The sequence below is a fragment of the Callorhinchus milii genome, unplaced genomic scaffold (assembly GCF_018977255.1).
Source record: "Callorhinchus milii isolate IMCB2004 unplaced genomic scaffold, IMCB_Cmil_1.0 Scaffold17, whole genome shotgun sequence".
Lineage (NCBI taxonomy): Eukaryota > Metazoa > Chordata > Chondrichthyes > Chimaeriformes > Callorhinchidae > Callorhinchus > Callorhinchus milii.
This window is the reverse complement of record NW_024704758.1, coordinates 2,688,357-2,749,304: the sequence shown is the minus strand read 5'-3', so window position 1 is coordinate 2,749,304 and position 60,948 is coordinate 2,688,357. Positions and strand designations below refer to the sequence as shown.

General features: G+C 46.4%; 3 protein-coding genes across 8 annotated transcripts in view; 2 read left to right on the top strand and 1 right to left on the bottom strand.

The window, feature by feature from the left end:
• Window positions 1-17,603: 17,603 nt before the first annotated feature.
• On the top strand, window positions 17,604-29,032 carry LOC103189088 (D(4) dopamine receptor). The gene is made up of 4 exons (XM_042341517.1): window positions 17,604-17,869; window positions 21,277-21,389; window positions 24,332-24,909; window positions 28,812-29,032. The coding sequence occupies exons 1-4, from the start codon at window positions 17,627-17,629 to the stop codon at window positions 29,012-29,014; spliced, it is 1,137 nt and encodes a 378-aa protein (XP_042197451.1). The 5' UTR covers window positions 17,604-17,626; the 3' UTR covers window positions 29,015-29,032.
• A 4,988-nt stretch (window positions 29,033-34,020) lies between these two features.
• LOC103189089 (DEAF1 transcription factor) lies at window positions 34,021-50,685 on the bottom strand. Of its 6 annotated transcripts, none has more exons than XM_042341615.1 (14): window positions 50,476-50,685; window positions 45,380-45,471; window positions 44,320-44,449; window positions 43,486-43,632; window positions 41,783-41,922; window positions 39,639-39,704; window positions 39,109-39,288; window positions 38,635-38,806; window positions 37,058-37,186; window positions 36,195-36,323; window positions 35,574-35,827; window positions 34,976-35,053; window positions 34,624-34,713; window positions 34,021-34,354 (listed from the first exon to the last, which is right to left on the bottom strand). In XM_042341615.1, the coding sequence occupies exons 1-14, from the start codon at window positions 50,591-50,593 to the stop codon at window positions 34,250-34,252; spliced, it is 1,830 nt and encodes a 609-aa protein (XP_042197549.1). In that variant the 5' UTR covers window positions 50,594-50,685; the 3' UTR covers window positions 34,021-34,249. The 6 variants fall into 6 exon arrangements, with proteins under 6 accessions (XP_042197549.1, XP_042197551.1, XP_042197550.1 ...); XM_042341617.1 differs by having other exon boundaries at window positions 35,652-35,827; XM_042341616.1 differs by having other exon boundaries at window positions 38,635-38,761.
• A 5,208-nt stretch (window positions 50,686-55,893) lies between these two features.
• Window positions 55,894-60,948, top strand: part of LOC103190964 (outer dense fiber protein 3-like) — a 9,454-nt gene continuing 4,399 nt past the window's right edge. The window contains 3 exon segments of the mRNA NM_001292757.1: window positions 55,894-55,993; window positions 57,762-57,893; window positions 60,708-60,911. Of these exon segments, the coding sequence (NP_001279686.1) occupies window positions 57,785-57,893; window positions 60,708-60,911 (313 nt within the window). The 5' untranslated portion in view covers window positions 55,894-55,993; window positions 57,762-57,784.

Below are 60,948 nucleotides of genomic sequence, written 5' to 3'. Positions count from 1 at the left end.
TTGTTCCCCTTTGAAATGGCCTCTGGGCATTATTCCCATGTTTATTTAATGAATGCTTTCTATGCTTTTCCTTTTTTTTGGTTTAAAATGATAAAGGGATTCGATAGAAACAATTTCCTCTGGTGGGGGAATCCACTAAAAGCACGGTGAGAGAGGTAGGTTCTTGTGTTGGACCTTGAATGAGTTGAGGGAGAGAGGGAGGGAGCAAGTTGGAGAGACTGCGAGATGGAGTTCCAGAGAACTTGGGTAGATAGGCTGAAAGCCTGGCCGCCGATGGTGGGGCGGGCAGGGTAGGGGACATGAAACTGGCCTGTGCCTGCTGAGCGAAGGGGGCTGAGGAAACCTTTTAAGATTTAAAGTCAGAAAAAAAAATGTGCGGGGTTCCAAGTAGAGCCATTCGGCATTTCATCAAATTGCACGTCATGAAATTTGCTATTTTATCATGACAAAAAAAATTGTTTAAGTTACTGAATAAAAATTGGGTTTACGTTCCATCCGGATAACACTTAACATGATATTTACCTGAAAATGTCACCAGGCTGCTTGTAGCTTGAAGGTCACATCAGGCAGATGGGTTGCAATTTTGCTTCAATTCTACAAAACGCCTTTACCTCGCTCCCTCTCTTCAGAATCGTTCGATAAACAGTGTCTCTTCGATCATAGTTCAAATAATCATGATAATAATTCTTGCATTTGATATTGCCCCTTATTATGTTGGCAAGACATCCCATGATTTTACTGTGAAGTGCCGAGGGATTTGTGTATTTTGTAGCCAAGTGCTAGCGTCAGACAATTTGCGCCCACACATGACGTGTGTGATCGATTTAATCTGGGAGATGGTTGGGGGAGAAACTCTCTTCTTTTTTCGAATAGCCTCGAGGAAGCTTTAACGTCCGCCTCAGCAGGTAGGTTGAATCTTCACCTTGACCTGTCGGTCGCTAGGGAGGAGGTGACCGCAAGCACAGTTGAATAGCGAGGTCTTCAGTCGTGATCTAAAAGAGTGGAAGGAAGGGGGCAGGGCAGACGATTGGTGCTGACAGTTCAAAAGCGGTAAGTAGGAACCCGGTTGTTAATCAGATCGCCTTCCAGGGATAATAATCTGGGCAGCGCTTTGAGACATGAGGAGGTGCTAGATCAAATGCAGGATTATTATTATTATTATCTTTATTATTATTAGCGCCACGTCAGGAGGATGTCCACAAAAATACAGTCAATTCACTTTACCGTATATTGTGTGAAGAGTTTTGAGACGTCTAGAAGACATGAAAAGCGCTATATCAAATGCAAGGTTTATTATATATATTATTATGTCTTAAAAAAGTTTCGCAGGATTTACTGTAAAGTGTAGTGACTGCGTATTTTCTGCCCACACTCTTAGGAACTCCATCCTACAGTCCCTTCACCTCACTCTCTCCCTTGCTTCTTTCAAGGCACATCTCAAGACCCACCGCTTCAACCGTGCCTTTGGCCACCCTCCTACCTATACCCTCCCTGCCCTCCACCTCTTCTGATCCCAACCTCCTGTTCGGATCCAAATCCCTAACTATCCAGTGCCTTGGGCCGTCCTCCCAATGTGAAAGGCGCTGTGTAAATGTAATTTGCTGTTGTTGATGTGATAGTTATCACTGGTAATAATTTCTAGCCCTCCTCCTCCCAGGACTGATCCGTTTAATAGCCTCAGAACAAAGATTCAGACCTTCTGTGTTCTTCAATGTCATTGGCACACTGTACAGACGCACTATAAGAGCCAGCAGAGTTAGTACACTCACCCCACACAGTGATAATAATAATAATAATAATCCTTGCATTTGATATAGCGCTTTTCACATCTTCGAGATGTCTCAAAGCGCTTCACGGAATACACTACAAAGTGAATTGACTGTATATGTGTGGGCGAAACGCGGCAGCCAGTTGTGCACAGCAACGTCCCCACAAACAGTCGTGGATTGAGTGACCAAATTATTATTTTATTTATTTATTTTCTTGAGGGATTATTATCAGGTGTGTGGAGCAAGGAAACTTGCCCAAGGTTTCGCACTGCCAAATCAAACCCAGGTCTCTCGCTTGAGAGGCAAGTGCTCGAACCAATGAGCTACAGGATTCCATGACTATACAGTCGTGGACTACACAGTAATCAGATAATTAGGACATTGAATAATATATGACCATTGCTGCTCTGAGGTACAATGTTTTTCTGTTTAAAAACCTGCAAAAAAATATTTCCATACCCTGCGCGTACATAGATAATTGAGCAACGGTTTAATTAACACCTCTAGAGGCAATGTAAAAATATAAGTCTTTTGCATGCCTCACACCCTCAAAGATTAGCCCACAGACGCACAGTCACTGCACGTGTCAGCAAAATACCCACAGAGTAACTGCCTTGACAGCAATCTGCCGACGAATAATAACAATAATAATCCTTGCATTTGATATAGAGCCTTATCATGTCTTCAAGGCGTCTCAGAGGGCTTCGCAGGATACACTGTGATGTGTAGCAACTGTATATTTTGCGGGCGAGACTGCCTAACACTATCAGCTAGATTCTACCCATCTCACAGTTGTCATTTTCATTAACTAAACACACGCGCACAGACACACACACACAATCTACACGTATAGTCACTACACTTCACAGCAAATCTCGCAAAGTATCTTGAGATATTTTGATGCTGTGATAAGGCACTGTACCACATGTGAGAATTATTATTTGCAGCCAAAGCAAATTAGTTTGCAACTCTCGAGCTTGGCACAGAAGCGTAGAATTGATTTTTGTTTTCACACTTAGACGATAAAAGAAGCTCTCTCTAACTTTTACTGTAATAAGGTAACCTGGGAGCGACTGAGTGGAGTGTTTGAAGCTGAACAAAAAGGCTGGTCAGTCTCCTCCTTTGGCACCTCAATAAAAAGATTGTCTTTTAACAACCACTGATTTTCAGACTATTATAGTGTGAACAGGTTATACTTTCAGTCAGTGAGATTCTTTAATCCTGCTTCGTAAATAACAATCCTTACACAGAGCTTTTCATGGTAGGAGGACATCCCAAAGCGCTTCACGGGATATATTACAATGTGTTCTCTGGCTGAACCCTGCAGCCAATTTTGTGCACAGCAATATCATAAGAATTAACAGCTTACGTTACATTAATCTAAGTGTTAATAGGAACATTGCTTTCCATGAGTAAAAAAAGTAGCTGTTAAAATGTTAAAGATGCTCTTGAGAAAACTGAAGGTTCAACACTTCTATAATAGACCTTCCTGCTTATGATTCAATTCCCAAATCTAGTTTCCGGTGCTCTTGTGATTGAAACTTGCATTACTGTGAGCGCTAATTAAAATAACAGCGAGGAAAGATCTGAATGTCTGGCGAGTGTCAGTAGGCAAGCTGAAAATGCTAACCCAGTGAGACAGGCGTGGGTTCATCATTTGCAGATGTTGAGAATCACACAATTTCACTACTCAATTGGCTGCAGTGTTTCGCCCACAAAGTACACAGTCAATCTACTTTACAATGTATTCTGTGGACGAAACACGGCCGTCAACTAAGCACAGCAGTGTCCCGCAACCAGTCGTGGATTGAGTGACCAAATTAGTATTTTTTTATTTTGAAGGGATTATTATCCCCCGAAAGCGATCCACCAATCGACTAACAACTGGGTTCCTACTTACTGCTGGGTAAACAGAGACGTGTGGACTAAGGAAACTTGCCTAAGGTTTCGCCCTGCCCGGGAATCAAATCCAGGTCTCTCGCTTGCGAGGCGAGCACGCTAACCACTGAGCTACAGGACTTCATTAAGTTAATGATGGAAAGTTTCTTTGAAACAAAATGCCACGGAATTCACTTAAATGAAAAAAAAACACCCCACGTGTTTTTTTTCCTGGTTAAACGAAAACGTAGAGAAAAAGTGACAAAGAAAGCTGCTCGGACATTGGTTTATGCAAATGGTTTTCTGGAGATGGAAACTGTGAAAGTAAATAGTTTACAGTGCGTAATAGGTCACTGCCTTACAATTTTACTTTCAAAATGTGATGTGTGATTGCTTTACGCGCCAGTGTAAATATCGGTTTGTGTGATTGATGTGCCGGGCTGCAAAGGGATGACAAAAAGCAAGTTACGTTTTCCCCTGCCACGCTTTCTGAGGCTGCTTTGCGTCTCTCACCCGCTGAGTACAGTCAGCGCGGAGATAATTAGTGTGATTTCACTTCCTTAAACAGTGAGGGGACTGAGAAATGTCACACAAAGTTTGAGACGCTGTATCACCGCAACACCAATTTCCTTTTTTTTCTCTAACAAGACGTTTTTGTCTCTTTTAAGTAGGCTCCGAGTTTAAAGAAGATCTTACGAAGATGCAAGGATATCATAAGTGAGAAAAGTCAATGTGAAGAAGGTAACAGACTCCCGAGAGGAGAAGATAACTGAAAGATAACCTCGAACGCTTGTGGATCAAGAGAATTGCGATAAGGTACAAAATTGGCGAGTTTCGAGTAAGAGCAGAGATCAGAAGGATTGCTTACTTCCCTGCAGAGTTAGCAGAGACGCGAAGCAGACCTGGAAAAAGGTAGAAGAAAGTTACACTGATTAACGCCTTAAACGGAAGATGAATAAATGAAGACCCAACTTGCAAGAAAAAAAACATTTGAGAAATGTGAAGCACGAGAACAGACAAGGAGCGCGGCTCAAACGACTTGGCGGCTGTCTCGAGGGACATTGCTGTGCTGTACTGTACACAAATTGGTTGCCGTGTTCGCCTACCAAGCACACAGCTGCTGCCTTCTGCGATATGTCCTCCTGACGTAATAGGAGCCATTTAAAAAGCCTGGATCATTCTCATTATTATCAGAAGCAGAAAATCCCAGAAGGACGTCGATCGAGCATTACGCAAAAGAGAACGAAGGGTTAATCTTACACCTATTTCGACCGTCTCCAAAAAGCAATTTCACATCACATCCCATGACATTCCAGCTAAAATCCAAGAGCCCCTCATCTCCTTCTCACCCACTATAATGGTGCTGGGATGTAATGCCCTGAACAGTGAATTTCTCCCCATCACTAATTTGCACCGTGTCAAAATTGAGCAAAACTCACTAACCCTTCATTAACTAGTAAGGTAATCCATCAATCCTTTTGTTTGATTTTGCATCTATAACGTCTCAAAGAGCTTCACTGATAATTGCTGTAAAATATCTGTATATTTGTAGGTGAACCCAGCAGCCAATTTATGCACAGTAATGGCCCACAAGCAGCCGTGAAGTGAGTGACCAATTTTATCTAATAATAACAATCATTGCATTTGATATAGCGCCTTATCACGTCATTGAGACAACTCCAAACACTTCACAGACCATTCTGTAAACTATGTATTTTGTGTGTGAAACACGGCAGTAAATTATGCACAGCAGTGTCCCACAAACAGTCGTGGATTGGGTGAACCAATTTTAATAAAAACAAACTTTTCGAGGGATTATTATCCCTGGAAAGCGATCTACCAATCGACTAATAACCAGGTTCCTACTTATTGCGAGGCAAATAGAGGCGTGTGGAGTAAGAAAACTGGCCTAAGATTTCACCCTGCCCGGGAATCTGAGAGATTGTTGGGGTAGAGTTCCCTTCTCTTTCCAAATACTGATGCGGGATCTGTAGCATCCACCTGAGCAAGCAAAGAAGACCTCGGTTTAACATCTCATTCGAGCGGCATCACCTCTGACAATGCAGACCACCACCTTTGAACTGGAATGTCAACCTGGATCCTGGGTTTCAAGTCCTGACATAAGGGGTTTGAACCACCAGCTTCTGACCCAGAGGAGAGAGTGACTGGTGACTGATCAAGGCTGACACACTAACTGAACCCCTCACATCGGAGCAGGCCTGTACCAAACCACAAAAAAAGAATATAAAATAAAAAAAGTTCTGCTCTGTGATACTCGCATTACTTTGACACGCAACATATTTAAATAATGATAATCCTCGCATTTGACACAGCGCCTTATCACGTCTTCGAGACGTCTCAAAGCGCTTCACAGAATATACTGTAAAGTGGATTGACTGTATATTTTGTGAGCGAAAAGTGACAGCCAATTAATTGCGCACCACGGCATCCCACGAACAGTCGTGGATTGAGCAACTTTTAAAAAAAACATTATTTTATTTTTAAAGTCAATTTATTTTTGAGGTAGCCACCGAATAAGCCAGATAATACCGTCGGTGGGGGGGAAGGGTAGAGGAGGAAAGGAGGGGAGAGAAGTGATAGAAGTTGCACAGCCGTTGGGAGTAATTCAGCGACTGTAATGAAAACAGTTAAAGAGAATATGCTGTGAAGCATCTTCTCTGCATGACTGTACTTAGCTGCCTCGAGCAACGCTACAATAAAGATTAATATTCAACATATTTTGTTCATCCAGGATGATTTTCAAAACCGAGGCTATTACTGGTTATGAGCCAAACTCAGCAAAGACGCATTGGGATTCACATGCTATACATTGCACAGAGTGAGGAGTAAGGAAATTTGGCCAACACTTCACCCTGCACAGAAACAAGGCTGTTCAGCCCGACTATTCCGTGCCGATGTTTATACTCAACAACAACAACAACAACAAGATTCTATTTATAGGGCACCTTTCAGGTCGGGAGGACGTCTCAAGGCGCTGGACGGTTGGGTCAGGACTCGAGCAGGGGGGGAAATGGTCAGGGGAGGGGAGGGAGCGAGGAGGGGGTAGGGAGTTGAGAGGGGAGCTGAAGGCTCGGTCAAAGAGAAAGGTCTTGAGACCGGCCTTGAAGGAGGAGAGGGAGGAGGCGGCGAAGGCACTGGGGGATGGTTCTAGAGCCTCGGGGCTGAGAGGCTGAAGGCCCGGCCACCGATGGTAGGCAGTTGGGGCGGGGGATGTGGAGTAGACCGGAGCCAGAGGAACGGAGGGTACGGTAAGGTAGGTAGGGGGATAGTAGGTTGGAGAGGTAGGAGGGAGTGAGGCCGTGAATGGCCTTGTAGATGAGGATGAGGATCTTGAATTCGATCCTCTGGGGGATGGGAAGCCAGTGGAGGCGAGCGAGGGTGGAAGTGATGTAGTCGCGAAGCCTGGTGCGGGACAGTACACGACCTGCACGTACACGTTCCCCCAACCCTTCCTGTTCTCCTCTCCTAGCCCCCTCCATTCCCTTCTCCCTCATGTACGTTGGGTTCTCTGAATGACATCAATATGTTTTGTTGCAATCACAGCTTCCGACTGCGAGTTCCACACTCACCAACCTCTACGTGAAAAAGTTCCCTAATAGATCTCCTACTGGCTATTTTATATTTAAACCCCTCCATCCACCCGTCCACCCTCCCTCCCAAGTTTGGACTCATCAACAAATGACTTGTGCTTCCCATTGGATTCATACGGTGCCTCAAATGTGGTCTGTGAATTATATACAAAGAGGAATTAGAACATGGCACTATTTGTCAGGGTTTGTTAGACTGTACAGTATTTTATTCACAGGGAAGGTTCTGGGCAGTTAGTCAATTACATTTGATCTTTTATTTCACGTTGGGAGGTAGATTTTCTCAACAGATTGCTTAATTAAGAAATCTTAAAGATTTTAATTAAATTTTAATTAAACTGAAAGACTGGATATTGTCAACATTCCAGATATTTAGTCCTGTATCTCAGTGGTTAGAGCCTCGCAGGCGAGAGACGTGGGTTCTATTCCCGGCAGGGTGAAATGTTGGCCAAGTTTCCTTACTCCACACTCTTCTGTTTACCTGGCAGTAAGTAGGAATCTGGTTGTTAGTCGATTGGCAGATCTCTTTTCTAGGGATAGTAATCATTAAAAAAAAGAATAATTTGGTCACTCAATCCACGACTGGAGACCGCTGTGTGCAATTGACTGCCGTGTTTTGCCCACAACTATACAGTCAATTCACTTTACAGTATATTCTGTGAAGCACTTTGAGACGTTTAGAAGACGTGAAAAGTGCTATATCAAATGCAAGGATTATTAGTATTATTATTTACAGTATATCCTGCGCTTTCACAAAATTGACCTCATGGATAATCGGGTTCACGATTCAGACGAATGCTTGCTAATGCGACTCACATTTGTTGCATAGTACTCATCAGGATATCTTACCCACAGCTCCAGGTTAATTAGAGGTCCTGATAATGCATTGGATTATGGCCATTGGGTTGACTGCTTGTGGTAATTTGCGTTTCTTCACACAAAGCGTACAACAAATCTTTTGATCCTTCTTATTACTGTTGATAATCTGCCATTTCTTGCAATCAGTCTAATCGTGTGGTTATCCTCAAATGACTCTTATGATCTCTGAAACTGCTTGAGTATCTTGGGGTGGTCTCTGAAGAGAGGCAGAGAGTGCGGGGTTATGTTACACTGAAGATTTTTGCCTAAGACCAATCGACAAAACACAATGGTTAGTCCTCAGCTAGAGTACTGTGTTCAGTTCTGGGCAACACACTTTAGAAAGGATGTCAAGGTATTGCCTGAAAGGGTGGTGGAAGCCGATTCGAGAGAGAAATCGATAATTATTTATGAAGGACAAGTTTGCAGGGCTGTAGGGAGAGAGCGGGGTAGTGGGATTAATTTGGATAGCTCTTTTCAAAGAGCCGATGAGCCGAATGGCGTCCTTCTGTGCTGTATAATTGTATGGTTCTATGGTTCTAATGATCAGAGCATGGGGATCTAGAGAAGGAAAGGCATTTGTCTTCTCAATCCCATTCCATCACAAACCACTCCATGACATTGTGTACCGACGACAACAACAACTTTCATTTATATAGAGCCCCTCACGCAGAGTAGCGTCCCAGAGCATAACACTCACTCGTTCTCATCCCATATCCCTGGCATCTCACCCCATCATTTAATATCTCTATTTACAGTATGGACTATATCTATCTCTTCCAATTTTACATATGTGGCTTTTCAGGTCATAGGATTGTACCTATTCTTCTAGATACAACGTGAACATTCCTCCACATTATATCTATAATTAATAATAAATATTAAAAGCAATAATAATTCTTGCATTTGATATAGCACCTTTTCACATCAGGTGGACATCTCAAAGCACTTCACTCTATTTATTGTTAAGTGTAGTGACTGTATTTTTGGCGATCGCGGAGGCCCAATTTGCACAAGGGAAATGTTCCACATACAGACGTTTTGGCGATGTGGTGAGGTGCTGTGTCAAATACAGGGATTATTATAGAGCTTCCATCTGAACAGCGCCTTAGCTTGTTGAAATGTTCACACCGCTTCACAGGCAATAACAGTTAATTGCAGGGATTGTTTGCGTAGACAATCACTGCAGTCTTTCTGAACAAGCAAAGGTTCCACTAACACCAATGTTGACCAGTCGATCTGCAGGATTATTGGCGGGACATGAATTTACCCTCTACCTGAATCGCACCCGGACAGAACTTCAGTTCTCATCTCATCTGAAAGCCATGCAGCAAAGTACAGGATTCCCAACTGGGATTGGGCTGAATTGACATTATATAACCATCGCACACCCACAGGAGAGACGGAGGGTGGTGGGGGGGAATTGACCAAAGGCACGGTCGAAGAGGAAGGTCTTGAGATGGGACCACCATTCTTTCAGACTTACTAACCAACCCGCAGCCCCCACTTCCACAGCCTGCAGGCACCTAATCCAATTACACTGGCTGGATTTGTTCATCAGTGGACCCCCCCCACCCCTCCGCCACTCCCTTTTTTTTTCCTATTAGCCACTTTAAGCCATTTGAAATCTCATCTTCAGGGCTGGCCTCCGTGACCCAGCAGTGGAATCCCTCCTGAGGATGGAAGCTTAATGTGACTCAATAAGGAGAAGGGCTTGAAGCTCAGTCGTGGTGTCATGGCTTAACCCAAACAGGGCTCTACAGCGTCAGAAACACGCACTCCGCGAACTTGTGGCCCTAGCGATTGAGACACGGGACCAAAAGGGAGTTCATCTCACAGCCGAGGCCTGTCTATTTTAAAACGAGGCGACGTGATAAGTGTCAGGAGTGGGATTTCCTCCTGGGCGAAGGCCTCGATGTCTTATCCCGCTCAATGCTGACAGTTTAGCTGAGTCTGATTTTGCCTAATGCAGCCTGGAGATTAAAGAAGTAACAGGTGCTTACGTGATCAAGGAGAGAAGATGCCGGCAGAGGACAATCCACTGCGAGTGAACGAGAGAGACAAAGAGAGAGAGAATTGGTTGAATTTAGATGTTTAGCAGCTTTCGAGAGCCAGTGCATCCTCGAACTCGTCACAAATCCACTGTAGCCGTGTGTTGCTGTAGCCATGGGAACGTGACAGGGCGCAGGTTAGACACCGAAAGCTTGTAAATTGCAGAGGTACTGCATACAATAAAGACTCAGCCGCCCACTAATGAGCAACTTGCCAATAAATTCTCAAGAGAATTTATTTCATTGGCTAACTAAAGAGGTCGGTCACGTCTGCGGGGTGGGGTCTGGACCATCGTGACTGGAGGCGACGCATTGTAACTGAGTTCCCACGGCCAAGATTAATCTTTCGTCCACAAAAACATACAGTCGATCCACTTTACGGTATATTTTGTGAAGCGCTTTGAGACGTCCCAAAGGCGCGATGAGGCGCTATATCGAATGCAACATTGTTGTCGTGCTGTCAGCGCCTACCAAACACCACAACATTTCCGCAAATGGAAATATCATCTCGCCCACATGGGTTTATTTTGGTCCTCGGTCAACCAGCTAGCGACAACGACAACAACAAGGATCTCTGCACTTGATACAATAAAGAAAAGCCTTCAAGTGCATCGCGGGGGATTTGGTGTCCAATCCCGTGAGGATTTTTTTTGTTTGGAGCTTAACAGCTCACATCCGTGTATTTAGCGACCAATTCTGTCCGGTGAAGCTCTGTTACCAGTGGTGAAAAAATTCGAATCATTTGGCTGTTTCGCCTCTGTGTTGCTTGTAAGGTGCAGTTCAGCTGCTGCATTCGCCTGCGTGACATTCCCTTCATTTCTGATTAACCTCATTCTGTTTGAAATAAATGCAAAATGCACTGTATAAAACGGGGATTGTTGTTTAAGCGTATCGAGGTGACTCTGCCACGAATTAGCAGCAAGTAGGATCCCAGTTGTCGGTCAATTGGCGGAATGTTTTCTGGGGGTAATAATTCCTAATTCAACAAAAAAATTATTTGGTTACTCAGTCAATGACTGTTTGTGGGACACTGCTGTGTTTAATTGGCTGTTTCACCCACAAAAACACACACTCTCTACTGTTTCCTCCCCAACCCCCATTTGCGGTCTTGGTTGATCACGAGAGTTCTCTCTTTATGATAACAACCATAACCTTTACACCTGGTATAGCAACTTTCCCGTCAGGAGAGCGTCTCAAAGCAGGATTTTACTGTGAATTTACAATATATTTACAATATATTTTGTGAAGCGCTTTGAGACCTCTCAACAACATGACAAAGCCCTATATCAAATGGAAGGATTATTATTATTCTAAGAATATGAGAGCTTCAGTATTGTAGATTAAAATTGGATTTTGCCTTAAGAAACTTGCTCCCGTACAACATACGTACCACAATAATAACCGAATGCTTTACTGCTGGTCACTCGTTGGTTGGGGGCATTGGCTTGAGTCACCACGTTTGATTTTTTGGGGAGGGATTATTACCCTTCCAATGATTTAGTGTAAAGTATAGTGACTGCGTATTTTGTAACTGAACGAAACTGGTTATCTTGCTTTTTTCACCCCCATAGCGCCTAAAGTACACACCGTCTCTCGAATATTTGTGAACTGTTGACTTGGTTTCCCTCCGAAACTAATTATCGTCGCAGAGCAGCGTGACCTAGTTAAGACCTGGTTTGAAGTGCATCCTTGTTCTCAGAGTTACACAGCTTGGCACCGGGGAGGGATACTTCTCTCTGCTCACAACAAATAATTTGGCATCGTCCCAACCTGACCTTTCCGTGAACTTGCAATTTTAACATCTTTTTCCTTTCGGGGTCAGAAGGTTTGACGTACATGAATAAAGGTTTGTCCAACCTCTCTAACCTCTCATTACGGCTAACTGCAGACAGCAGGACAAAACTGTCAGTGTATTTTACATCTTCTCACACGGTCCTCTTCATTTACTCCAATGGCAAGTTAGTCCACCCCAGTGTGGAGTCTTAGCCTACGAGACCACCCTGTCTTAAAACTTAAGACGACGCAGCGTTTCGGAGAAGTCTTCAATTCAGTCTTAATTAGAAATCCACTTCTTTCTCAGACCTGCTTCTCAATGGAGAATTTAGCTTCGGGTTGAAGAATCTCTCACAAACCCACAAGTTTTAACGTGAAATATTCTTAAATCCTACTTTGACTTGCCTCTTTGACTGCGCCTACGATTATCTTCTCTCTCCAACCCCCCACCCCGAACCCACATTTGCAGTGTTGATTGATCCCGAGAGCTCTCTCCTTATGATAATAACCATAACCCTTACATCTGCTATAGCAACTTTCATGTCAGGAGAGCGTCTCAAAGCCTTTCGCAGGATTTTACTGTGAAGTGTAGCGACTGTGTATTTTGTGAGTGAACGCAGCAGCCAGCTTGCTCACAGCAACGTCCCACAAAACCTCGGAGCGAGCGACCAAAGTTATCTGGGGGATCACCAGCCAGGAAAAAAATTCCGAACCTCTGTGCGGATTCGGAAACCGCTTTTTCCGCAGATCTTAAAACAGGACAAAGGTCACACCGATAGCCCTCTGAGTTCTCCCACCACGACAAAGAGCTACAGCAATAAAAAGTTCTCTCCTTCCGCTGTGCTGTAGAATTTTATATTGCAAGACCTCACTCTGAGCTCACGAAAAACACAGGTTTTATTTTTGATCAGTGCACTCAGGCATACTGACAGGTTGCTACCTTTGCTTCTTTCCCTTTTCCCAGGGCTGTAAGGTTATATGAGAAAAAAAAATCCATCTCTTTGGTGTGTGACATTTGATTTTCAACAGAAAAACAAAGGGGAATGGGGAAATAAAGAGGAAAACGATGTCATCGCCAAGGTCCTAGCATCCACCTTGTGTTGGTTGGTGAAACGTCAAACCCGATGTTGCAAGATGTCACAAAGAAAAGTTTGGGATGAAGAAAACTCTTTGGGCCATTTGATCTCATCCTTCCAGAATTCCTACCTTTCTCTCCCATTACAGTCCCAGCATTGGCTGCCCGGCCAAAATACACAGTCGTTACGCTTTACCGTGAGATTTTGTGTAAGCCCTTTGAGATGTTTCAACAATATAATAAGGCGCTATATCAAATACAGTGTATAGGAGCGAGCCCCAGAATACCCAGTGCCAGTGAACTCCTGTTCACCCTGTGTGTTTGCGCTTTAGTTTCGTTCAACTCAGGGCAGAAAGTCACACGTTAACCTATTCAAGTATAACAAGCCGTCAGATTTATATTGTGGATGAATTAGCCAAACCGATAAAAGGTTTAAAGGTTTGCTTCCCAGCTTAAGCCTCGTCACTAAGGTTGACTGTGTGCATTTCCAATTTAACGGACACACCTCATGCGTACTTTGGATTATTGCACACAGAGCAGTCTCTCCATTGGCGGTTTTAGCTCAAAATGACGACAGTAGAGACTGACTCCACCCAGGCGTGTCTGATGGCTCTGACTGTCCGTGGATTGCTCACGGAGATTGCTCAGAATATTTGGACAGTACAAATAGAGAGTAACTAACACCTTAAATCAGACGACGCCACAGGTTTTAAAATAAACCCTGCAATTTTTCACGCCCTTGCAGAACAGTCACTCTCGGAACCTTCAATGCGCCTCAGCTGCCGTTTTGCAAATGAACGGCAAACGTGTAAAGATTCATCACCGTCAGCCGTATCCAAGGTAACGCCTGAGCAGTTTGGGATGGCGCAGTTACACAGTATTGGCCAAAATATCCCTCGATTCCGTACGAGAGGGACTGGGAATCGCTGCGAACCACTCGAGTACTACCATCCCTAAATCAGGCAACGGTTTCACCAACATGTGGGCCAATCTGACAGTCCCACTTGCCGCTGCTGTCGGGACAGGGGCACAGTGGCTGAAATCTCACCCATCGACAGAGTTCGACAGAGCGTGGGGGAGGGGGTGGGGGGGGCGCGGGGGCGGGCATGAAGCAGGCCAGAGCTGGCAGAGAGGGGGGGGGAAACAGGGTGTTGCAGAGATAGAGTGGGGGCAAAACAATGCAAGAACTTAAAGGGAAGGACATCTCATTCGAAGGACAGCACCACCACCACCAACAGCAACAACTTGCATTTATACAGCGCCCCCTCACGCAGGGCAGTGCCCGAGAGCATCTCCAACAAAGCAGCAGTGGGGCGTCAGCCTAGACTGTGAGTGCAGACTCCCAGTGCGACTCAAAATGGATGGACCTTGGTCTTCTTTTGTCTAGCATTTCTGACGTCGTTATGTTCTTCTGACTCGAGGTTCCTGCAGGCCAAGCCGCGCTGTGCAGTGGGCTTAGTTAGACTTTTGCTGCTGCTGTGTTGAATTGTCCGCTTGCTCCAGTCAAAGCTGTCAAACATCTGTGAGCAGCCAGTGCTAATCTCTTAAACTCCTTCACCAAAGAGCCTGCATAAAAGGGATTCAGCTGGAGAATGGGAGAAATCTCACTCAGACAGATTACCCATCACAGTACATCAATTTCACCGCTTATATCAATTGGATTAGTTTTTTACAGGGCTATTCACTTCCCAGTCTATCAGACCTCAGCGTCATTGCCTATTACTGCACTTTGGTCTGCCGTCAGCACAGGGAATTCAGTGCTTAGCTTTCTCAGGCTATGGGATTTAAGCGCAATAATAATAATTATAATAATCCTTGCATTTGATATAGCGCCTTATCACTTCATTGAAATGTCTCAAAGCTCTTCACAGAAGATACTGTAAAGTGAATCGACTGTATATTTTGTGGACAAAACGTGTTTCAATTTGCACCTTCCAGTTGATCGGCAAAGATTAATTCTGATTTGTTTCCTCTCTTGTTGTCACTTTAACAATGAGCTTCATTCAGGCTCAATAGCCAAATCATCTTTCAAACAAAGCCAGGCTTTCACAGCTCCTGAAATTCCTGAAGGTCTTAGTCTTTTAAGACGCTGCAGAATTTTTATGGGGGGAAAAAAATCTTAAATTCGACAAATTCATGGAAACATTAACGATAATGGAGGCTAAAGCCAGCCCATGAGGTTTCTGAGCAAGTACAATGAGATGTGTTTGTGTTAAAATGATTTTATACAGTCACTTTACTACTAAAAGATCATGTGAGTTGTACATGTGCATTTACACTGAGGTGCCTATATGTTGTTCCTAAAATACTATCTGCTCCAGAAATTGTGCTCCAGTGATAAGAGCACATCTGACCATGTCTGTTTATACCTAGTCTACTATTCAATCGCCTGCGAAGCACAGTCACTGCATGTTACAGTATATCCTGCGAAGTGCTTTAAGATGTCCTCCTGGTGGCATATCAAATGTAATAATTATTATTACTTGGCTGTTAGCCTGCTTCCGTTCCTGGCATTCCTGCCGCTGAGTCAGAGGGTTGTGGTTCAAGCCACACTTTGTACTTAATGTAGTTTACTCCTGTACAAAGCAGTGCTGGGGGTGGACGGGGGAAGAGAGGGGTTACCACTGCATTGTCGGAGATACCATCCATCAGATGAGACATTTACTACAGTCCCGTCTGCCTGTTTAACCTTGACGATAAAGATCCTGTGACATTGTTCGAAAAGATAAAGAACTTTCTCTCTCCCTCTGTCCTGGCCAACAATTCCCCCCATATAAAGTCGCTCGTTCACTTCATGGCTGTTTGTGTGACGGTTGCTGTGCGCAAATCGGCCGCCGCATTCGCCCGCAAAACACGCGCGGTCACACCACTTTACGGGGGTGTCCTGCGAAGCGCTTCGAGATGTCCTCCCGCCGGGAAAGGCGCTGTAAGGATTAACATTATCATTAATAATTTTCAATGATGGAGGAGTCAGAACCTTAAAGGTGGGGGAACGAGGTGCTGCATAAGTCCCAGTGTTCCACAGATTGCTGAGCACGGGAATTTCTTAAATTAACTCAGCCTTCGTCCCCACCCGCTCTGGGACCCTATTCGGCCATTCTATTAGATCACGACTTATCTGTGCCTCAAGACCCGTTACCCGCCTTTGCTCCATATATCCCTCGATACTCTTTACCTAACAGAAACCTATCCACCTATCAGTCTTGAAAAAAAATTCGATTGATCCAATCTCCTTGAATTGATGCAGGGCAGAGAATTCCAGATTCCCACTATACAGTGGAGTCCTGTAGCTCAGTGATTAGAGCACTCGCTTTGCAAGTGAGAGACCTGAGTTCAATTCCAGGCAGAGGGCCAAACCTTGGGCAAGTTTCCTTACTCCACACAGAGCCTAATAATAATCCCTCCAAAACCAAAAACAATAATAAATTGGTCATTTTCAATCTACGACTGTTTGTGGGACATTGCTGTGCGCAATTGGCTGCCGCGTTCGCCCACAAATATACAGTCAATTCACTTTACAGTGTGTTCTGTGAGGCGCTTTGGGACGTCCTCCCGACGTGAAAAGCGCTGTATCAAATGCAAGGATTATTATTATTATTTTATTATTATCTTGTGTGTGTGTAACAGTCTACAGTGAGACTCAAGCCTGTGGATTTCACACAAAGGAACCAGGGCAACAACAAAAAAGAAACCCAAATGAGCTCAACAGGTGTTGGCTCAGGTCTCTCCAGGCTGACTGTATGGCTTGGGCTATAATCAGCTTTTCCCCTCCTTGATGTGACCCACTTAAGGGATCCGAACCGCGCTGTTCCACACAGTTCTGTCGGAACTTCCAACTTGTCAGGTCCTTTCTTAGACAAAGTCACAGACACAGACACACACACAACACACACACACACACACAACACACACACACACACAGACATGATCTCCAGCCAGTGAGGGTTTGGGGTTGACCCTTTCATGTCCTTGCAATTTGGGGGACAGATAGAGGGAGAGACACAGAGAGAGAGAGATACAGAGAGACACAGAGAGAGACATACACACAGAGAGAGACACACAGAGAGAGACACAGAGAGAGAAACACAGAGAGAGAGAGACACAGAGAGAGAGAGAGACACAGAGAGAGAGAGAGAGGAAATCCTTATGGTTCCAGCGCCTGTTTAACTTGCGGTAGAGATGTAAAAGGGTTTCTTTGCTGAGAAACTGAAGGCTGGAGATTGGGGAGGGGGTTGAGTGTTGAGAGAGAGAGAGAGAGGGGGTGTGTGGAGGGTGTTGAGAGAGAGACACAGAGAGAGAGAGGGGGAGAGAGAGAGAGAGAGAGGGGGTGTGTGGAGGGTGTTGAGAGAGAGACACAGAGAGAGAGGGGGAGAGAGAGAGAGAGAGGGGGTGTGGAGGGTGTTGAGAGAGAGACACAGAGAGAGAGGGGGGGAGAGAGAGAGAGAGGGGGGGGAGAGAGAGAGAGAGGGGGTGTGTGGAGGGTGTTGAGAGAGAGACACAGAGAGAGAGAGAGAGAGGGGGGGGAGAGAGAGAGAGAGAGAGGTGGAAAGTGATGTGTGGGCTCAAACACACTGGGAAGTTGTCTCTCGGGGTCCCGGCGGCTGTTCGGTGGCTATGAGCAACATCACCTCCAATGGCACTGTGCCGCTCGGCTCCAGGCGATGGCAGAGAGATGTCCTGTCTCTGGTGTTGGGGTCTCTGCTCATCCTCTTCATCGTGGGCGGCAATGGGCTGGTGTGCCTGAGCGTCTACACCGAGAGAGCCTTGAAGACCACCACCAACTACTTTATAGTCAGTCTGGCAGTGGCTGATCTCCTCCTCGCGGTGCTGGTCCTACCGCTCTACGTCTACACAGAGGTAAAGGGGGGAGTCGTCTTCTTTACCCCCACTCGAGTCTGTGAAGTGACCCCCTCTCTACCCCCCTTCTCCCCCCTCTCTCCCCTCTCTCCCCCCTCTCCCCCCCTCTCTCCCCTCTCTCCTCCCCTCTCCCCCCTCCCCCCCTCCCCCCTCTCCCCTCTCCCCCCTCTCCCCCTCTCCCCTCTCCCCTCTCCCCCTCTCCCCCCTCTCCCCCTCTCCCCCCTCTCCCCCCCTCTCCCCCTCTCCCCCTCTCCCCCCTCTCCCCTCTCTCCTCCCCTCTCCCCCTCTCCCCCTCCCCCTCCCCCCCTCTCCCCCCCTCCCCCCTCTCCCCCTCTCTCCCCCTCTCCCCCTCTCCCCCTCTCTCCCCCCCTCTCCCCCCCCCTCTCCCCCTCTCCCCTCTCCCCCCTCTCCCCTCTCCCCTCTCTCCCCCTTCTCCCCCCTCTCCCCCCAACACCGTTCTCGCTCACATCAGAGGTTCCCTTTGGAAATCTCTGCAAAGAAAAGAGTTTCGGGCAATTCGGGTCTCGATGCGTACACAGTGCAACCAATTCATTGCAAGTGTAAGAGTGTGGAGGAGAACTATAATTATTGTATGTGTGAGTGTGTGTGTGTGTATATATATATTACACTAAATGATTGCATTTGATATATATATATGGTCATATATGGTGTGTATATGTTATATTACACTAAATGATTGCGTTTAATATATATGGTCATATATGGTGTGTATATATTATACTACACTAAACGATTGCATTTAATATATATATATGGTCATATATGGTGTGTGTATATTATATTACACTAAATGATTGCATTTAATATATATATATGGTCATATATGAAACTATTGCAGAAATCCTTGCCTGCAATAGTGTCACGTTCACCACAGTGCAAGGATTATTATGTTACTGTGTATTTTCTCTTTCTCTCTCTCTCTCTCTCTGGCTTGTTTTAATGACAGGGGGGGTGGGGGATTGGGGGTGGGCTTGGGGGAACCCTGAAATCCAGGTGGGTTTGGAAATTGCTCGATTCGCAAAGATTCGATACGTTTTATCTTCCAAAAAGATGTTTAAGGGAAATTGAATTATTTATTATTGGTTATTGTTGTTGCCAGTAATTTCGCTCAGGAAAGGGAGAAATCAAGGGGGAAATCAGGGTCGAAATGGACAAATATTACCCCCCCCACCACCAGAAAGCACCAAACGAGCAAAGGATAGCAGTGTTCTTGGCATAACATGTTTTCAGTCAACCACATACATACACTCAGTGGGGCGTGTTATAGGTGGTGTGTGTGTGTGTGTGGTGGGGGTGGGGGTCAGAGAATCTGTTGGATTGAAATCATTTATCCTCATTACTTTTAAAGATCTCCAAAGGGAGACTCACATTTTTCGACCGACCGATCGATACCAGAGTAAAAATATATACTGTAACAGCCCTGTCGCCTCCAGTGCGGAGTGGGGCTGTGCAATACACTTGCACATATTTACACTTGACCTTAGTTACATAACAGGGATCAGGTTTAGTTGGGCTCCTGGCAGGGGATTGGGGTTGATGGACATGTCAACATCAGCCTCACCAACTGGGATTTTCCTCATCACAGCTTTGAGGTTTGACCTCCGCGAAAAGGTCTTTTTTTGTCCTTCTTCGGTTTATAGATTTTTTTCCTCTATTGGCTTTCCGTAAAATTCGCACCAACCGTGAGCGTGACTGTCTGTTTGAGTGTTGCTCACTCTCGTTTCTCATCAATACAAATCACATTTGTACAGCGCCTTTCACGACAGGAGATGTCCCAAGTCCCATGTGCTGGCTTACATTAAATTCCATATTGCTTTCCCAAAGTGAGAGGCGCCATAAAGTACGAGGATTATATTAATATTATTAATATTACTAGATAATTATTTGGGGAGGACACGTTTGCAGGGCTACGGGGAGAGAGCGGGGGAGTGGGATTGATTTGGATAGCTCTTTTCAAAGAGCCGGCACAGCCATGATGGGCCGAATGACCTCTTTCTGTGCTGAATAATTCTATGATACTGTTTGGCAGTTTTGGTTCAGTGTGGTTTATGCATTAAATCCATGCTAAAATGTCAGCACTGATGGGCTGGAGGAGAGGTGCGACAAGGACTTTATAGAGGTGTTTAAGATACTTAACAGGGTAGAGAAAGTGAACCTAGAATAATCCTTTCAACAACAACTTGCATTTATCGAGTGCCCCTCACATAGGGTAGGGTCCCAGAGCTCTTTCAGATACTCTGGGGCAGCAGGGCAGCAGGGAAAAGGTTCAGTGCTGTGATAGACAATTTCCTGCAGAAACCAGGAAGTATTTCTTTGCACAGAGAATAGGCAGTAAACTGAGAAAGAGAAATGGGGCATGCGATTAATTCAGGACTCAACAGCTCAGTTTTAGGGTCCAGTTAAAAATCGAAAAGAGCAGTGAAATCTGCGACTGCCTTCTTTTTGTAAAAAAAACAGAAATAATTAGGAGTTCACTCGAATTTCACTCCAGTTATTACTTTAAGAAGCAGTTGATCAGTGACTGCGTTCTGGTGTGAATGAACACTCCATTAGGGCACAGCTAAGAGAGAAGGCTGCAGGCAAGATGAAGTCATAGAGTATAATTCAGTTCTCTTAATGGCGGAGATGGGTTCATTAAATCAGAAGTCTTTAGTAACTGAGTTTCTCTCTTCCCCCCCACCCCCATTTGTTCCAGATTCCTTAGTGATTCATTTCATATCCGTGGGACCTTGTTGTACGCAGATTAACCACATGTTTTACTGACAAACACACAGTCACTTGCTCTTAAATATATTGGTGCTTTCTGCTTCAGCACGTTCCCAATATTACTACAACTAATAATAATTTCTAAATGATTTTCAGTGATGGGTCAGCCAGACCAATAACACTGCCACTTTACATATCAATGGATATTACTTTTCTTTTCTTAATACATTTGAGCTTCCTAAAAAAGCGACTCTTTGCAGGAGGTTGACATTTTGTTCACCAGGTATTTTGTCAAACAATTTTTGAATAGTCTTATTAACAGCCGCAGTTGCAGTGACGATTATAATAATAATCCTTGCATTTTGATATAGCGCCTTGTCACGTCTTTGAGACGTCTCAAAGCCCTTCACGGAATATACTGTAAAGTGATTTTACTATATATTTTGTGGTTGGAATAGGAACTATGTTCGTTTGTTTTACATTGTCACACACGTCCGCATTCAATTTGCAGATCGATAGGTTTCCTGATTTTCTCTAATAATAATCCTTACGTTTGGTATACACTTGAGCCAGGGGGTCCAAGATACTTTTAGAAGGACGGTCACTTGAAGCCACTTTACAGTCGGAAGTTGAAAGGTGTTGATTGACTTGTGAATGAATGTTTTTTTTTCTCCTCTCAGTTTCAGGGAGGAGTGTGGACCTTAGGCACGGTGCTGTGTGATGCGTTGATGACAATGGACGTGATGCTCTGCACAGCCTCGATATTCAACTTGTGTGCGATCAGCGTAGACCGGTCTGTACTCTATACTATTTTGGATTAGAAGAGGGACAGAGAGAGAGAGAGAGAGAGAGGCTGCGGGGGTTGGGCAGTTACATATATAAATATGGAATATGATAGGGAGAAAACAAACATGAGAGAAGTGCGAGAATTAAATGGTCCATTAAGTAATGTGGCTATTCTTATGAAAGCATCCTCAATGTGGCAGATAGTGAAGGGGAAGTTTCACTCTGGAACTCCATCCCACGGTCCCTTTGCCTCGCTTCCTCCCTCGCCTCCTTCAAGGTCGGTCTCAAGACCCTTCTCTTCGACCGTGCCTTTGGTCTCCCTCCCACCTCTCTGCCTTCCCTCACCCCTACACCATCCCTCCCCCATGCTCGGGCCCCGACACCTGACTGACTGTTCAGCGCTTTGGGACGTCCTCCCGACGTGAAAGGCGCTCTATAAATGTAATTTTGTTGGTGGTGGTGTTGTTTCTGACATTGATGTGTTTATCTGATGCATTAACATGGCTGTAAAAATTGTAGCCTGAGACAAATGTAGCCTGAGACACAAGTACCTCTTTGACTGAGCTTTCAGTCATCTTTCCGCTCCACTCTACACTTCTCCCCACACCCCCACCCCCGCCAATCCCCAACTCCCCTGGTTCCCAGGCAGACGGGGGGGGGGGGGGGGGGGTGTTTGGGCAAAACCCTCACCACTGCTGGTGGGGTGGAGTGGGCGGGGGACGTGAAGCACACCAGATAAAGGAATTCATAAATAAATGAGCAAGACTTGTATTCAGCTCAGTAATGTCCTTCATCTATAAGTGGTAGAACATATTAATAAGCAGGCAAATAAGTATTGGCCTCTCACAACACTGTCTTAATCATAGCTTAAGTCGGGATCAATGATAATACCCGCAAAGCCTTTTGCAAAATCAGATTGCCTACAAAAATATACACGCAGCTTCCACTTTAAACAGGATTGCTAACGTTGCTCATTTTTAAAAGTAGAATTCTCAGTTTAGTTTGGATACTCTTAAGGACGGTGATGGGTTTCCACATGTGTCAGGCACACGGCTGACCACAACCCAACCCCCCCCCCCCCCCATTGAACATCTGGTATGCTAGGTTTCACTTTGTGTTGCAGAGCGCTGTTTGAAGGGAAAAATGGAGATGGTAGTTTGGTTTGATTTTGTTAAGGTAAATCCCCTCTTATAACGCTTTCTGCTCGTTAGGATTGAAGCCGAAACAAGTTTTTCAAAGTGCCACTTACTTCCTGGATTCACTTTTTATTTTGACTGTTGACTTTTAAAGGGGAGGGAAAAAAAAGCCAGAGGAAGCGACAACAATTTACATTTATAGAACACCTCAAACCCACTTACATTACACGCTGAGTGGCTCAGATGTTTAGTTAAAGTCATAGGAATCGCTGTCCGAAAAAAGACCAAGGTCCATCTAGTTTGCCTTCTGCCATCCTGGTATAGTCACATGCTCCAATAATGGAGATGATAGCAATTAATTCTATATGGATTAGTCTACAATAGAGGTCCCTGTCCCTTAACATAATTCACACAAAAGACTGAGTACCTATTCCAGTCTATCCTTAAGACAGACCATGTCCAACATTGATTGTTAACCCGGGTCATAAATACTCATTAAAAACTACAGAGATCTGGATAGTCGGTAGTTGTGTAAGGAGGAGTTGGGAGGTCCAGGAATAAGCCAGAAGTTGTCAATAGGATAGTAATAATAATAATACTTACATTTGGTATAGCACCTTATCACATCGAAAGGACATCTCAAACTGTTTCACAGCAATTACTGTGAAATGGAGTGACTGTATGTGTAGGCAAAAGCAGCAGCACAATTGCTCACAGCAGTGTCCCACATAACTGCCGTGCAATGAATGGCCAATTTTATTTGGAGGGATTATTGGCCAGGACACCAGGAGAGAAAAACTCCCTTCCCTTTACAAGGGATCTTTAGTGTCCGCTTGAACAGACGGATGGGGTTTAAGATCTCATCTGAAGGACGGATGATGTGGCTGAACAGGGCAGCCAAGGGACTCAGGGCTGTGGGTCATTGCATTGTTCTTGATCTAATCAACATGCACCGACACGCAGCGAGCGGGAGGCTACACACCACAGATTGGCCATCCTCAGCTCACAGCCTGGGGCGTACAGGATGGTGGAGCTCAACCTGGCTCTCAAACCCATTAATTAACCGACTGGAGATGACAGTGATACAAGGCTACGAATCAGACCGCACTTCAAACCGAATATCGCCTACATTTGAGAAAGGCTGATTTTTAGTTATTCTGCCACTGCTCTCCAGAACTCCATCCCTGAGTCTCCCTCTGCCTCCCTCGCTCCCTTCCTCCCCGGCTTCGACCTTGCTTTCAGCTCCCTTTCCCTCCATCTTCCTCGTACAAAAATATACAGTCACTGCACTACACTTCACAGTGAATCACGTGAAGCCCATTGAGAAGTCCTCCCGACGTGACAGGTTCTGTATCAAACGCAGGGATTATTATTAGTGTTATTCTTATTATAATATTAAAGGGTGTGAGGGAAGCGAGCAAGAGAGTGCCCTATTTGGAGAGAGACGGATAGAGAGTAATGAGACAGATAAGACCATGTAGTTGACACAGGATAAGGTGACTCCATAATTCTAAGTAGGAATACTAGAGAAAAACTCCCTTCTCCTTTAAAATAGTGCCAAGGGATCTATAACGTCCACCTGAGCAGGCGGGTGGGGCCTCAGCTTTCCCATCACAGCATCCGGAAACAGCTGGATGCTGTGACGGGATGACATTGGGATGAGAATCAAACGAGGGTCGAAGAGCCTTTGTCCTTCACACACGAGCTGATCTCCGAAGAGTGCGTGTTGGGTTTGGAGAGGGGCTGGACGGGACCCTTTTTCCTTTCGAAATAATATATATTAAAACAAACTAAACAGAAACCTCTCTTGCAGATTCATCGCAGTCTCCATTCCCCTCAACTACAACAGGAAGCACATCGACCACCGGCAAATCGTGCTGATATCCACCACCTGGATCTTTGCGTTCGCTGTGGCTTCCCCGGTTGTATTTGGCCTCAACAATGTCCCAAACAGAGACGCGTCGGTGTGCGAGCTCGAGAACAATAACTACGTCATCTACTCCTCGGTCTGTTCCTTCTTCCTGCCCTGTCCGGTCATGCTGGTCCTGTATTGCGGTATGTTCCGCGGCCTCAGACAATGGGAGGAGGCGCGCAAGGAGAAGCTCCAGCGCAGTTTACACGCTTCCCTCAAGCTGAGCAGTGGCCCCCCAGTGCCCACCTGCCCTCCCCCGCTCATCGAGCGCAGCCAGTCGGGAATCAAGCTGGAGGATCTGCGTCTGTACCCCAAGCCGGACCGTGGCCCCCCAGACGAGTGTGGGGGTGACAGGACGATTCAGACGGTGGCTTTCGCCGAGGTGAGGTATGCTCCGTCGCGGGCGCCGTCCAGGAGGAAGCGAGCCAAGATCAACGGGAGGGAACGCAAGGCGATGAAGGTGCTGCCTATTGTCGTGGGTAAGCCTTGCCATCTCGTGCCTGACTATGTGGCTGGTTGACAAATGTGTAGTGTGTTGACCCATGTGTAGTGTGGCTTTGATACTCTTCCTCGCCCTCCCCCTTCCCTCCCTCGTCGTTCCCCCCCCACCCTCACCGACTGTTGTACATCTTACAGAGCACAGGGTAAGCTAATGGTGTTGGGAACTTGACCAACAAATGGAATTAGTGTCAAATCAGCTTACAGTCCTGACATTCTCCTGACGTGAAAGGCTCGGTGTAATTGCGAGTTGTGTTGTTGTTGACGTCTTTGTTGCTGATAGCCAGCAGCAGATGCAATAGGGAGCTTAGGAGGAACTTCTTCATCGCAGAGGGCGGTGAGAATGTGGAACTCCCTACCGGAAGCTATGGCTGAAGCAAAGAACATCAACGTATTTTTTAAGAGGAAACTTGATGCGTACACGAGGGAGAAGGGAATAGGCGCGTGGAGGAGAGGGGAGCAGGAGGAGTGGAGGTTTGATATGTAGAGATGTAGTTCCTCCAGATTGAATGCCCTCAGCAGGGACTTGTTGGGCTGAATGGCTTGCTTCCCTGCCCTGTAACATTCAGTGAAAGAAATCACCCTGAGTCATAAAGTTCATCGCCTCCAGGGAACCCAGTGTGAGTGCCGGCAGCCCCTTTGTGCAGTTCTAAAGAGGCTATTTGCTTTCATTCAGCAACTGAGAGGCACCTGAACGCTGGAGCTCCACGTGACATAAAATACTTGGGTTGTCCTTAATGAGATCTCTCCGATTTAGTTCTAATTCAGGCTTCCCGGTCTCGCTTGCAGATTATTCACAGAAGCTCAGCTATTTTTAATCACAGCACCCAGATCGCAGCAAGAGAACCAGCCATCTTATGTTAGACAAGGTGATAATTTCATGCCCTGCTCTGTGATGAACCAGTGACCATTAAGTGCAGAACACTCAAAGCCTGAACTTTCAAAGGATGCTGTAATCCTGGCACAGTGTTTGTGTGTATGTGCTTGGGCCAGCCACACTCCATTCATTAGGACATCTGAGTGCTAACTCATGCACATTCAGGACCAAGACTTTCTCCCACAAAATACACAGTCAATTCACTTTACAGTATATTCTGTGAAGCGCTTTGAGACGTCTTGAATGACATGAAAAGGCGCTGTTATCAAATGCAAGGATTATTATTATTAGTATCTGCTGGTGAGGTTTGAGTCAACCACTGATGCTTGGCAAGTTTTCAAAGACACTGGAAAAGGAAAGACACAGCTTTCTGGGTTGTGGGCACTTGCAAACCTTCCTCTCTCCCAACCAGAGATGCTGAGCAGGAAGGATGGAGGAGAAAGGAGGCGACAGTAGGCAAGACCAAAAAGATGGGTTTTCAGGAGCCTTTTAAATAGATAGAGGTGGGAGTGGGCAGCGGGAGGGAGATCAACCCTGAGCCATCAGAGAAGCTGTTGACAATTCAACCTCAACATTTGAATAAATAGCAAACATTCTCCTCAAGGTTGAGTTCTGCTGGTGGACACCCAAGGTTGGAGCAGCATGAGGGGGCGCTATATAAATGCAAGTTGTTGTTGTTGCTCACACCGACTAACTTCCCAATTTTGGCCACACCATCAGGGAGGGGAGCGGGAAGGTAGTAATGCCGAGCTCCAACCTTGGACCCCCACCTCGTCAATGAGGGTGAAATTTCTGACGTTTTGTAATTATCACAAAGCACTCGCCATGATAATGCCAAATGGTTCAATCCAATAATTCTCGGCCTGGTCCAGACGATGAAACCAAAGTCCTGACTCGATTGGAATCGGTTCCTAAACTCCAGCAAACAGCAACGTTCACAAGCTCGAGCTGAACTCCCCAGACGCAAATTTTCTGTCTGCTCAGCATCTGATCAAGCCCGTGACCCCCTCCTCTGCATGAAAGTTGTACTTGGCCCCCATCTCCATTCAAAAGACATCCTTCTCATGTCCGAGGGAGGCAATTAAGTACAGATCTTGTGCAGGGTTTCAGTAATGACTAACATCATGGACACTTTGACAGAAGAGTTCCTTTCATTGACTCGCTCTGTGTTATTTGCCAGGAGGGTTTTTGTCTGTTTCCAGACTTCAATTCCTGCACCTTCTCACTGATATGAGTGAAAACTTTTTTTATATACAGATATATATATGTATACACAAGAACCATTGCCTTTGAATTACAGCCGCAAAGGAGTCATGATTACAGAGGGATTGACGCCCTCCGTCTGCATCAGTTGAAGGTTCCTGCCAATGGTGCTCTCGTGCCACTTGTGCTCTCATTACAGCCCTTCCTCCCCTTCATCTGTTGGCCTTGGCACAGTCGCTGTCGCATGATGCTTGCCCTCCCTCCACAGCTTGCCAAGCTGCCAGATACTGTGTGCTCCTCCCTCACCTCCAAACCCTGGCTGTTCCAGAGGCTCGCGCTATTGCAGCTCATCTAATCGAATAATAATCCTTGCATTTGATATAGCGTCTTATCACGTTGTCCAGACATATCAAAGCACTTCACAGGTTATGCTGCAAAGTGGATTAACTGTAAAATATTGTGCGCACACACACACCCCCCACACACACATTCTTTCCATTCAAAATCAAGAGGAAGCAAAAATATAGATCTTCAAGTCCCTTCAAGATACAGTCATTTCATTTTACAGTATATTTTGGAGAGGACTCTGTGTGGAGTCCTGTAGCTCAGTGGTTAGAGCACTCGCCTCGCAAACGAGAGACCTGGATTCAATTCCCAGACGGGGCGAAATGTTGGGCAAGTTTCCCTACTCCACACGCCTCTGTTTACATAGCAGTTGTTAGTCGATTGGTGGATCGCTTTTCTGGGGGTAATAATTCCCTCAAAATGATAATAAATTCACTCAATCCACGACTGTTTGTGGGACGCTGCTGCGTGCAACTGGCTGACATGTTTCGCCCACAAAATATGCAGTCAATTCACTTTACACTATATACTGTGAAGTGCTTTGAGACGTTTCGAAGACGTGATAAGGGGCTGTGTCAAATGCAAGGATTATTATTTAGCAAATTATTATTAGCAAAAAAATTGCATGGATATCTTCGAAGCTATATTAGCTCATCTGAGACACACTTTTAAGGCTTCCTCTTAAAACCATGTAATAGGTTGCGAACAGGCTGCTTCAGAGAAAGTGTCTTGGTTGCTGACACTCAATTACCAATTGATTTGCGGGAAAAAGGTTGTGTTTTGCTGCAATGCTGTTTAACTGAAGCGACTGTTGTAGGGTTTGATTTTCTTTTTAATACATATTGCTTCTTGGTTTCCGAAAGCATAAACATGAATGATCTACACTGACCTCCGAGCGACTGCGCCTCACTCACCTTTCACAACGTTTCACATCTTCCTCTCATCGGAATCACGGTCATTACATCTCCAAATCTTCCCGATGTTCCTTTCAAACACAAGCAAAGCCATCTCACATGTTGTGCTTCCTCTCGCCATACGGCGTTTAGTGAATCAGACCCGGGTTCGGTTCCCGGGCAGGGCGAAACGTTAGGCAAGTTTCCGCACTCCACGTGCCCCTGTTCACGTAGCAGTAAGTAGGCACCCGGTTGTCAGTCGATTGGCAGATCACTTTCCAGGGGATAACAATGCCTCCCAAAAAATTTGATCACTCAATCCATGACTGTTTCTGGGACGCTGCATCTGCGCAATTGCCTGCCGTGTTTCGCCCACAAATATACAGTCAACTTACTTTACGGTATATTCTGTAAAGCGCTGTGAGACGTCTCAATGACATGGTAAGACGCTATAACAAATGCAAGGATTATTATTATTATTATGTGTCATATCAAATGCAAGGATTATTTTTATTATTATATGGTTAAGAAGGAGCTAATTCCTTTTCCTTTGATTCCATTCCAGGTGCGTTTCTCTTCTGTTGGACCCCGTTTTTTGTGGTTCATATAACAAGGGCCTTGTGCACCTCCTGTAAAATCACGCCTCGCCTCATCAGCATCGTGACATGGCTGGGCTATGTGAACAGCGCCATCAACCCCATCATCTACACAATCTTCAACATGGAATTCAGGAACTATTTCAGAAAGGTCCTGCGTTCCTGCTGTTGATCCACAAGCACCTTCCGCGTTCGATGGACGGAGAAACTCGCTGCTTTTTTTTGTGCAAAGCTCATTAAAGACTCGTTTTTTTTTCCTACAGTCACGAGTTATCTTCTCTCAGCTCTGGAGGATGCAAAAGGTGCGCAATGCCGATGCACTTGAATACGCTTTAGGGGTGGTTGGGCCTTGCGGGAAAGGAAATAAAATCGGACCAGCTAACTCAACAGGCAGAACATACCAAGTGCAACTTCATAGAATCATACAGCAAAGAAGGAGGCCATCCGGCCCATTGTGTCTGTGCCGGCTCTTTGAAAAGAGCTACCCCAATCAATCCCAATCCCCTGCTCTCTCCCCATTGCCCTGCAAACTTATTTCTCCCCAAATAGTTATCTAGCTGAATTATCCAGCAGTAGAGCAAGTAATGAAACCCATACGGCCTAAAATGAAGTGTTTGTTAAATATTTCTTATTAGTGTTCCTCAGTAAGGAACTGGACTCGAACAAGCGGGGGCTCTTAAGAGTAATCATCCGCGTATCGGACAGAGTATCTTCACATCAGGAGGATGCCTCAACGAGCTTACACACGGCTTTTTTTCGGTCAGCCGGGTGAGCTTCTTGACATGTGCAGAAACCCATCAGCGTGACTCCCGATTGAGTTTCGTCACCGGTGTTCTGCCACCCACGCACAGGGATTTTAAGATAAGGAGGTTCAGTGATGCCCGGGTTCCGAATGAAACAAAAAACCTGGAGATCGTCTTCAAGTCGTTTTTCCCGGAGACAATGTCAGAACAGAAAGAAAACAGGGATGAAACCTTCCAGGTCCTGTTCATAACACTCTTTACAATTCAGATTGAATACAATTTTTTTTCCACATTAGTTTAACGTGTGGTATAAACAGAACCCGCCACAGGTGCGTTTACATTACTGCAACTTACAAGAGTCGTGTTTCGAAGGGCAAGGGATTCTTTTTTAAAAGGTGATTTAAAAATTCTTTTGATTATTCGGAGAGAGAGAGATGTATTTTGTGCCGTCTTAAAATGAATTGTTTTTAAGTGCCGCAAATTTAACCCTCTGTTGCTAAATTAGGTAACGTTTCGAGCAACTAGTGATGGTGTCCTAGTTTAGGGGCAACGATTCCATGCAAGTTTGGTTAAAACTATTTACAGCGTTCTTAACGAACATCTATTTAATCTACCCAGTTATTTGCGAGTGATCGAAGCGAGACTGACATCCAGGAGCCATCATTTCACTAAACCCCTGGGTGATTTCAGTAATGGCTCGACAACAGTGAAACACGGAAAACAACAGGCATGAGCTGCTTCAGCTTGCACAGTGGTTGGGGGAATTCTTTGCTGCTTCTAATCCAACGGTGTAAAGGTTTAAAGCACACAATTAAAATCCAAAGTATTATTAAATGGAGACATGACCTTCATAATGTTTTATACCAATTTGCATTTTTTTTAAAAAGCCACAGGAATTAGTGAGTTCTCCGAACCCTCAGACTCTCTTACAGCTTTGATTTCTTATGCAGAAGATGCCCTTGAAAGAATTCCTTAATCTGATCAGTAACGAAGAAGCCGGGAAACACTCAATTTACTTCTCTCCTAAAATCGACTCTGAATCCTCAAGAAAGGGTTTAAATAGAGCTCTTTGGACATTCACAGTGTTGTTACCGCCAAACCTAGAGGAGGAGGGAACGGTTTCTAGTCACACACTCACTCCGTGGCAGTTTGTGGAATGTGCACGATCGTGCAGCCGTGTTTCACCTACAAACACACAAGCGACTCCATTTCACAGTAATTCCTGTGAAGCACTTTGAGACTTCTTTGCGACATGAAAAGGCACTGCACCGAATGCAAGGATTGTTATACGTACTTCCACATTGTACATTGTGACCAATGCTGGTGCATTTCCAGTCAGGAATGAGAATGGTTAGGTTCATGGCTTTGATGCCATAAATCCCTGCAAACTGCGGCGTTCTCTTGGGATAGTTTGCACTCGAAGTAGATTTGGGGTGGGGGGAACATCTCAAAGCGCTTCACGGGATTTACTGTAACGTGTAGTGACTGTGGAGGTTCTAGGCAAAAATGATTAAAAGTTGCAAATGTGCTGGTGCGGTGGCGAAATACAGCCCAGGTTTGATCGTTAATTAGACCTCACCAGGGATCAAATGACTAATCCACCCACGGACATAATTATAACGCTGGTGTGAGGAGAAATGCAATATGTTTTCGACACCGCATTCCAACGTGAGGGGCTGATTGGGTTTACTGGAGTTTTAATTTTTTAAAAAAAATTTGGCCCAAGGAAATATGCAGGTAAATTGCGATTGGTATAGTTATTAGTGCAACTGAGCAAAGATTCACACCCAGGATGTACAAAAACAGAGAGAGAGAGAGAGAGAGCAAGTTTCTCCCTCAGGTGTCAATTGACCTGTTTTAAAGGCTTCTGCATAACTTATTAAAACACTCACAAGCTGAAACACTGCAGTAATGTACTGGCATAGCCTCAATGAACTGTAGTATAAGATTAAGTTCTACCTTACAGAAGGCATTGATGTGTTGTGGAGTCAGTCAGTCGATCAGGAAGAACAAGGTTTATCTTAGATTCAGTGGTTACAGCAAACAATACAACTGCAATAATCCATCAAACACAGAACTCAGGAGGTTTAACTTGGATTTCTTTTTTTTTAGAAAAAATTTTTTTTTCTCTAAAGGAGTAGCAAGAGCAGCGCTTTGGCGTTCATTTAAGGATCAGGGACTTGATATTGATATACGTCGTAGAGACGTCTCAAAGCACTTCACAGAATATATGGTAAAGTGTAGTGACTGTTAGACCATGACTGGAAAACCAAAGGGTTTGACTGTACAATTGGCCGACGTTAAGGCAAAGAAATGTGTCTCCTCCTCACATATTATTATATATTGTTATCGTTATGGGAGATTTGTGGCCAGACATCAATGGGAGAAGATTAATATTGCTTTTATTTACATTCTTTGGAAAGGGGCAGGATAAAAAGATACTGAAAGGAGCTGAAATGCATAAGTAATAATAAATAATAATAATCCTTGCATTTTGTTATTGTGCTTTTCATGTCTTCGAGACGTCTCAAAGCGCTTCACAGAATATAGTGTAAAGTGAATTGACTGTATATTTGTGGACAAAACACGGCAGTCAATTGCATACAGCAGCGTCCCACAAACAGTCACGGATTGAAGTGACTGATTATTGTTTTTTTTTCTTAAGGAGTTATTATCAGGTGTCTGGAGTAAGGAAACTTGCCCAAGGTTTTGGGCTTGCGAGGCCAGTGCTCTAACCACTGAGCTACAGGACTCCAATTAAAGGCACAGATACCTGGCACTATGCCTTTAGCCTTGTTAAAACAATGGGGATTGGGTTGTTGGTCAATGAACTGTGCTCGAAACGGGAAACCCCACTTCACCCCACTGTCAGAATTCAGCTGGAACAGAATTTATCCTGTCGCTCTGCCAACAAACACAGGTGCCACCCACTGGCCAAACAGATAAAGGCACCACAGCGCATCACAGCCTCAAAGTCACATCTGCGCTGAGTCAGGTGTGAGCACACGAGAATCAGCGTCAGTGCCCAGGGTCAGGAGGGCACGAATCAGCCAGGGCTCCTGCACCTGAATGCTATTTAAACACCGCTGCTGGAAGGCACATATTATATTGTGGGTGTTGTCACGTTGGGACAGGGTTTGGTTGCGATGGCTCTGGGTTCCAACAGGTGATATAGAGTGAGTTGTCAGCTCTGCCCCGGCTCAGTCCATCACACTCTCGCCTCTGAGTCACAATGTGGTGGGTTTGAGCCTCGCATTGGGATTTTGAGAACTCAAGCCTAGGCTGAGGCTCCAGTGCAGTCCTGGGGGGAGCACCGTATTGTCTGAGCTGCCATCCTTCAATAAGACATTAAACCGAGGTCCTGTCTGTCTGGTCAGGTGGTTGTTAAACGATCCCGTGGCACCTGTTCGAAATGAGAGGGGATTTTCTCCTGGGATTGTCCAAGCCCACAATCCCACAAACAGTTATGTAATGAACAGGGGTTTAACATCTCATCAAGGGATCTTGAACATAAAGGGATGAGGGGGCAGGTTTGAGTGTGCTGGAGCCCCAATCCCCCCAGCACTGTTAGTCCAAGAAACAAACCAATGGAAGGGAAACTGCAATAGTTACTGTAGCTGTGAAAACACACCGGAGCACAAGGGTTAATAAGAATAATCCTTACGTTTCATACATCGCCTTTACATCAAGACCCCTCCAAGTGCTTCACAGGATTTACTGTAAAGTGTAACAGTGACCGTGTGTTTCTCTGGGTGAAGAGTTAACACGAAAAGCAGAGAAACATAAATAGTCCCCAAAACAGTGGTACGGCATAAGCAGCAAATTTTTTTTATTGAAAAGGTAAAACAAGCATGCTTAATAACAATCAAATGTACACCAAAAAAACGTAGAAAAATGCACTCGGGAAGATTATAAAGCCTCCATGGAGGGTGGGAGAGGAAATTCACACTTCATAAGGGACTTGTCAGGAAGCGTATAAAAATGTGTGAAATTAAGCACAATTCCGTCTCCAATCAATAAGACACTTGTTGGAAATAAGATCTTAGGTCAGGATGCCATGATCTGGAATATAATCTTCCCACTAGCGTTCGTATAAACCACTCTTTAAGCCTGTTCAGGCAAGAAATACTCTTATTTACAAGTGTTTTTATTTACAGGGGCCAAATACCTTAGCCCTCCCAGAAAAAAGAAATTTCCACTGTAAAATCTCACAGAGATCAATTAATTCTCTTCAACTGGTTTATTTCCTGGACTAACAGCGCCTGAGGGATTGGGTGCTCCTGCACACTCATCCTTTTACAAAGCCAGCACGTTGAAGATCCCTTATAAATTAATCGGCTCCTTCACAGAAGCGTTCACACACAAAAAAATACTTTCTTCTTCTCCCTGATTAAAAAAAAAGGAAATTCCCTTCTCTTTTCCAATTATGTTGCGGGATCTTTAATGTCCATCTGAAACAGGGGGATCAGACCTCAGTTTAACGTCCCATCCACAGGAAGGCAGGTCCGACAACCCAAATAGTTCAGAGCGCAGAGCGAAGGATTGTCGTGTCACACCCCGAGCTCAGCGGGAGCCTCGCTGAATACTGAATCCAAGCGCTCCCTCAAATTGTCTCCAAAAAAAAAGGCTCAAAAAAATAGAGTCTGGTGGGTGGCAGGAAGGGTTTAAACCTTGACCTTTTCAAGATCGACTTCCGTGACCTGGACGTCCTCGGCCTGCACTGTGAGCGTGGTGGGCTGCCCGCACATGTGCTGGTGGTCTTTCCAGTCCTGCGAGGGAAAGCGACAGAGCAAAGCGAGAAATGCAACACCTTGTCCAAAACGGCCGGATAATCATGAATTACGATAAGAGTGCTTGCAATTGGATACGGCGCCTTAAATCAACGTCGGGCGTCGAGACGTCTCAAACGCGCTTCGTGGGATTTACCAAACTGGGCCTTTTGTACGTTTAATGCTCAGGAACGGGAACGCTATCAAAAGTCTCCCCTCTTGACCCTAGGGGGGGCGCTGCCTCCCCTGAAGACCACGCTCTCGCTCACCTTGCGCTGGCAGAACGTGGAGCAGTAATGAACCTTGTGGCAGCCCGTGCACTCGTTCATCGCCTCTCGCCCACAGTTTATACATGTTTGCTATAAATTGTTGTGGGGAAGAGAGAGAGAGAGAGAGGGATAGAGGGAGGGCGGGCGAAAGGGTTAGAGGGAGAGGGGAAAGAGGGTTAGAGGGTGGGCGGAGAGAGAGTTAGAGGGAGGGGGAAACGAGGGATGATAACGGAGAGAAAGAGAGGGAGAGGGAGTGTAAAAAAGAGCTGTTATTCACAAGTCTTTTTTTTTAAACATCTGGTCAAAACTAACTCCCTCACCCTCCACCCCTCCCTCACCCTCCCCCACTCACTTTGATGATGATCTCAGTTTTCCCATCCGCGTCCTCTCCCTGGTGAAGGGGCATTTGATTCTGGTATTGGTTGAGATTCTGAAGAGCAGATAAAACGCCACAAACAGTCGATATTACTTGTTTTAAGCCGAACCCTGAAGTCTGCTGTCTCAGAACTCCGCCACCCTCAGACTCGCCCAAACTATCCTCCTCTACCCCCTCGCCAGGCTCCGCAAAACACACAGTCACTACAGTTCACAGAAAACCCTGTGAAGCACTTTCAGACGTTCCCACCCTGCCTATCCCCCTTCCCACTCCCTCGGGCGTGCCATCAAGTTTTCTCGTGAAGCTTCAAACACAGATTCCGTCAGTGAGCTCCACACCCTCTGCGCGAAGAAATTCCTCCTCAAACCCCTTTGAGATCTGCTACTGTCTGGAGGACAAATCGGAGAGGAAATTAGGGCTTTGCCTTGAGTCTGAGCCACGGGGAAAGGCAGTGTTTACGCTGACATTACCAAGAGCCTATTTTGTTTTCTGTTGCGTTTCTCCCCTGACGCCCCCCTCCCCCAAACGCTGCCCTGCCTGGACCCTTCCTCTCCCCCGACCCTCCTCCACTCGCCTCTTTCCTCTCCGTCTCCGCCTGTATCTTGGCCTGAGAGACAGCAGCCTCCCGGAAGGCCGCGCTGGCCTGCTTCACCTGCTCGATCAAGGTCTTCAGCTGCTGGGCCATGGCCATCAGCGAGTTGGCCGTCTCCTCCAGGTACAGCCAGCTGCGGCCCTCGGCCACCTCCAGGCCGTTCAGGGTCCCAGGCGACGGGGCTTTGGTTGGGGTGCAGGGCGTTGGCACACCCAGGGCGGGCAGCGACGCCAACACTGCAGGGTGGAGGGAGGGTGGGGGGAAGAGTTGCTGTCAACGCAGTTACTTCACATAGTTTCCAACCACCCCCAAGAGAGAGAGAGAGAGAGATGGTGCAGTGTAAGGCACTATATAAATGTACGCTGTTGTTGTTATTAGCAGCGTAGGATCCAAGGCTCAGGCCAACGATGGTTGGTGTGGTCAAAGCAGGTGACAAGCACCAAGCCTGGGTTTGCTGAGCGGAGGGTGGCAGGCAGGAGGAGATCAGAGAGAGAGAGAGGGGGAAAGACAGAGTAAGAGAGAGGGAGTGAGAGAGAGGAGGGGGGAGCAAGAGAGGAAGCAAGAGAGAGGGAGCGAGAGGAGAGGGAGTTGTGCACGGCTTACCTGTGGTTCCGGTGAAGACGTCTCCTGGGGCTGTGCTGTTGGAGATGATGGTTGTGGTGTCCCCCGAGGAGCTGCGGTCAAATGTCAGGGCCGCGGAGCCAGTGATCTGTCCGGCTGGTGTCATTGTAACTGCAGACGGCACAGACACAGGGTTTAACGCAGTTACTTCACAGTTTCCAACTTCCCCGAGAGAGAGAGAGAGAGAGAGAGACACAGAGACAGAGAGATGGCGCAGTGTTGCTGTGTGCTCCAAGCCCGGCTCTACACAGTTTATAAGCTGCTGGTTATTAAGCGCTCGGGGACGCTACCCTGTGTGTAGGGCACTATATAAATGTACGCTGTTGTTGTTATTAGCAGGGTAGGACCCAAGGCTCAGGCCAATGATGGTTGGTGTGGTCAGAGCAAGTGACAAGCACCAAGCCTGAGTTTGCTGAGCGGAGGGTGGCAGGCGGGAGGAGATCAGAGAGAGAGGGGGAGAGAGACAGTGTGAGACGGAGTGAGAGAGAGGGATCAAGAGAGAGGGAGAGAGGCGGAGGGTGTGAGAGAGAGAGGGAGAGAGAGAGCGCCAGAGGGAGAGAGAGAGAGAGGGTGTGAGAGAGGGACTGAAAGGGAGGATGATGGAGCGAGAGGGAGGGAGAGATAGAGAGGGACTTAGAGAGAGGAGGAGAGAGAGGGGGAGATGGAGAGAGGGAGAAAGAGAGAGAGAGGAAGAGAGCGAGAGGGTGAGATGGGGAGGGGGGCGAGAGAGAGAGAGAGAGAGAGAGAGAGAAGAGTGAGAGGGGGGTGGGGAGATAGATAGAGACAGAGGGAGTGAGAGAGAGGGAGCGAGCGAGCGAGAGGAGAGGGAGTTGTGCACGGCTTACCTGTGGTTCCGGTGAAGACGTCTCCTGGGGCTGTGCTGTTGGAGATGATGGCTGTGGTGTCCCCCGAGGAGCTGCGGTCAAATGTCAGGGCCGCGGAGCCAGTGATCTGTCCGGCTGGTGTCATTGTAACTGCAGACGGCACATGCACAGAGTTTAACGTTTACCGTAACTTTCCCGCTTCCAGCCAACACCAAAAAGTCAGGACAGAATGAAGACAACTCAGATTAGGTCTGGGGGACTTTATATAAGGCCCCAGCCCCTCGGGTTGTCGTCTCGACGTGAAATGCTCGATATAAATACAATTTATTGTTGTTGTTCATAAAATTGTACAGCACAGAAGGAGGCCATTCGGTCCATCATGTCTGTGTGCCGACTCTCTTAAAAGAGCTATCCAATTCAATCCCACTCACCCCCCGCGTTCTCCCCAAAGCTCTGCAAGCTTGTCCTCCCCAAGGGAGGAGGACAAGTTGTTGTTGTTGTTATTGTCAAGCAAAAGATTCTGTCCCCCGCATCACATCGAAGCACCAGAGGAGTCTCTCTCCTGGTGTCCTGCCCGACAATTCCTCCCCACCCCTCCCCTCTGGTAAAATCGGTTATTCAATTCCTTGCTGTTTGTGGGACGATGGTTGCACTGTTCTGGCCTCCGCTGTGTAACCAATAAACAAACCCGCTATCAAACATAAGGACTGATTAAGCGACGCCGAAACTAAGTGGAGCCGTGTCAATATTTGCTCCCCGAAACTCATCTTAATTGCTCCACAGCCCAGCGCACACAGAGTCTCGTTCTAGCCAGATATCAGAGACTGTGATGCAAGTCACTATAAGTCACTAATATGGTCCACAACAACAACAACAAGATTACATTTGTATAGCGCCTTTCACGTCGGGAGGACGTCCCAAGGCGCTGACAAATGGACTGAGAAACTGTGAGCGAGTGTACTAGCGGGCTGAGCGCAGCAGTGAGTCGGTCTTGCTGCATTATAAACAACAATATTTATACAGCGCCCTGGAGGATAGCTGGATTGCACTGTACAATACAATTTACTTTTACTGGACGCACTTCACATCAGGAAGCCGTCTCAAAGTGCTCGACACCCCCGGCTGGGCACCTGAGCCGTGGGGATGGGGGTGGGGGGGTGAAGGGGACAGGGGGTGGGGGGGTAGATTACCAAAGACGCGGGCAAAAGTAAAATTTGGTCCCTCGCTCCATGGCTGTTTGGGGGGCATCTCTGTAAATTGGCTGCCGCGATTCGGCAACAAAAATACACAGTCAATTCACTTCACAGTATATTCTGTGAAGCGCTTTCAGACGTTTCAATGACAACGTGATAAGGCTCTATATCAAATGCAAGGATTATTAATAATAATAACTATTAATAATCCCTTGCTCCCTTCAAGGCACATCTCAAGACCCTCCTCTTCAACCGCGCCTTTGCCTACCCTCCTACCCTCCCTGATCCCCCCCCCCCACCAACTTGGTTCCAAATCCCTGACTGTCCAGCATCTCGGGATGTCCTCCCAACGTGAAAGGTGTTGTGTAAGTATAATTTTGTACGGTGTAACAGAGTGCCACGTACATGTGGTGCCTGGTGTGGCCGGGAGCAGGGTGATGTTCTTCGGCGATTCTTTCTTGACCGGGGTGACCGTCTGCTCGTTCTCCTTCTTGCGCCGTTTGTATGGCACAAACAGCCTGACGGGTCCGGTCTGTGCAGAGAGAACGAAAGCGCCCGTCACTCGTTTGCCGTCCTCCTTTAGCACAAGCACAAAGGGCAGGACACTTAAAAGCCACCTCCACACACACGCACACACGCATGCACACACTCACATTCGTTATGGTTTCAAGATATCACAACTGGTCGGGGCACAGGTAATAGAACACAACATAGAACGCAAGGTTCATTATTATAGTTATTATAAAAAGACCCTTCTCTCTCCCTCTCCCCCTCCCAATCTAGTGCTCCGGGACTCTACCCAGCATGAAGGGCGCTATACAAATGAAAGTTGTTGCTGTTGGTGGTGGTGGTGTAGCCCCACTGTCCACGGCCGCTCACCTTCACCCAGGTGCCCTCAGCCGGGAGGTCGACGCCGCAGACTTCTCCGCAGCTGTTGACAGTGTCTCCCCGAGACTGGCTGCCTGTAGGTGCACTGCAGTGGGCCGAGCCTGGCAAGCTCAGTTTTGCCCTCTCCCATCCCCCCGATTTGGAGAGCACCGCTATGGTGAGACGCTCCACCTGTCGGCCAAGCCCAGAAATGGACACAAACGCGAGTTACAAGGGATTCGTGGCCTCCTAGACTGACCCGCTCGGCTTCTGGGCCCTGACTATACCAGGCCCCCGCCTCCCCCAACCCGGTCCGTCCCTCCCAAAGCAACGTGAAGAGAAACTCGATACCCCACAGAAGGTGTAACAGTAATTCACTGCGACTATGCAATGTGACACATTGACATTGCGTCCTTCAGATGAGACGTTAAACCGAGATGCTGTCCACCTGTTCAGGTGGATGTCAAAGATCCTCCTACACAACACCATTAGAGCACGTACAGCACTCCAGTGGAGGCATAAGCTGACCATGAGGAACTCACCAGAGACATGTCGTCACAGCAGGCGGCACAGGTACAGGAAGCTGCGTGGGGATTCAGGATTCCGTCCTGCAGAACACAGAGAGCACATTAAATTTCACCTTTTGCACACCAGCTCCGCTCAAGGGCTCCGTTGTGCATTTGGCACAGGTTTTACATTGACGGAAATGTTGGTTTTTCTTTCATCGGTAACAGAAAGTAAAATAGACCGGGGGTGGGGGGTGGTGTGGGGAAGTGGGGGTGGGGGGTGTGGGGAAGTGGGGGTTGCTCGGCTTTCAAGCTCTCAGGCTCCGGTCTGCTCCATGTCTCCCGCCCGACCCGCCCTACCATCGGTGGCCGGGCTTTCAGCCTCTCTGCCCCCACACTCCGGAACTCTATCCCACGGTCCCTTCGCCTCGCTCCTCCCTTGCCTCCTTCAAGGCCGGTCTCAAGACCCTTCTCTTCGACCGTGCCTTCGGTCGCCCTCCCACCTCTCTGCCTTCCCTCACCCCTACACCACCTCTCCCCCATGCTCGGGCCCCGACACCTGACTGTTCAGCGCTTTGGGACGTCCTCCCGACGTGAAAGGCGCTCTGTAAATGTAATTTTGTTGTTGTGTTGTTGTTGTCTCTCGGCAACGTTTGTTAAACAATGTCGGTAAAGCAGTGAGGAACGTAACATTGCGTGTCACCGGTCAACTTACACAAACAAAATCCCTCAAGAGGTTTTGAAAATCTGGAGCGGCTGATGTAATATTAGTTAGTCAGTGGGTTAGTAAGTCATTCGCTTTTAAGAGAGAATTACATAAATATTTTAAAAAGAATAATATAAAATGGTCTGTGTGCGATGGTGGTGGGGGGCTGGTGGGGAGAGAGTGGAAAAGAAATCTTTCTGAAAACCATAACATGTGCAATGGGCAAAATCTCTTGTGTGCTGTAAATGATCTTGAGTGATTTTGAATGATCAGCCGCGTCTGATGAGAGTGAGAGGTCAGCTCACTATCCCGGCCTGCTCCTTACAAAAAGGGCAAAAGAGGCTTGAACCGGGCACCATTGCGAGATATCACTTGCCCACAAAACACACCGTCACTACACTTTACAGTAAATCCTGTGAAGCGCTTTGAGACTTCCTCCCGACGTGAAAGGTTCTGTACCAAATTGTGTTTAATTATTATTCTCTGAGCGGCTGACCCAATGTACACTGTGCCACACTTATCCCCGAACGATACGATCTGTTTGTTCAAGTATATTTCCAATCGTCACTGGGTAGCACGGAAGTCATTTGTCATAAAGATTAACTACCAAATCAATTCAGGATATATATGCTTTGATTAATCAAGAGTGTAGATAAGGCAGCAGTGTAATTTTGTTCCGAGTATTACACTATCCAATGATGCAGCCCATTTATTCCTCTATAAAGTAACTAATAATATTATGATATTATAATATTCATAATAGGTGTACAGTAGGTGTAACAACAGGCCAATTAGGATTAGGATCAAATTCATCGCTGTCCATTAAAGATCCCGCAGGACTATTTGAAAAGAATCGTAAGTTTCTCGTAGCCGACAATCCTCCAGATAAAACCGGCAAGTCACATCCTTGCTGTTTGTGGGATCTCGGTCCATTTAAATGCCTGCCTGCCGTGTTCCCCTAAAACGTACACAGTCACTACAGTTTATAGAAAACTCCGTGAATTCCGCTCTCTGGAACACAATCCCGGAGTCCTTCTGACTTGCTCCCTCCCTCTACTCATTCAAGGTCCGTCAAGACCAACCTCTCTGATCTTGTTTTCGTAAGAACATAAGAATAGGAGCAGGAGTAGGCCATTCGGTCCCTTGAGCCTGCCCCACCATCGGTCACCTTTCCCCTCTCCACCCCCAGCTCGGGTGCCAAGCCGGTAATTGGTAAGCCTTGGGACGTCCTCCCAACGTGATAGGCGCTGTACAAATGCATTGGTTTGTATTGTGAAGCACGTCAATGTTATAAATGGTCAGGATTTTTATTATAATAATTAATGGAGAAAATTTGGCAGTTAAAGATATATAAGCGATTAGAATTACTGATCGCTGTCTCTATCAATGACGCTCCAAGGCACTGTCTGCCGTGAAGGGCGCTTTATAAATGCAAGTTGTTGTTGTTTCAGGAAGGACGATGAAAAGGTCTTACTTGGATCAGACACTGTAAAGGTCTCCCTGCATATCGTATGCTTCTCTTCCAGTCTTTGCTGCTGGCTCTCCCGGCTATACCTTCGAACTCTGTGGGCGTAAACCACGTTTCCCCGTTCTTAATGCATCGCCCACGGCCTCCTGCAAAGAAATCGCACAAGATTTTAGCCGCTGTCAAAAAAACAATTGGTGTCAGCCTGGCTCAGCTGGGAGTGAAAACTTCTTGTAGCTAAACTGCACTGAGGGAGAAAAGGACAGTGTCTTTGCATACAACACTGGTGTCCTCTAGTGTCAGAGTGAAAGTACTGCTGCCAGGCAGGTCAGCTCATGATGACTTTAGCCGCGTCTTCGGAATCTGTGTTTAAAAAGGGGAAGGAAAGCATGTGGGGTCAAAGCCAAACATTTCCTGGATAGCTTTACCCACTCATGCCTGACAACAATCCCCGTAGGTTCCTTTCACTTTCACGCAGCCTGCTTACCCAATTCCTCTTCACCCTCTACATGCTCCCCCTTGGTGACGTCATCCGCAGACGTGGGGTAAATTTCCGCACGTATGTGGATGACACCCAAATCTACCTCTGCCTCCACCCTTATTCCAGGACAAGTGGCGTCCTGACCGACTGCCTGTCCAACTTCAAGTCCTGGACGAGGGCCAACTTTCTCCAACTCAATGTCAGCAAGACTGAGGCCCTCCTGATTGGCTCGCGCCAGCGCCTCCGCATTTCAGGCACTGGCAACATCAGCCTCCATTGCTGCACACTCAACCTCACTAAGCCAGTCAGGAACCTGGGTGTCTTGTTTGACCCTGAACTGTCCTTTCTCCCCCACATCCGCGCCATGACCGGCACTGCCTACCACCACCTCCGCAACATTGCCAGACTCCACCACTGCCTCACCCCTCAGGCTGCCCAAACCCTCACCCATGCATTTCCCAACTCTTCCCTTCACAAGCTGCAGATCATCTAAAATTCTGCAGCTCGTGTACTCTCATGCACCAGGCTACATGGCCCCATCACTCCCACCCTCGCCCGACTCCACTGGCTCCCCATTCCCCAGAGGATCGAGTTCAAGATCCTTGTCTTCACCTTTAAGGCCATCCATGGCCTTGCCCCCTCCTACCTCTCTGACCTGCTGACTCCCTACGAACCTGCCCGCTCCCTCCGTTCAGGGGGCTTCGGCCTGCTCCATGTTTCTCACCCGCCCGACCCGCCCTACCATCGGTGGCCGAGCTTTCAGCTTCTCTGACCCCACACTCTGGAACTCCATCCCACAGTCCCTTCGCCTCGCTTCCTCCCTTGCCTCCTTCAAGGCCGGTCTCAAGACCCTTCTCTTAGACCGTGCCTTTGGTCTCCCTCCCACCTCTCTGCTTTCCCTCACCCCTATACCACTCCTTCCTCATGCTCGGGCCCCGACACCTGACTGTTCAGCGCTTTGGGACGTCGTCCCGACATGAAAGGCGCTCTGTAAATGTAATTTTGTTGTTGTTGTATTAGGTGCAGAGTGTGCGTTTGGGTAACTGCTGGATTCTAACCAGCTAAAATTGCACATAACTTGCCATTGATATCGCTGTCCTGGCAAACTTTGCCGTTAGCTAGGACCACTCTACCTATTAGGGCTTTGGCTTGCAGGGTTAATAGGAGCTGAGTGGGAGGATTTCCTGCCCCCAGTGACTGGTCCCTTGAGGTTTGGGCTGGAGGTCCTTACCTGAGCCGAGCTTGTTTTTGTACAGAATTCCACTGATGTTCCGGCACCTGACCGGGAGCTCGTTCTCATACACCGACGGATCCCAGTGGTACTTGGTCCCGTCTTTCTCTGGCCCCAGAGTCAGAGGAGTCGAAGGGGTCTGCGGGCCTGGGGTCAAAAGAGGAGCAGAACAGGCTTGGAGAGGAACGTTTTGTACAGTGTTAAGAGTTTCTCTCTCTCAGGGCATGGCACCCACCCCACCCCTTCTAGTTTAGGAAGGCGTTTTAAAAAAACAGCCAGAGATCTCTCCCCCCAACCCTCGATCAACTTAATACTCCTTCACAAAAAATATATGGTTACTCAATTTACGACTCTTTGTGGGACACTGCCGTGTGCAATTGGATGCCACGTTTCGCCCACAAAGTACACAGTCAATCCAATTTACAATATATCCTTTGAGCGTTTTGAGACATCTCAACAATGCGATAAAGCACTATATCAAATGCAAGGATTATTATTATTACTGACAGAACTCGTCGAGACACATGAAGGCAATAGAATACAACAACAACTTGTATTTATATAGCCCCCTCACGCAGGATAGCTTGCCAGCACACTTGACAGTGGCGGATTATATATTATTATTTTATTATTAATGTCCAGAGACAATCAATTCACTTTACAGTATATTCTTTGAGACGACTCAAAGACGTGATAAGGCGCTGTATCCAATGCAAGGATTATTATTATTATTAGAGACATCACCTGCGCCTCAGAACGTGGTGCTGTAATTTTCGGGGTTCCCTTCTAGGTGGCGCCAGGCTATTAAGACAGAGGGAATCTATTCCCCTTTACCTGGAGTCACTGGGGTGCTCGGGGCCTTTAAGCCAGTCGTTTCTACGATGCTGCCGTCCGTGTGGACCACGATCAGGGTGGCCTTGTCTGTGGGGAGGCCTTCTCCAATCTGAAGAGTCGTTCGTCCAGACTGCAAAGAGCCAAAGAGAACGAACCACAATCCTGAATCTTCATCCCTGAGGGCATTTGATGCCGTGAATAACAGCAAGACTTCCCAAAGCTTCCCATTTCATGACTTTCAGTTGGAACCCCTCCCCCATCCCCATCACTGAGGCCTGTTCCCTGCCTCTGATGGGACTCCTGATACCCTCACATGATAGTTGCTGGGAGGGAGGGAGGGAGGGAGCGGAGAGTGCTCAGGTCCAAATCCCTGACTGTCCAGCTCCTTGGGATGTCCTTCCCCCAGACGCTATACAAATGTAACTTCTTGTTGTTGTTGTTGACTCATTGATCCGACGGAATCCATCCCAGTCACTCACTCGGCACAGCGCAGTGTGCGAGGGGACGAAAGCTGTCCTCTCTCTCTCTTTCCCTCCCTCCCCACCACCCATGAGCTTGTAATAAAATTATCCCCAATCTGAATTACACAAACTGTGTCCTGGCCAAAGGATCCCCCGGATACAATTACTCATTCACTTCATGGCCGTATGCAAAATTGGCTCCTGCGATTCCGCCTACCAAATCAGTCGCTACAATTTATGGTAAATCCTGTGAAGCGCTTTGAGATGCCCTCGTGACATGAAAGGTAGCAAGGCATCAAATGTAAGGATTATTATGGTTATTATCGACTATGCTGCTATAACCTTTAACAAAAGAATCAAACGCAGATTAAAGGACTGAACTTTGATCATATATGGACTGTGTATGTTTAACCGTGATGTGGAAATTCAGCAATAGTTAGTCTGCCACTGTTTAAGCTTTTCCGCGCAAATTTCTCAGGCCAAGGTGAAGGGTGCCAGGTCTGGCTAAGGCGGTGGGAAATTCCAGGCTTCGGTGAAACTTATTTTCTCCTAAGACGCCAAGTGGCCGAAACACGTTGTGTGTAACAGCGAGCACTCACCAGCACGTGCTCGGAAATAGAGGCGTTGGCCACTGATGTCGTGAAGACATTGTCTGCTGCTGTCATGTTTCCCACCGTCACCGTTGTCACTTCTGCAACACAAAGCACACGGGCACTTAGTCCTCTTTCGCCAGCAAAGTAAAACATCTCAATTGTACTGCACTTTACTGTAATGTCCGCTGCAAAGATCCCGGGGCCGTTTCATTCCATAGTGATTTCTTTTGGAAAATAACATTTTGGGATACAGTATATGAGTAATTTACGACATGATATATAGTAAAGCGTAGTGTGCTTGGAAGAACCAGGCAAATTTGGATCTAAGGTTCCCAAAGTTTTCCACTCTGTTGTAGACTAATTCACACAGAATTAATTGCTATTAACACCTCCATCATTGTAGCATGTGCCTACCAGGATGGTAGAAGGCAAGGTAAATGGACCTTGGACTTTTTTTGTCCAGCAATTCCTATGATTCATTTTCCTATTACTATTTTCACTGATCACGGCTGCACTGTGCCGCTCGATCCATTATAAAGCTCATCCTGGCTCAGTTGATAGCACTGTCGTCTCTAAGTCACTAGGTTGGGGGTTCAAGCCACATGTCAGGACTTGGAACTCATATAGTCTAGGTTGAAGCTTCAATGCGATGTTGGGGGTATGCTGCATTCTTGCAGGTGCCGTTTTTCAGGTGAGATGTTAACCACCTGCCTCTTCAGGTGGACTTTAAAGATCCCATGGCACTACATAAAAAGAGAAGGGAGTCTCCACCGGGTGTCTTGGCCAACAATCCCCCAAATAAAAGTGCTCATTCACTTCATAGCTATTTGTGAGACATTACTGTGTGCAAATTGGCTGGTGGGTTCGCCTAGAAAAACAGTCACTGCACTTTACAATACATGCTGTGAAGCACTTTGAAACGTTCCCCCGACATGAAAGCGGAGTCCTGTAGCTCAGTGGTTAGAGCACTCGCTTTGCAAGCGAGAGACCTGAGTTCAATTCCAGGCAGAGGGCGAAACCTTGGGCAAGTTTCCTTACTCCACACAGAGCCTAATAATAATCCCTCCAAAAACCCAAAACAATTATAAATTGGTCATTTTCAATCTACGACTGTTTGTGGGACATTGCTGTGCGCAATTGGCTGCCGCGTTCGCCCACAAATATACAGTCAACTCACTTTACAGTGTATTCTGTGAAGCGCTTTGGGACGTCCTCCCGACGTGAAAAGCGCTATATCAAATGCAAGGATTATTATTATTATTATAAAGGCACTGTATCAAATGGAAGGATTATATTGTTGTTCGTTATCAACTAACCTGCTCACCTTTATCTTCAGATGAAAAATAACCAGGTTGGTCTGCGTGTCGAAGGCTCCGTGGCCTGTCTGATCTCATCTTTCCAGAATACCCAACCTACCATCTTCCCCCAAAATAAAATTGCTCACTTTCACTCCATGGTTGTTTGTGGGAATTTGCTGTGCACAAACTGACTGCCACGTTTCACCCTCAAAATACAACTCCACTTTACAGTATATCCTATGAAGCGCTTTGAGACATCTTGTTGATGTGATAAGGCACAATATCAAATGCAAGGATTATTCTTATTTATTCCCATTATGCTACAACCATTCTGCTTGGTAACCTGATCTCCTTGTTGACCATGTGTGTAAAGACAAGCTTCCTGATGCCGGTTCTAAACATTGCATCTTGTAACTCTGTTGCCTGTGTTCTCTGCCTTTATAAGGGACGTGGAGGTATTCTGAGGCTGGTACAGTATGGCCTAGGTCCGTCCGTTCGTGGTGGCCAACCTCCCCACATTATAGAAGGGATGAAGCGGCACTGGAGAGGGTGCAAAGGAGATTGACAAGATGAATCTCCAACAAAGTAATCAATCATAGAGATAAACAAAATAGTACAGATTTATGCCATAAATCAAGAAATTGATGAACAACGGTTGACCAACAATTGTTTCTAGATTGAGCATTTCTTGAGGTATGGCAATATGCTATTTTGTTATCTCTAGGGTTGATGATTTTGTTGGCCAACTAAAGAAAGGACTGGCCACCAACGGGCCTGTGTGCTTGTGTGAATACATCAGAATATACAGCACAGAAACAGGCCATTCGGCCCAACTGGTCTATTCCCGTGTTTGTGCTCCACATGAACCTCCTCCCGATCCAAGCCTTCAAGCATAACCTTTTATTCTTTCTCCCTCATGTACCTATCTAGCTTTCCCTTAAATACATTTATGCTATTTGCCTCAACAACTCCGTGTGGTTCAGGATGTTCCACATTCCCACTACTCTCTGTGTGAAGAAATTTCTTCTAACTTCCCTATTTGATCTATTTGGGACTATTTTATATTGATGGCCCCTGGTTTTGGTCTCCCCCACAAGTAGAAACACCTTCCCTGCGTCTACCCTATCAAAACCTTTCATAATTTTAAAGACCTCTATCAGGTCACCCCTTACCCTCCTCTTTTCAAGAGAAGAGTCCAAGCATGTTCAGCCTTTCCTGATAGATATAACCTCTCAGTTCTGGGATCATCCTTGTGAATCTCCTTTGCACCCTCTCCAGTGTCTCTGCGTCCCTTCTATAATGTGGGGACCAGAACTGCACACAGTATCCTAAGTGTGGTCTAACCGAGGTTCTATAGAGGTTTACTCAGCTTTTCATTTCTATCCCTCTAGAAATGAACCCCAATGCCTGGTTTGCCTTTTTTATGGCCTTATTAACCTGTGTTGCTACTTTCGGTGAATTGTGTTTGTGTACCCTTCGGTCCTTTTGCTCATCTACCCCCATTTAGGTTTTTACTTTCCAGGATGCACGCGACTTTTCCAGGATGTATGTTATGTGTGCATGAAGTTCAAAGCTCCGTTACGAGGCCGCCTTTGCCTCGCCCTTTGCAGGCTGCCAACCAGGAGTGGGCACTTGGTGGGTGGGGGGAGTGGCGGGTGGGGGGCAATCAGCCGGGTGTCTGACACTCCTGGAAACCCAACCCCACGTTGAAAGACTCTCCAAACCAAGCTGAGGTTTCAACGTTTCAATGCCTCCCGGCTACACGTGCAAATCCCAAGAGATAGGTCGTCGGAATGGAATGCGACCTCTCTCTCTCCCTGGAGAGAGGCATCCTGCTCACCTAATTCCGGAAAGTATTAGACGCAGGTTGGCAAGAGCCAAGGCTTGGGGATTGGGGGGAGGCACATCCCCAGAGTGTGCGTCGGGGTAACTGCCAGAGTCTACCCAGCTAAAATTTCCAGAGGATCGATTTCAAGATCCTCATCCTCACCTACAAGGCCATTCACGGCCTCGCTCCCTCCTACCTCTCCGACCTACTACCCCCCTACCTACCTGCCCGTACCCTCCGTTCCTCTGGCTCCGGTCTGCTCCATGTCCCCCGCCCCAACCGCCCTACCATCGGTGGCCGGGCCTTCAGCCTCTCAGCCCCCAGACTCTGGAACTCCATCCCCCAGTGCCTTCGCCGCCTCCTCCCTTTCCTCCTTCAAGGTCGGTCTCAAGACCTTTCTCTTTGACCGTGGCTTCAGCTCCCCTCTCGACTCTCTACCCCTCCTCGCTCCCTCCCTTCCCTCCCCTCACCCTGACCATTTCCCCCCAATGCTCGGGTCCTGACCCAACTGTACAGCGCCTCGGGACGTCCTCCCGACGTGAAAGGCGCTCTGTAAATGGAATCTTGTTGTTGTTGTTAAAGCCGCACAGCTTGGCGGGGAGATCCCTGCATGTCCGGCTGGGACCACCCTCCCCCTTAGGGCTGCGGTTTGCTGAGTGGGATGACTCCCTCTGCCCCCCCCCCCCCCCCCGCTGCCCAGTGACTGTCTGACCCTGGCAAAGGGAGAGCCAATGCCAATGACCAACCACTGTATGCAGCAGCTGCTGCTGTTATCGGGGGGTGACAGCTCCGGCGGCGGCGGGTGGTGGTGGTGGTGTTAGTGCTGCTGTTGCTCGGGGGGAAAAAAAAGAGAATCCCTGCAGCAGCAGCAGCATCGGGGCCCTGCGGTGCAGCCGAGCGCGAGCCGCGCGTGAACCCCCGGCTCGGGCTGGAGCCGCGGCGCGAGGGCTCGAGGGCGGGTGGGCGGGGGATTCCCGGGCCCGCGTTCCAAATCCGGGCCCGCGTTCCAAATTCGAACGCCGCCGCGGGCGGGCGGACGGACGGACGGACTCCCAATCAATCGCTCTCCCGCCCGACCGACCGCGCGCTCCCGCAGCAAACTCTCCTCCCGCCTCCTCCCCGCGTCCCGCGGGGGTTCGGAAATGCCAGATTCTCCCCCCCCCCCCCCCCGCCCCTCAAAAAAACCCCGACCCCCCCCCCCCCCCACGGTAACGAGTGGCATCACCCTTTGCGTTTCGAATCGCACGGTTTTTTTTTCTGTGTTTTTTTTTCGCGCGCACTACAATCTCACGCGTGTGTCTGTGTCTATATATATATATATATAGATATATAGCGTTCCCCCCCCCCCAAAAAAAAATCGCAGCATTTATTTGAGGGACGGCTGGGGCGCGAGGGAACGCCGCGTTGCTTTGGAGAGTTTTTGTGATATATATGTATATATATATATATATGTGTGTGTATATATATGTATATATATATATGCAATTGAATTCAATTGCAAAAAAAAACTATTCCCCCCCACCCACACACACGCGCGCGCGCGCGAAAAAAAAATGCACAGAAAGCGGAGTTGCACCAAAAGTGCATTTTATTGCATTCGTAACGAGTTACGATCTCAGCTTTCGCTTTGCGAAATTCTCTTCGGCCCGAGTTCGGGTACACTCGGGGCTTTACCCCCCCCCCCCACACACACACACCTCGCCCCCCCCCCCCCCCCGTCGAAATATATGTCTCGTCTTTTATCTTTTTATTTTTTTTGGGGGGGGGGGGGAGGGGTGAAAAAAAAACCTCAGCGATTTTTTATTGTAAAAAATGCAGCGGCCGATGTGTTGCGAAGTGTATTTTTTTTTAATTTGCAAAAGAATGTATTTAGCATTTCACTGCACGATGTGTGTGTGTGTGTGTGTGAGGAGGGGGGGGGTGGGGGTGGGGGTTGTCTCTCTCTCGCTCGCTCTGGGCTCGGCCGCCGTACTTGCCTGCGAAGGCGCCCTCGTCCGAGTTCGGCAGCTGCTCGGCGATGTCGAGCTGCTCTTCCCCCATCACCGAAACCGTCGTCACTTCAGGCGACTCCATTCCGATCTCCTTCGCCTCCATCCTCCCTCTTTCCGAGCGGCTCACGACCGAAACCGAATGCCTCCTGTCGCCTCTCCCCTCCTCCTCCTCGTCCTCGCCCTCCTCGCTCGCGCAACCCCCCCCCCCCACACCGCCACCCACGAGCCCGAAGCCGAGGCCGCCGAAGCCGAGCTTCCCGAAGCCGAGGCCGCCGAAGCCGAGCACCCGAAGCCGAGGTCCCCGAAGCCGAGGCCACCGAAACCGAGGCCGCCGAAGCCGAGGCACCCGAAGCCGAGGCCGCCGAATAGCCGAGCACCCGAAGCCGAGGCCGCCGAGCACCCGAAGCCGAACCCGAGCTTCGGCTCCCTCTGCGGACACTCACGAACTCCTCTCGGAAATGGGCGGGGCTTAGGCTCTCTCTGTGTGTCTCTCTCTCTCTCTCGTCTCTTATTCTTCTTTTCCAATTCTTTTCTTGTGTGTGTGTGTGTGTGTCTTCAGCTACATAGCAAACTATCCCGTGGTGCAAAGCATCCCCTCCCTCCACCCCTTCTCTTTCTCTCTCTACCCCACCCCCTCCCCCCCTCGCACTCTCTCTCCCTTTCTGTTTGGGGGTCGAGGGTGTTTTTCGGGGTGGACGGCGGAGGAGAGGAGGTGTCCTTTGTTCTGTGCGTCGACTTTATAAAGTTCTGCAAACCGCCCGCGTGGAGCAATCTTTGCGTGTGGCTCTCCGCCTCGTCCCGGAAAGCGACCCGCAGGATACACTGTGAAGTGTAGTGACTGCGCGTGTGTCTTTTGCGTCAAATTTGCACTTTTTGAGAATTCGTATTAAAGAAAAACAAGCCTTGCATTTCATACAGCACTTGACCACGGCATTCGGACCTCTCAAAGCGTTTCACAGACTATACTGCAAAGTAGTAAATAAATAAATAATGTGGTCACTCACTCCACGTCTGTTTGTGGGACACTGCTCTGAGTAATTGGCTGCCGCGTTTCGGCCACAAAATATACAGTCAATTCACTTTACAGTGTATTCTGTGAAGCGCTTTGAGACGTCTCGGAGATGTGATAAGGCTCTATATCAAATGCAAGGATTATTATTATTATAAAGTGTATTTCGTGGGTGAAATTCAACAGCCAATTGTGCACAGCAGTGATCCACAAACAGACATGGAGTGAGTGATCGAATTTTTATTTAGGAGAGAGAAACTCCCATATCTTTATGAATAGCGCCATGGGATCCTTAACATCCACTTAAGTGGGTAGGTGGGACCTTGGTTTAACATCTCATTCCAAAGAACGTCACCTCAAACAATGCAACGCACCCCCAGCGCTGCATTGGAGCGTCAGCCAAGACTAGAAGCTCAAAGTTCCAACATGGGGCCTGAACCTACAACCTTCTGACTCAGAGGCGACTAAGCCAAGCTGAAAAGACTGATACTTTGCGATGTGAAAAGGCACGGCATCCAATACAATTATTCTTAATTTGTTTCTGGCAAATGTCAGAGGTATTTCCCGCCACCTTTTTGCCAATTTTTTATTACCTCAATTGCGCAGGAAACAAATTTCAAAATTAATGTTTCTCACTCGGAGAGATCAACCATTTTGTTCTCTGTCGACATTATTAGCCTAGATGTAAGATCATGGTCAAAATCTTTATTTAGGTTCACAGCACTTAACTGGTGCTTTCAGCATTTGTACTTCCACGGATGTACAATTCGTGCTATCACTAAAGGTTTGATAGATGATGAGCTTTAAGCCCTGTAAGATTATGGTTAAAATTATTGTTTGATATCCAGGGTATGTGTAAAGACTGGGAGGAATATCTTGATTGATCTTAAGGAATGTGTTATAAAACTTGGACCAGAAAAGGGAGTTGAGATCTGTGCGTTGGGGTTCTGTGGCATGTTTGATCAAAATTTGATGGATGGGTGTTGTTGCTTTCTCCTTATGTGGAAGAAGATTTTACGACTACAAGGTGTCAACTAGGACAATTAACTGCCAAAGTGAACTTTTCACACTTGGTATCAGAGGCTTCAAGAGTAAGTCCCAAATTCCCGAGATTAAACCTTGATAACCTATGGGGTACCCTGAGTAAGGAAATGTGAATGAATGAACCAGTCTAGGGGTACGGTTGGCTAATCGAACTTCGGATATGATTGGACAAAACAACCTTTGAATTCCATTTTAGTTGTAAGGGTCACGTGGGCTAAATTGGGGTACAAATAAAAGAGGTAAGTTTGGAATAGTTGGAGTTGTCCTAGAGGGTCAGTGCACTGCCCAGTGGAATCAAGATTGATTCTACTGTATCTATGGTCTCAGTTTTAAGAATAAGTTAAGCTATTTGTATTACTTAATGAACCTTGGATTATTACATCACCATATTGGTCATCTCCATCCGAATCTCTTCCATACATAAATAATAATGATATATATGGCACAATATTAATATTGTATAATTAGCCTAATGCATAATTTATCATTTACTCATGATTTCCCCAGGTTAGAATTAACTACATTAAAATCCCACAAACCTTCCAGGTCTTGCATCACTCTTATCACTTGTTGCCTTGACAGTGAAAACACAACAACCATAAAATTCAAATCAATTGTACAAGATCACAAGAACGGTTCAGATGAAGAAGATCCTTTGGTCCATTTGAACACACACCTTACTGTCTTCCCATCACAGCATCGAGCTGTTTTTTTTAAACGAGTCCCAATGTCCCGGTCTCAACAACCTTTTTCCAGTGGTTAAGATTGCCCTTCCAAACTCTAAACCCGTGTCCTCCCGATCTACTGTCCTGGTGCATCCTAAAGTACGTTCTGGGATTATGTTATCAATCTTATTTAAATTTTAGACACCTCGGTTCTTTGCTGAGATATTTTCACCAGAGTGCACTGTGATGTCAGAGGTGTCGTTCCTCAGATGAGATGTTAAACCAAGGTTTTTTCTGTTGCCTGTCCAACTGGGCTTTAAAGATCCCATGGCACTAATCGAAAAGAGAAGGTAGTTTCTCCCGGCGACCTGACCACAATCTGCCTCGATAGAAAAAAATTGTTCATTCACTTCATGGCTGTTTGCGGGGCATTGATTGTTAAGCACGAATTAGCTGGCCCATTTGCCTTATAGAGGAATTACGTATACTGTACAGCATAGGATCAGAGGAAACAAGGGAATGAAATTGTCAGAGATAAATTAGAATTTGATTGTTATTGCTGATGTTTTCTTTCTGCCATTCTTTGCCTCTCACATATAAATTGCTGCTCACTGTTATTGGCAGCTAAGTTAATATGTTCAAACTCTGCCACTGTCAAGCGCTCCGGGCCCCTACCTCACATGGAGGGCGCTGTATAAATGCAAGTTGTTGTTCAGGTTTTCTCTAGTTGCAAGGTCTATTGAGTCCTCTGGATGGTGCAGTGATCTTCTGTCCTGGACTGGACCACGGCTGGTTCCTCTGTATAAAGATTTCTGGGAATTATAGGCCAAATGGTCAAAAGAACTGCTGGAGTTGGGATCTTTCCGAATGAATTCTGTATCAATTTACACAATGTTTTGTTAAGTTAGTTTGCAGGTTTTACCCCAGCCCTGACCAGATGGATTTCAAATATAAATTCTTATACCTCAACAGAGTGGATCCATAATAATAACAATCCTCACATTTGTTACAGCGCCTTTCACGTCGGGAGGACGTCTCAAAGCGCTTCACAGGATTTACTGTAAAGTAGGATGACTATAGTTTGTAAACCAAATCCAGGGACACATATAAAACACACATTCTCACAATTCCTGATGCTGGCAGTATTGGAGAAGCTTGTTGGATTAATGGCTGTTTGTTGCTGAACTCAAGACAGGGCATAGGTTGGCCCCAGAGACATAATATATCGTCCTGGGAAATCTGGAATTACGAGACGTATGGTCACCCTACAAAAGTGTAGTGGCTGTGAAATTTATAGACGAATGCGCAGCCCATTTGCATGCAGCGGTCTCACAAACGGTGAGAGCAGGCGGCCCGAATTCGGAAATGCTTCAGGGGCAGGATGAAATCATCCACCGGGTCGCATGCGGCCCGTGGGCCGCCTGTTGGACCACCCTGGCCGAGACTATGAGCTCAAACCACCGCACCTAAGAGTTGACGCAGCCAGCAGCTTTCAGCAGAGGATCAATAAATAAATCAGTACAGGAAAGAGGACAAGGCTTACTGCAGGAATTCATGTGACACTGATGGCTTCTGGTTTCTATGGAAATTGTATCAGCTTCTTCATTTTTTAATAGCTTTTTTTTAAATCTCTTTCGTGTGCAATTCTTTTTCCGCGGTGAAGTCCCTGTATTTATACCGCAGTCCTGAAAGTGTTCAGAGGTTATTGCAGTTGCTGGGCACCAGTTCTGTGTGTGTGTGTGTGCGCTGTCTCCATGGTACCTATTCTCAGTGATCTCTCACTCTCTCTCTATGATCACTCAGCAGCGAAAACTTTTCTAACTTTCGCTAACTTTCACATTAATTTAAATGTTTCATGCACGCACAGCAAACAAACATCAGCAACAAATCCAACATTAATATTTATTACCTACACGGGGGCTGGGGCTGGGAGGGGGGAGATTGTTACAAGAATAATTGTGATTTCATTTTTTACTTAATTGCTTTCCAATTTTTTTTTGCGATTTCAAAGACTGGATTCCCTTTAGATTAATTGCAGATCAAAATCATCCCTGTCAATGTAACTTGTTTTTGGGTGGGGCGGCAATAGATTGCACTGAAATCAACATGATTTTGAACTAAACACACCAGTGAAAGGGATTGGGCAGGGTTATAATAATCCTTGCATTTGATATAGAGCCTCATCGCGTCTTCGAGACATCTCAAAGCACTTCACAGAATATATTGTAAAATGAATTGACTGTATATTTTGTGGATGGACTGGAGGGAAGGGAAGTCAGATGTGGGATTTGTTTTATAACAACATAAAGGACCCACTGCATTTTTTGTCACATTACTGTGTAATAATGCGTACAAACGTTAAACTCACATCCAGTTGGTGGACATTCTCAAAGCTGACTTTATACCATTTCAGATTGAAAGCATGGTTATTAAAAGTTGAGGAATTTGGTTCGTCGCTGATCTCCCCACTTTGCAATAAAACTATCTTACCTTAACACCCCCCCCCCCCATTTAAAGTTCAGGTTGTAGAAATCGGAGGGTTGTTAAGTCCCCTTACCTTAGTTGCAGATATCATTGAGTACAGGATAAGGCAGTGATATCACCCTGGAGCTAGTTCTTTTGGGGATTGTGTACAGTTTCCATGGAGATGAAAGGTTTGGGAAGGCATGGGTTAGAGGATCATTCATTGTTAGTTCTTGCAGAGGGAGAGAGAAGGGAGAGAACTGCAACTTAAGGGAGAAGGAGAAAGACAGTCTTAAATGAATCATTTCTAAAAGTCTGTCAGGTATGTATTTCCTCTTGAGTGTACTTGCAAGTATATCTATGTCAAGGATTGTTATAATATTTCCTATGGGATTTCCATGTGAGAGTGGAACAGAATGCTGCTGCTGTTTTTATTGCTTTGGGTTCACTGGCTCACATCTCAGCCTTCAAAACATTATTAATGTCTTAAATAGAATCAGGAAACAGTTCATGTAAAATGTGATTGACGCTGAAGAAGTGGATGCAGTACATTATTGGAGTACTGTACTGTGTTCAAGATCCCAAATCAGATGATGTCTGACATGCGGAAACCCATCACCGTGCTTAAGAGTATCCAAACCCAAACTGAGAATTCCATGCATCCCACCTACACATGGAAATCCCAGAGATAGATTGTTGGACTGGAATGCGCACTCTCTCCCTGGAGGGATGCATCCTGCTTATCTCATTCCAGAAAGTATTCAGCGCAGGTTGGCAAGAGCCAAGGCTTGGGGATCCCAGAGTGTGCGTTGGGGTAACTGATGGAGTCTAACCAGCTAAAAGCGCATAGCTTGACAGAGATAAACTGAATCCTAATGATGAGGTTGACATATGGTTGAAAGGTTAGGAACAAGGGGAGGTAGGCTTGACCGAGGAAGTGGCAAAAATGACCAGTATATTTGATTTTGCATCTTTGTAATGGATTTCTTAATTAAGTAATCTAGAATTCCTTGACTCTTACTCAAGCGGGAACACCGCTCTCACTCGATTGATTAATTAATTAAATAAGTAAGGCACAAAGAAACACATGTAAATTGATCCCATAAAGTGACAGTCTTGCTGTCAGGACCCTTTAAGAATTCAAAGCATCCCAAAAAGAATTATGATTGAATTATAAATTATGATATAACAGACTTTTGGCCCATTTCTGCGGATTTTGTTTTTAGGCTATTTTAGTTTATTAGTTTATTTTAGGCTATTGAGCACTGATGACCATCAGATTGACTGCTTTGCAGGTCAACTGGGTCAGGGAGCTAAATTAACCTTGATTAGACATACATACAGCCCTGAACTTAAAGCACCACTCAAAACAATAATAATAATCATCATAATAATAATCCTTGCATTTGATACAGTGCCTTATCATGTCATTGAGACGTTTCAAAGCGCTTCACAGGATATACTGCAAAGTGGATTGATTGTGTATTTTGTGGGCAAAACACATTGCAATATCCCACAAAAAGACATGGAGTGAGTGGGCAGTTTTATTTTGGGGGATTGTTGGCCAGGACACCCAGAGAGAGAAACTCCCTTCTATTTTCGAATCATACCATGGGATCCATAACTTCCACCAGAACAAGCAGATTCAACGTTTACTTGCCATTTCTCGTAATTAAAGGCCACTGAGTGGTTGTTGAAGACAATTTGACTGTATTTATACTGTGCATTGCTACTGTACATCAACAGTAACAGTGCTCTAGAGTTTGACAGGATAGGTCACATATACAACAAACAGATTTGCACATTTTCTATGCAAGTATTGTACAATATGCAACCAGTGATTATACAGGCAAACAGCTGACAAACTCAGGCTGTACATTTATCTCCAAATTTGGATGCCACAAGGGCAAGTATTGTTTTTGAGCTGAAGTAAGTGAAAAAACATTGAGTCAGTGACTTGATAGGTTGTGTGCACAGGAATTATTCAGTTTACATTTCCTAAGCTCAGTGTGAAGTATGTTTTGTGGTAGGCTGTGCTAAACGTCTGGCTTGTTGCATTTAGTGTTGTAGCCATAACCTTCTGCTTGGAGATCTGTTCCTTTAAGACGGAGCAATGAGCACTGAACTGTGGGTGGGAAACTGGAGACCCCACCGGCCCAGAGGACCCATTGCAGCGCATTACAGTAGCCCAGGGCCAAAGTACAGACTTCCGGGATCTACAGGTAAGTGCTCAGCAATTGACGTGCTGCATAATAATACTAATAATATTTGCATTTGGTACAGTGCCTTATCATGTCTTTGAGACGTCTCAAAGTGCTTCACTGAATATAATGTAAGTGTATTGACTGTATATTTGTGGGTGAAACTCAGCAGCCAATTGCGCACAGCTGTGTCCCAAAAACAGTCATGGATTGAGTGACCAATCTATTATTTTTTTAAAGAAATTGTTACTCCCAGAAAAGCAATCCGCCAATCGACTAACAACCAGATTCCTACTTACTCCTAGGTACACAGAGGCGTGTGGAGTAAGGAAACCTCCCCAATGTTTCACCCTGCCTGGAAATCAAACCCAGGTCCTATCACTTGCAAGGTTGTGGGTTTAAGAATTGCTGTGTGCAAAGTGGCTGCTGCTTTTTCATCCACAAAATACAGTCAAAACCATATTGCAGCACATCCTGTGAAGTGATCTGAGACATCTCAATGATGTAATAAGGCTACATCAAATGCAAGGATTATTATTATTGTAATATGGAATCTATAATGTCAAAAGACCACCCTTCCTGGCAAGCCCTGTTGCCAGCTCATGACTTCCCCACATTTTTCCCCTCTCTCCAATGCAGAGAAGGGAATAGCGGATATGAGAGGGTTTAGAGGTCTGAATGGAGTATAAACAGAGTAGTTGGGCTGAATGTCCTGTTTCCACGCTGTAATTTTCTATGTAATGTTGCTGCGCAGGTAAATTGCTGGCAAATGCAGTGACTGCGTATTTTGTAGGTAGACACAGCCGCCAATTTGTGCAATGTTCCCGCAAACAGGCACGAAGTGAATCATGTTGATTTAAACTCACGAGGCTAGGTAACATTCAACAAAAGGTACTAGACGGAGGTAATGAGCACGTATCAACAACAACAACAACAAAATTACATATGTATAGCGCCTTTCACGTCGGGAGGACGTCCCAGGCAGTATGAGTGTGTAATGTTACGGACAGACAGAACAACAAGCACTGTATAAATTGCCTTATCTCATTCTCCATAGCTCTACTCTGTCCTTTCACTCTCCTCCGTCTTGTCTTGTCACCCAACTACATTTAATGCTCTCTTTGTTCTAACTGTCCTGTTTCTGTTTGCGTTTCATGTTTGCCTTTCAATGCTTTCACCATGGACACTGATGAATGCAGTTACATATGCCTCCCCTTCACTAATTTTCAAAAGGTGTTTCAACACAAACATCCCATTACTTTTTGTGTGTAGCCTCCTACAGGTGCATTGGGGGCATCTTTTTAATTGGTCCCAATCCAGCTCTGTAATGAAAGCTGCCTCTGTAATGATCTGCAATAATTACCAGGCACTCCAGACATTGCCCTGTTTAAAGGGCACATTAGTTCAATACTCTGAGTGCTATTTTAACAACAACTTGCGTTTATATAACGCCTCTCATGCGAGGTAGCGTCCTGCAGCGCTCAACAGTGGTGGATTCCAACAACAAACCAGTGCGAGGGAGGTGACCATAAGCACAATCAAAAAGGAAGGTGTTCAGGCGGGATTTAAAGGTGGGATTGGGGGTTTGCAAGGTGAAGGGATTAAGGGAGAGAGTTTCAGAGTTTATTTTAAGAATCAGGGGGCCTTCAGAATATGGGCCAAACCTATATCTCTACACCTACATATGAAAATGTCCCTGTATTTGGAATAGAAAGTTCACTCTCTCTCTGGAGGGACGCATTCCACTTACCTAATTCCGAGAGCATTAGGCGCAGGTTGGAAAGGGTTAAGACTTGGGGACCCCAGAGTGTGGATTGAGGTATCTGCTGGAGTCGAACCAGCTAACACCGCGTAGCTTGGCATTGAGAGAACTGCCTGGCAAGCTTCCCGCTGCTTAACACAACCATTGAATGTTGAATCTCTGCTGAGTTACTGGAGAAACATAAAAAGCAGACCACCCAGATCACAGTTGCTGCGTTCCTCAGTTTCACAGGTCTGTTCAGTCCTCCTGTCTGTCCCTCTGTTGTCATATACACTCGCATTCTGTCCCTTCCTTCGAGCTCTTTACGCCCAGGTTACGCCCTATTGCTTCCCTATTCTATCATTTCATAGCAGCTGAAGTCTTGCTCCCGTATCCCAAATATCTTGACATCTTCTTCTCCTCCATCTGCCTCACCTCTTTCAAAATGACTCCCTCATCAACAGGACTCGATTTGTTTTTCATGCCAGATATGCAATGAAAATTATAATCCTTTTCTGCGCCCATTTCACTCTCTTACGCTGTCTTATCAACTCCTGTTTTTATTACAGTATCGTTTCATTTTTTCCTTCCCATTCATCCCTCTTTCAGGCTGCTCCATCTTGATTCATCTGCCCTGCCCTCAACTCACTCTCTCTGCCTGTGGAGAACTTCCTCTCTCTCTCTCTTTCTTGACCTCCCTTCCCTCACCAATCATCCCATCTACCTTTACCTTCCTGCAAGCTGCTTTCCTTATGTACGAAGATGGGCCTTTATTCAGCAGGATGTTGTACAGCCTTGTTGTACAGTCTCAGGTCCAAATCCCTGACTGTCCAGCGACTTGGGATGTCCTCCTGACGTGAAAGGCGTTATACAAATATCATTTGTTGTTGTTGGTACCCCACCTCTGAGGCTTTGTTGGTCTCCGTACATCATTGAGATGTCTCAAAGCACTTCATAGTATATACTGTAGAGTGGAGTGTATTTTGTGGGCAAATCGTGACAGCAGGTTATGCATAGCAACGTCCCACAAACAGCCCATGGAGTGAGTAACTCATTTTATTTTATACTGATCATTGCGTCCTTCTTCTCTCTAGGATACGTGGAGCACGACGCCACCAAATTCAAGTCCCCGGCTTTCAGTTTCGGAGTTACGCACGCAAGATTCACGACCAATAGCTCCCCAGGTCCGGCTTATCTGATCCCATCGTTCCTGACCAGGAGAGGCAGGGATGGCACCCCGGCCTATTCCATTTATGGACGGCCTCGAGACATCAATCTCTTTCGGACTCCGGGGCCAGGTAGCTGAGATCTAGTTCTAAGACTGAGTCACAGTAA

Coding starts and splice junctions, on each gene's coding strand:
- LOC103189088 (XM_042341517.1), top strand. CDS start 17,627: ATGAGCAACATCACCTCCAATGGCACTGTGCCGCTCGGCTCCAGGCGA. Junction 17,870..21,276: donor CGCTCTACGTCTACACAGAG/GTAAAGGGGGGA, acceptor TTCTCCTCTCAG/TTTCAGGGAGGAGTGTGGAC. Junction 21,390..24,331: donor TGTGCGATCAGCGTAGACCG/GTCTGTACTCTA, acceptor CCTCTCTTGCAG/ATTCATCGCAGTCTCCATTC.
- LOC103189089 (XM_042341615.1), bottom strand. CDS start 50,593: ATGGAGGCGAAGGAGATCGGAATGGAGTCGCCTGAAGTGACGACGGTT. Junction 41,923..43,485: donor CAAAAACAAGCTCGGCTCAG/GTAAGGACCTCC, acceptor ATTTCTTTGCAG/GAGGCCGTGGGCGATGCATT. Junction 38,807..39,108: donor CTGAGGGCACCTGGGTGAAG/GTGAGCGGCCGT, acceptor CTTGTGCTAAAG/GAGGACGGCAAACGAGTGAC.